At 40.4% G+C, this 72,089-nt stretch overlaps 1 protein-coding gene across 1 annotated transcript; it reads right to left on the reverse strand.

The window, feature by feature from the left end:
- Positions 1-5,164: 5,164 nt before the first annotated feature.
- On the reverse strand, positions 5,165-53,474 carry aldh7a1 (aldehyde dehydrogenase 7 family, member A1). The gene is made up of 18 exons (XM_072584717.1): positions 53,214-53,474; positions 50,770-50,823; positions 50,590-50,655; positions 47,606-47,686; positions 43,053-43,176; positions 40,879-41,011; positions 35,395-35,439; positions 32,812-32,889; positions 26,878-26,975; positions 26,691-26,732; positions 19,842-19,936; positions 19,596-19,680; positions 16,252-16,358; positions 15,738-15,854; positions 15,301-15,398; positions 14,651-14,724; positions 12,560-12,635; positions 5,165-5,496 (listed from the first exon to the last, which is right to left on the reverse strand). The coding sequence occupies exons 1-18, from the start codon at positions 53,400-53,402 to the stop codon at positions 5,442-5,444; spliced, it is 1,617 nt and encodes a 538-aa protein (XP_072440818.1). The 5' UTR covers positions 53,403-53,474; the 3' UTR covers positions 5,165-5,441.
- Between the last annotated feature and the right edge of the window lie 18,615 nt (positions 53,475-72,089).

Here is a 72,089-nt window from a genome sequence, read left to right on the forward strand (position 1 = left end):
CTAAATGGGGAGCCCAATTTATTTGTTCAAGTCTGTACAGTGTGGCTTAAACCAAGAATGTCTTGATTCAACAACTTTTTTACCAGTGATTAATAAAGAATGATCATAGAGATTGTTTGGGAGGTATAATGGACACGCATATTTTAGACATATATCAATCGATCTTTGGGCCCACACAAAAAGTCAGCTAGAATTCCCATTTAAGATACATACATCATATAAATACTGACGCACTCTGATAACTTTCTCTTGCAAAGTGCCTTAAGTATTTTCTAAACTTAACTGAAATCGCAGAGTATTTTTCTAATGCCTCAAGAAGAGAATAATCTAACTTTAGATTAAAAGTATATTCAATAAACTGGGAAATTTAACAGAGGTTAACAAGCGGAGGCCAGACCAGAAGGTTGGTTGCAAGGATTGAGCACATGGAGGTCAGCTTCAATGTATCTATGTATCACTTATCACAATTACGGTGTGCAAAAAAAAACTTTCTTGCTTATATTTCTAAACAAAGATGGCAAAACAGTGAATTTGTGCATGCCACACCAAATGAACTCTATCTTAATTAGTTGCAACACCAGCATTTATACAGCACTGTTAACATAGTAAAGTAGGCCAAGGCACTAATAATCAATTTCTGTATTATTGTAGGTTGGAGGTAAAGTTTCTAGGTGAAGATTCATTAAAAACAAGAGGTGTACAGTTCTAAAGGTTGGACCTGCGACATATTGTAGCTGTTGGGAAAAATAACCGAATGTATCCCAGAGGGAGCTTGCCTCTCTTATGGTTACATTTGAGTATTTTGGCAAATATGAACAAAAAGTGCTGGAAAAATGCAGGACAAGCAATATGTCAGGTCAATGAACACCTTTCTTCAGACCAAACTGCCAGGAAAAGTGCTAGTCAGTAACTAGTGAGCAGAGTTTGGAGTGGGACACAAAGACAATGGCATCTTCCTAATATTGGAGGAAATTTGAGTATTCAGCACCAGCTAGCTAATGAAAAATCTGATAATTTAGATATAATGGAGAAGTCAAATGTGATGGTTGTGAAATAGCATCGTGTGTAGTCAGCTTTGTGCAAACTCATGCTGCGTTTTCAGATGATATCATGAGAAACAGCACGGAGCTGAGAAACAGGAGGCAGCCAAGGTCAGACTCTTGATAAATACCAGCAGGGTGGTGGGGGGAGAAACTGGCTTGCATAGATTTAGTGATTTCAATGACATCTTCTCCAAAACCGCAATGTACAGACTGAAAAAAAGGGCAGAATATTTTCAAACAGTACAGCTGTTACAAGAGCAGCAGAATCATGGGATATCCTATAGCACTTAAATATCAATTAATTACTTGCAAAGAGTTATCATTTGTATGTAGACAAACAGCAGCCAAACTGCTCACAATGACAGGTAATCAGCTAATTTGTTTTTTTGGGGGGTGTTGGTTGAGGGATCAATGAACAACCAAATTTTGCAAGGACAGTTGGTCTGCTGGTGTCTTAAACTGATGACCTATCACAGTGTTCCCGATTTTTCTTCCGACTTCAATACCATTGGTTCCAATATTTCCTCAATGAGCAAATTAACTTATACTGAATCTAGAAACTTACTTAAGAAACCAACAAAGCTGGATTTAAATGATTTAATGATTTGGCTGCAGCTGAGTAAAAAAAAGTTGGACTTAATTAGATCTCAACCAGAAGTTTAAAATGAAGAGTTTTTGCCCAAGCAATTTTAATCGTTCACATTACATAGAATTTTTTTAAAAAAAACTATATTGCTCAAACAAAACTAAAGCAGAAATTGCTGGAGGAACTCAGCAGGACTGTCAGCATCTGTGGACAGGAAACAGAACTAACATTTTGAGTCCAGCAACCTTTCTTCAAAACATGAGTGCAACAAGAAAAAAAGTACAACAAAAGCAAAGTACTATAAAACCTAACTTCTGAAAAAAAACCCAGCAGGTCCGCTAGAGAAACAGACCTAACATTTAGAGTCCAACATGACTCTTCTTTGGAAAGTGAGTGTAAAGTCTATTCTATTTTGAATTAGGTGTCTCGTACCTTACAGGAAATCAGTAATTTCAACTTCCTGGAAAGGAAGCAAAGTAGTTAATATTCTAAAAGCATCAAATGGTTTCCTCCCAAGAGATGTCACATTGCATTGCTGTAGATTATTCTGCACTCAATTTTGACATGTAATAGTGAACACATGGAAAATAAATATACTTCCTGACTATACACCACCTTCTCTTCACTCACACATGTGCCCACACAGAAAAAAGGAAATAAATACACAAGAAGCTGATCTAATCTCTTGCATGCCTATCATCTTCAAGCAGATGTGGTAAATGAATGCAATTGAGAATTTACCAACAGCATCTGCATTCATAGATCATATTATTGGCTTAAGCTTAAATGGTAAAAATTAGACACTTGCTCACAAAAGAAAGAGTCTGAAGGATAGGCCCAAAATTGGTATTGTAGAATATTTCATAAGTTGCGATTATATTATGGTGCAAGGCTCACAGTAAGAGTACCAAATTATATTTAAATAAAGCTACAAAATAGTTTTTACCTTGAGTAAGAGTGAAAATCCCATGGGACTACCTTATCAAGCTGCACTTTTCAATGTCGGTCACATCTGAGGTACTTGGCAGCTCTATTTATCTCGTCATTTACACACAACTACTGATCATATTTTCAGCTTACATTAAAAATTTAGCTGGGCAAGTGACTCAAATGGAATTTTCTAGGATTATTTGGTTCTGCACTGGAAGATATTAAGTTGGAAAAGTGTACAGTTTTCTCATTTGAAAACTATGTTATTTTACATTTTACCAGATGCAGGTTTATGCAATTTAATGAAAGCAAGATATTGCTGGTACAAGAATTCTAAGATAACAATAGATGATCCCTGGAATGCAGAATATTGTCGTCCTCACCTTCCATCACACCAGTCTCCATTTTCCAAGGATCATCCTCTGCTATTTCCGCCACCAACTGCATCCTCCCCTCCCTTCCACTGTTAGCATTCCACAGGGCCCATTCCTTCCATGTCATCCTAGTTCAGTCTCCCAAGACTTCAACACTTCCTCACCAACATCCCTACCACCTTTCCATACAGTTGCAGAAGGTGTAACACTTGACCTCTGACCTCCTCCCTCTTCACTGTCCAAGGAGCCAAACACTTTCCACACAAAGCAGCATTTTCCTTGTACTTCTTTCATCTATCAACTTCAATTATCAGAATGTGGTCTTCTTTAAAACAGTGAGATCAAGCACAGACTGGGTGTCTACTTTGTGGAACATCTTCACTCTGTCCTTGGGAAAGACTCTCATCTGAAATAATAATTATTATTTCAATGAAATACCATGCTCCTAGGTTAACATTACTATCTTGGACCTGCTACAGTATTCCAAAGCTTAATGCAAGCTAAAGGAACAACACTTCATTTTCCACTTATAGATACTTTACAGCTTCAAGGACACAAGACTGAATTCAACAATTTCAGAGCATGATCTTTATCCTCCATTTTGACTGCAATCAAAACCACCATTTCCTAACCCTTTGCAGTTCTGAAGAAGGTTCAATCAGACTCAAAATGTTAACTGTGTCTCTCTTCACTGATGCTGCCAGAAATGCTAAGGATCTCCAGCATTTGTAGTTCTATGTGCAATTTCATGTTTAGTTCACTTCATAAATATACTGCTCTGTTCAATTCCTTGGTGTCACAAATATCATTCTGCATTAGAGATAGAGGGGAACTCAGAACAGCCATACAAAACTCTGCCACGTTAGGAGATAAGAAGAAAACTAGTTCCAGTTCACCAATATACACAGTTAAGGATATCCTCTGACACTGGGAGAAGGTGCCTGGTGAGAATTTAGGTGATGATATTCCTGGCGATGGAGTGTAAGGAGATTCGGTAGTTTCTACAGTCTACTTTGTCTCCTTTCTTGAAGCTGGTGGAGATGGCAGCATTCCAGAGGGATTTCTTATTCATCCCATATTTTCAGGAACAGTTGATGAAGATGACAGGTAAGCTCTGCTCCTCCAAGTTTGAAAATCTCTGCTGGAGTCCGGTCTACTCCAGTGGTTTTTCCATTCTTCATGTGACTTTTGGCGGCTTTAATTTCTGCCATACTAGTTGGGAGACAGTGAGGACTGCAGATGCGGGAGATCAGAGTAGAGTGTTATGGTGCTGGAAAACAAGGTGGGAGTCCTTAGTAGTAGGAGAAAGGTGAGGACTGCAGATGCTGGAGATCAGAGCTGAAAAGCCTGAAGAAGGGCTTATGCCCGAAACGTCGATTCTCCTGTTCCTTGGATGCTGCCTGACCTGCTGCGCTTTTCCAGCAACACATTTTCAGTCCTTAGTAGTAGTCCAAGCTCAGCCTTGATGGGGAGTTGGGGGGATATCCACAAACACATACTCATCCATAATTGCATCACAGTTTAATAGTTCTTTCAGGTGTTCTCTCCATCAGAAGCTGGTGTGTTCTGTCTCTTAAAAGTTGCCATCCTTACTCTGCACCGGTTTCGGGCAAGGGTGTTGGGTCCTTATAATGCCTTGATGGCATTGAAGAAATCCAAGCATCATGTTAGTCAGCAAGGAGTTACAGATCCTTAAGCTTTCTCAGTGCACCGATGGTTCTTGATTTACCTCATTCTCCATTGTAACTGCACCTTTACTGCTCGATGAGTTCTCCTCTTTGCCTCGCTAGTGTTGTTGTTTTGCCAGGCTTGGAGGAAACTCCTGGAGGAACGGGCACATTTCTTCAAGACCAATTGGTTAAAAAGTATGAAAAAGGAATCAGAGAAAGGAATGCCAACAATTTATACGTCAAGTACCTCCTTCACTTCCACCCACCAAATGTGTGGTTGGAGATGTGGTTCTAGGATCGGGCTTATCAGCCGCACCAGGACTCTCAGAACCCCATGACCAGTGACACGGAATTTCCTACATGGACAATCACACTTGTTAGCGAGTGATTATCAACAACGATATTACGCAGTGCAAAATGTGGATAAGCCCGAGGACACTATGCCATCCCCTGAAGAGGCTACTTTAATAATTTTTGCCATCAAGAACTCAAAGGGAAGAATTACATTTTTAAGACAAAATTTTTAAAAAATCTGTTCAACGAAGCAAGACCTCAAATGAATAATTTCAAAACACCAGGTTTTATTTCCATCTTCGGTACTATTGTCAGGAAAGAAATACATGAGCTTTTGAATCAGCAGAAACAAAAAAAAAAGTGATTTGTAGAATTTCACACACCTGAAAAATGAAAAAGAGTATATAAAAACTCATTTCTGATAAATCATAGGTATAGTTATTCCACATCATTCACATGATCTTATTCCTCTGCTGCAAAATAGCCTAATTTTCTTGTTCCTCGGTGGAACGCTTGAGTGCTGCAAAAGTGTCAGTGGCTCTCATTACTCAAACTTGATTCCTTGAGCGAGAGGAAGTTCCTTGCTATAGTTGATGGTGCTAAGGGGAGACAAAGAAAGGGTTACTTGTAATCAATAAAGCAATAATATCTGAGGTAAGGAATTTTTCAGAAAAATCAGCAGGACCATCAAACTAACATAATGGGGCTATCATTGGTTAACTCTGGACATAGACAGGGGGAAGAAAACATTTAAAAAATAATTTTGAAGGAGCTTTGTTAATTTTGGATGAGGCTTTGAAGTTTACAGCATCTCCTAAAAATGGTTCTTATATTTTGCTTTATTGAGACAGTAACTACAATAACACATACAAAAGCAAGGATATTTTGAGAATAGATTAAAATGGGAGATGCAAGATTTAGTCAATAAAATGCACAAAGTGTTGGGAAGGCTCGAGTATTAATTAGCATCTCTGCTGTTCTTGAAAGATAAAAAAAAACTAATTTTAATATGAAATTCTACAACCCAAAGTGAAATAGAAATAGGTTCTGTAGCTTAAAAACAATTGACTGAATGCACTTAAAAAAAATTCCACAGGACGTTAAGACAGGTTTCTTGTTCACTAACATCAAGCTTTTAACTACCACATACACTATCCTGGAACAAGTTATTTTGTACAGCGAAGAAATCTCATCTTAAAACCCTGATCCCAGAAATTCCACCCAGCTCTTAGAAAATCCAAAGTTTCACAATTGTTTTACTGACACCTATAGGTCAAGTTTGCATCTCCACATTCAGAATAACAACTTGTGTTGATATAGGGGCTTTAATGTAGAAAAACCACCCAAAGCACTTCATGTAAGCATCATGACAAAAATGGACACAGGCAGAGTCAGAGTCATAAACAGGAGAGGCCCACAGCCTGATGAAAATTCTGGGTTATAAAAGAAGGTCTTAAAAGGAGAGAAAAAAAAATGGAAAAGTGAAGCATTTCATCAAGAGAAACATCAAGGGGAGGATATTATTGCTGGACTGTTAGTTCAGACATCCAGGGAACCCAAATTTGAATCTATCCATGGCAGTTGGTGGAATTTGAATTCAATAAAAATCTGGAATTAAGAGTCTAATAATGACCATCAATTCATTGGGGATTGCCCAGAAAAACCCATCTAGTTCATGGATGTCCTTTACGGAAGGAAACTACCACTCTTACCTGGTCTGGCCTAATGTGATTCCAGACCCACAGCAATATGGCTGACTCTCAACTACCCTCTCGGCAATTAGGGTTGGGCAATAAATGCTGGCCCTGCATTTATCATACAAATGAATAAGAAAAAAAAATAAAGAATGAAATTTCAGAGAATGAAATCTTGGTGACTGCCAACAGTGAGGAATAAATGAAATTACAGAGAAATCTAGGAACAGAGATCAGTGGTAGGCATTTAATATTAAGCCTAGAGAATATCCCAGAGTTAGGGAGGTGCAAGTGAGCAATTTAAACATGATGATGAGAATCTTAAAATGCTGCTCTTTCCTAGGATAGGTCAACAATTTCAGACATAACAGATTTGTATGGGGTGAGATTCAGACCATTGCATTTTTGGATAAGTTGAGAATGAGAAATTCTGAAGGTTAAAAAGAGCAGCAAAAATTGAATTGGAATAATAGGGATTGGAAGGTGTGGAAGCTACCAGCAGCAATAGTGGTCTTTGTAATGAAAATATATGGAGTGAGGCTCAACTCAGGATTAATTAGAACAAGAAGGTTGGCAGGAGGAGATGAAGACAATGACATTTCGAATAATTAAGTAGAGCAAATTGTGGCTCAAAATCTGAATGTTGGAAAGGCAGTGCATAGTGACATGGGTTAAGAGTTAAAACTGAGTCTTAACAGCTTAAAATATGTCTTCCAAAAATAACACTAAGAGCAACATATGCATGAAGATGATGAGAACAAAGAATAAATCCCAAATGTGTTCTAGTAACATTGTGGGAAATGGACAGGACTAACGGATTGACTAATATGAGGGAAGAGTTGAAGAGTGTGGTGCTGAAAAGGCGCAGCCAGTCAGGCAGCATCCGATGAGCAGGCGAATCGATGTTTCGGGCATAAACTCTTCATCAGGAATGAGGCTTGTGGCCTAAGAGGACTGAGAGATAAATGGGAGGGGGGGTGGGGCTGGGCAGAAGATAGCTGGGAATGCGATAGGTAGATGAAAGTGGGGGTGATAGTGATAGGTTAGAGAGGAGGGTGGAACAGATAGGTGGGAAGGAAGATGAGCAGGTAGGACAGGGCAAGAGCCGGGTGCCAAGTCGGAAGGCTGGGTCTAGGATTAGGTGGATAAGGAAACTGGTGAAATCCACATTCATCCCATGTAGTTGGAGGGTCAAAAGGGTGGAAGATCAAGCGTTCTTCCTCCAGGCAATGGGTGCTTAGCGTTGGACTGTGGAGGCGGCCCAGGACTTGCATGTCCTTGACGGAGCAGGAGAGGGGGTTAAAGCATTCAGCCATGGGACAGTGGTTTTGTTTCGTGCGTGTCTCCCAGCGATGTTCTTTGAAATGTTCTGCAATTAGGCATCCTGTCTCCCCAACATAGATGAGACGACATTGGGAGCAATAGACAGTAGATGAGGTGTGTGGAAGTACAGGTAAATCTCAGTCAGATGTGGAAGGATCCTTTGGATGGAAGTAAGGGGGGAGCTGTGGGTGCAGTTTTTGTACTTCTTGTGGGGATAGGGGGAACGTGCTGGACGGGATGGTAGGCGTGCACCTTACAAGGGAGTCGCGGAGGGAATGATTTCTCTGGAAGGCAGATATGGGGAGGGAGGGAAATATATCCCTGGTGGTGGGGTATATTTATAGTGGTGGAAATGGTGGTGGATGATGTGGTGCATCTGGAGGTTGGTGGGGTGGATGGTGTGAACCAGGGACTTCTATCCTTGTTGCGATTGGAGGGGTGGGATTCAAGGGTGGAAATACGGGAAGCGGAGGAGACGTGCTGGAGAGCATTGTTGACCACGTGGGAGGGGAAATTGCAGTCTTTGAAGGAGGTCATCTGGGACGCCAACTTGCAAAACATTTCAGAGAACACCTCAGGGACATATCCACTAAACAACCCCACACCCCCATGGACGAACACTAATTCCCCCTCCCACTCCACCAAGGACATGCAAGTCCTGGGCCTCCTCCACCGCCAAACCCTAACCACCCGCCGCCTGGAGGAAGAATGCCTCATCTTCTGCCTTGGGACCCTCCAACCACACGGGATCAATGTGGATTTCACCAGTTTCCTCATTTCCCCTCCCCCATCTAATTCCAGATCCAGCCTTCCAACTTGGCACCACCCTCTTGACCGGTCCTACCTACCCATTTTCCTTCTTACCTATCCACTCCACCCTGCTTTTTGACCTATCAACCTTCAGCCCCACCTTCATCTTCCTTCATCTACCTATCTCATTTCCAGCTACATTCCCCCCAGCCCCACCCCCCTTCCCATTTATCTCTCAGCCCCCTTAGGTCCCAAGCCTCATTCCTAGTGAAGGGCGTATGCCCAAAACGTCGATTCTCCTGCTCCTCGAATGCTGCCTGACTGATCTCCAGCATCTGCAGTCCTCACCTTTCTCCTAATAAGGAAAACCAGATGGGTGTGATCTCATTATCTATCCTTTTTTAAATCTTTCCTAATGTACTCAGCCATGCCAAAGTCTGTTAGAATAATTAGTAGAAAAAAATTGCAGTCTGTCAGATCGATTTGCAGTTGGTAGTGGGAGATGAGCCAACACTTCCTCACAAGACAACACACTCATTCCAGGTATCAGTCAAGTAAATCTTCTCTTAACTGTCTCCAAAATTTACATTCTTTCGTAAATAAAGTGACTATTTCTGTATGCAGCATGGCAGGTATGGTCTCACCAGTGTCCTGTACAACCAAACATGACCTACCTACTTTCATGTTCCCCTCATAGTAAACAAAACCAATCTATTAACATTCCTGATTACTTGCTAATTTGCATACTAACTTTCAAAATATGAGTATAAGAACACCTAGATCCCTCTGCATTTCAGAGTTATTTAATTTTTTACCATTCAGGTAACATGGTTCTTTTGTATTTCAATCGATGTTCTTGTCCAGTTCCCTCATGTCCTTTTCACAATTTACTCTTCTATCTACATTAATAGCAACTTTAGCAACCATATTGCCAATCCCTTTCTCCAAGCTGTTGATATAAATGGAGGCTGCAGCAATGATTCCTGTGGCACACTGCTCATTACATCGTGCCATCCATAAATAGACTTATTAATGCATCCTCTGCATATGTTGCTGGCAAGCCCAACTTCTATCTACGCCAGTATGTTACCCCTATACCATGAGCTCCTTTTTCCAAAATAGCCTTTCATATGGCATCTTATGAAATGCCTTTTGTGAGATTTAAGTACACTACTTAAATCAGATCCCCTTTATACACAAGCATGCCACATCCTCAAAGAACTCCAATATTTTGGTTAAACATAACTTCTGTTTCACAAATCCATGTTGGCTCTGACTGACGACCTTAAATTGTACTAAATGCCCTGCTATAATATCTTTACTAAGACATTCAAACATTTTCCCTATGACAGACGTTAGAGGAACTGTCTTAGATTCTGGCTCTCTCCATTTTTGAATAAAACATCTTCCAATTTAATAGTACCTTGCCAAAATCTAGGGAGTTTTCAAAAATTAGAACCAACAAATCATCTATCCAACTACATTTTTAAAGACCCTAGAATGAAGTCCATCAAGAAGATACAGAAGTCGAGATGTCATTAAATATCCTGCAATAGGAGAAAGTAACTAGGCCATAGCATCGGGCCAGGAGGCTGCGGCAAAAACGATAGTATGAAGCAAATGGAGAAGGCAATGCTGAGCAAGATGTGGCAGAAATACTCAATGTTTGGAGATTCAAAATTCTGGGTCCTGGCTTGTGATACTACGTGCCAAATCTTTCAATCTGGGTCATAATCCCCATTTCCAACTTAGATCAAACTAAAAGTTGCCCAGTTACCTTTGGAGAAGCTTTCCGGCTAAACCTCCAAGCCAGGAGCCATCTCCTCCAAAGCTGTACACACCTGTCCAGGAATCCATACAGGCAGTAGAGTGACCACAGAGTAATGATGGGTCAATCACAGTTCTATAGTTCTGGAGTCTCATGTAGACCAGACTGGGTAATATTTGCTACTCTAAAGAATACTAGTGAACAAGATAGTTTTAGGACAATGAAAATGGTTACATGGTCGTCATCATGCTAGCTTTTTATTCCAGTTGAATTCAAATTTCACCCGTCTGCCATGGTAAGATTCAAACCTAACTGTGCTGAATAAATTAGATGAGGAATAATTAGAAGAATGCAAAACTAGGGGCTGTGAATAAAGGCTAGTTACTAAGAACAAATCCAGTAGTGAAGTAAGAAGACATTATTGCACTAAGCGGTTAGAATGTGAAACTCACTACAACAAGTGGTGAATATAAATAGCTTAGATGCTTTTGAACAGATTAAGGTAAGAACATCATGGTGGAGACCTAACCAGTCAAGAAGGTAGAGCAGTGTCTGGCAGATATGCTGGTGAAATTCAGTGTTGATCTTAGCTTAGGAATGGGATTTTCTGTTATTTTTTAAGTGGCTTGTTTGGCCTATTGGCCAACAGGAATGGGTAGAGGAATGGCGAGTGGTGCAGGAATGGGTAGAGGAACGGTCTATGCTAACTGCCAGAATGATTGACAATCTCCACACTGTAGCGGTTGTAACGAGGTCAGCCAGGTTGCCCTCACAGAAGAAGAGTTCCCTGATTGGACCAGATTAACAGCCATAATCAGGGAGCCCTTGCCAACAGATTTAAGTCAGCAATTCTGTTCACTCTGACAGCTGGCTCTGAGGGAGCTGGATAAATATCAACGACTCTTCACGAGTAAATAAAGGGTGACTTGGTGACGGGTTACTGGCCTCTAGTGGAGTTATTTCACGTATCACACACATGGAAAAAATTGGCAAAGTGAGTAGAGAACCAATCTCCTTAGGATGATTTTCTCAGCCTTAGTACTTCCTACACAGATCCAATCCCTTGTGGATCAATTCTACCTGTGTGTAAGTAACAAAAATTCTTATTGCTGTGCTGTATTTAGGTTCACTTCGAGTTATCCATTAATGTCATCATTAATTTTTTAAAAAGCCACTGGCTCCTAAAACAGTAAATGCTTGTTGGGTTGAAGGGCATGTTTGTGTGTTGTACTTTCCATGCAGGTCTGTGTAATCACAGGCAAACCCAACAGGTCAGGACAGGACTGCTAGGCTTCAGGCTTCAAATGGGTGGAGCAGCAGCATGGCAAGTATCTGGGGAGCAAGTGGGGAAAGGACAAACTACTGTTAAATAAATGGACTGCTGCCACTGTCTTTAACAATTACATGAGGACAGGCAGAGTTCCTGTAAAATTTCCAGTTAAGCTAAAACATTTCCTTTAAAATTATGCAGCAATGAAACTATCATTTTAAAATTTACATTTTGACACTTTGGATCTAAATCCTGCTCATTGAACTTACAGCAACAAGATGAAGGAAAAGGATTGTCAAAAAATGTAAAATTTTTGAAGTTCTTAGTTGGTTTGTGAAGTAGTGGTTTAAAATCAAATGTATTTTTTTCCCCAATGTCAGCATATCCGGTCTCCTTTCTGGTGTTTAATTGGCATTTTGCCAATTAGTTCATTAGGATTTGCTGCTTTACAAATCAAAAATTGGGCAAATACTTTGTATATATTCACTAAGCAAACAATGGATGAAATATCTCCGTCTCTGCCGACTTATCTCTGTATACATACAGCACTTGAACATTTGCCACATCCAAGTGTGACATCTGAAAATTCAACAATACATTTTACTTCAAAGCATGGCTTTAAAAAAAAAAGGAACGTAAAGAAACATTTACATCAAAGGGAATGTGACATGGTATATCTACTAGCTTTTTCTGAAGTTCCTGTTTTAGAGAATAAAGCTCAGATTTCTAGTTTCAAGAATGTCAACCAATGTACAGATAAAATGTGAAGTTTAAAGTTCTTCAGTGTGTTTTTTTAAAAATCTGTTTTGTTACCTGATGATATTCAAGTAATGAAGATGAACAACACATTTACATACCAGGTAGACCTCCTCATATAGTGTTTCCAAGCATCACTGCCAGACTCTCTACCACCACCAGTATGTTTTTCTCCACCTAAAAACATCAGAAAAAAAACTATTTCAATTTCCTTAACTTTGTAAATCAAAAGCATATCTGTTTTTAGAAGCAGTAGTGCCTTGTATCATTATCTTTTGCAGGGATCAACGGTATCATTGTGTGACAAGGGGTGAGGGGTTTAATTGTAACCCACTTCTTGCCCTCAGATATACAAAAATGCGTTTGGATCAGATGGCAAGCTAAAATGTTAAAATGCTGAAACAGAACTCACTGGAGGCAGCACAAGGGTAAGACAAATAACTCTTCCTTAGGAGCAGGGAGCAAGGACTATGTCATTCAAACCTTTGCAAAGAGGCTTATTATTTCTGTTCTCAATTCACCTTGGTACGTTTTCACAGAGCTCCGGAAACAGTACAAGTAGAAGGGAAGGTGAAAGGCTGAATACATGAGGGAAGTGTATTTATAGCACAGCTTCTGTGCTCTGAGTAGCAGTGCTTTTTCACGGCCCCACTTGCAAACCTATACATAACCACCTATCTCTACAATCTGTTGACACCCCTCACCCTTCCATTATCAACCCAAAACCAATATCCTCATTCGACCTCACTGCAACCCACACAGCCTTCATCCTCCACTGATCACCACCGTACATTCCAACCACATTTTGGCACCCCAACCCAATTCCTCAGGATATCAAACCTAATAGTCAGGAATCATAACCAAGGCTGTGACCTTGGCTGACGATTCTTGCCACCCAACAAAAACCTAAAGCCCATGAGTCAATCAAGCTAGTTTCAGGGTAGGGATCCTGCTCAAAAAAAGACAACACTGCTGCAGAATTAAAGCTCCAGAGTATTAGTGGTCATAACTCCTCTCTCCTGCTCCAAACCCCTGCCCAGTAAATATCAGGGTCAAAAATTCCAAAGGAGCATCTTTAAAGAGGTTAGGAAGCTGCAAATCATGGTACTGCTGAGGGAGCAAATGAGAGGTTTGCAGGAGGCCCTGACAAACATCAAGATTTATGCCAGAAATAAAGAACAAGAGTTTCTCAAATGGTGGAAAGATTGTCACAACTCTTAAACCTGAATAGCCATATTTAAAGTACTTTGACACTGCATCATATTAATGAGGAAAATTTTCATTTCCTCTCATAGAAATCAGTACTGGGAGCATCTTAAACAAGTTTGCGAAACTAGATTCGGCAATAGATTCCAGCTTTATAGGGGACAGACAAGTGTTTTTGTGGCCGTAGATGTTTTTCAGGCTGGTGCGTTGCCTTCTCAATGCGACATCTTTTCAGGGAGGGAGAACAGCTTTTATTTTGCATATTAGAACGAATAATCTGGGTGGGAAGTAAAATGTGACCCTGCAGAAAGTTAGCAAGCAAGATCTCTTATGTAGTAATCTCCAGGTTACTGCCAGTCCCACATACAAGAATGAAGAGAAACAGAAGTTAATACAGAGTTGAACACTAGTTGCAAACATGGTTCAGGAGGGAGGGCTTCAGATCCCTGAGGCACTGGGACTAGTTCTGGGAAAGCTGGCACCTGTACAAGATGAAGGCGCTGCACCCGAACAGAGCTGAAACAGAGTTCCTTGCAGGGTGTTTTGCAAGTGCCACAGGAAGACTTTTAAACAATTCAGCAGGGGTGTAGGTTCCAAGAGAGATTATAGAGGAACAATAGAGTGCACAAAATACCTAGAGAAGGATAGCATCAAAGAATTGAATATTTTGTAGCACAGAGGGTATCAAAATTGCTTCAGTTTGGTTGAATACAGCAGAGGATCTATTCTGGGCATTCATTGTCCATTACAACATGAACTACACAATTTATACAGATTTACTGCAACTGCATATATATCATCACTTAAGTGGAAATAAACTAAATGTGTACTTGATCTGCAGGTTATTAATTATGCAACATATTTCAAATATATTTTAAGACTTCTTTGTGATACGACAAATATAATTTCAAAACTACTCTTACATTAAAACCCTATGAAATCATGTACCATTTAAAAAAGTCGGGTAAACTATACAAAATCATTACCGAAAGCTCCTCCAATTTCAGCTCCACTGGTTGGAATGTTAACATTTACAATTCCGCAGTCGGAACCTTTGGGTCTGAACAGAAATAAAAGTTTGTAATTTAGTAGGACTGAGTCTCAAGAAATAGATGATACATCTGAACATTTTTTTTCAAATCCACTATTTTGCATCGTGCATTACTAAAACCATTTCCAACTCTAACCTGCTGCATTTTGCATGTGATAGAAAATATAATGTGAGTAAAGCAAAGGTGAACAATTCGAAATCAGGAAGATTGCACATATACAATTACTCATTGAGCATAATTTAAGAAAACGTTGATGAGCTGAATGTAAGTAAAACTTTAAAATAAAGTCAGATGACACCTGGCTTATTGTAGTTCCAATCATTTATTTCTTTTTCCACAATTTAGAAGTCACTGTTCCAAAATAAAAATGAATGTTCGTGTTTAAAACCAAAATGCATAGTTAAAACCTGTACATGGGGTGAGGAGCGGAGGAGAGTGAGAACATCGCATTGGTTCTTGTGCGTCGAACCAATGGCAGCTTATTTTATTTTACTTTACAAAGAGCTGTATTAGTACAATACATCTGACTCCCACACATCCACTTTTTAAAACCATTGTCACAAGAAATGAATAAAAACTCTTACCCCATCCAACGGAACATTCTGCCTACATCCTTGGTGAAGATGCTACTGGAGAGCCCCTGTTTAACTTCATTGTTCCACGCAAATGCCTCTTCTTCAGACTGTAAAAACAATTCAGTGTTCAGAGACGTAAAGCAGTGTGCAAAAGCTCATAACACAGAAAACAACGTATTGACACCAAACAGCTGTGTGTTACAAATCAATTCAGAATGGGGTGCAAGGCTTTCGTGTGAGCCATTGCACATTAACCAAAATGCTCCACAAATTCTTGTGCAATTATAAAAACTCAAAAAAAAACCAACTGTAATAGAATTCTACAGTTGCAAAGAGTCAGTACTTTACTTCAAAACAGAGCCATTCAAATCTAAATTGAGATTGTGCAAAAGATTCATTCGTCCAGTGTTCCATCGCATTCCATTTTAAACATAAACTTGCTTTACCTTAAATTTAAGAACATACAGAATGGGAGCAAATGTCTCAGTGTGAACAATTGATGCATCGTGGGGAAGTCCAGTCACAATAGTTGGTTCCACATAGTTCCCTGGACGATTAATCACCTGTCATAAGACGGCAGCAATCAATATTAATAAACCTGTCATCATTTTCCTTTGACCAATAAATATGTTTTCACAAAGAAAACAAGGAGAATTCTAAACTTAAATCAAAGCGCAGATATTCTTCATTGACATCACATGAAGTTTGCTAGTTCAAGTAGAGTCAAATGAATAACTGTGAAACAAGTCCTGACCAGAAGCAGCAGCTTAGTGAGAAGTGCCTACAAAAACTAAAGATAGCACTTTTCTAATTAACAGATAAATGCAGTAAATTTTCAATCCTCATCTTATTCATTGCGTCACTCCAGCCTAAATCTGCAAAATCCTATAGAGCTGAATCCTTCTGATTCAGTATTCTCTTCGCCCCTATATCATCCTGCCATTGTGACAAAGGACTTACCTTTCCACCACAAGCCACAGTGCCTCCTTGCTGTTTGGCTTGTTCTACTGCATTCTTGTACATATCTACTGCCTGCTTAGTGTGGAGGGGACCATATAAAGTAGTAGCTGAAAGAAAAGTATATATTTTTTTAAATTACAGTAGTTGCACACACAGCAGTTGAAAATCTGGAATATGGCACCTCAAACAATTCTGTTCCAAACATCAAGAATCAATCTGAAAAATCAGCAGAAATCAAACTATGTTTGCTGCAGACAAGAAGCCTTTTTTTCTAGCAGGGCTCAAATTCATAACCAGTATTTTCAATATCTATGCAAAGGGAGAATTGTGAGAAAAAAAAAAGTTAGCAACAATTCTTATATTTAAAATTTGAAGGAAAAGTAGGCCTTTTGAAAAGAATATAGAGAAATCTCTGATGGTATTGGCATATGGTCCCAATTTAATCACTGCCCTCCTCTCTTGATGTATTAGTATCTCTTCAGGTTTCCATTATTCCTTTTAGTTATTACACTGAATAGTAAATGGCTTTCAAGTTTATCTGGGTGCCTTACATCTGTGGTTCTGCTAGCTGATGTTGTGGTACCACTACTTTCACTCTCGAGTATTCACATCTCAGCTGTCAACACGTCTCACTGCAGCCACGACTACTTGGGGGTTGCCTACTTCTGGGACCAGTTTGTACAGCATTGCTGTCACAGGTTGTCTTTACTGCCACAAACATTGCAACGGGTGAGATTATAAGTATCACCAAAAGAACTGCCTGCTGAAATTCAAAATCCCTAGCTTCTGTCATTAGATTCTCCAAGTTGCTGCCAAGAGGTGGCAAAGAGAACAGGCAACAACTTGAAGTTGGTAGTTAGCCAAAAGAAGTGGGTATCTAGCCCAGACTATGAAGAGGACGGCCAAGGAGGGAGAGAGATATGGCTAGTGAGGTACTGCAGACTGGAGATGGGTGATGCATATGACCTCTTGTGGGAGAATCAAATAGCACAGGATTACCTATTAAAAACCTAGTATCACAATTACACCTTCCATGTAATCTAATCTTAACTATAGCATTACTGCAGAGTCACAACCAGGAATCAGCATCATAGAACAAAACTGAAGATTTTAAAAAAATTATTCAAAAATCATCACTTTGATGACAGATAGCAAAAGGAAATGACACACCTCCTAACTACTAAATGTACAAAGTAAACAAGTTAAACATGTCCAGAAGCCTCGTCTGAGCTAGGCATCATTTTTTTTGTTTTATTGAATGCTGCTACTGATGGTGCTGCTGGTTTCAGCATTAATGCTGGTTTTAAGTTTCTTGACACAATCAGCCCTATTCCATTCCATTTTAAATTTTAAATGGCCAACTAGACTTTGATTCCTGAACTGTATTTAAATTTCCTGAAGGCATTTCCCAAGAAGCCACATGAAAAGCCAGTGTGGAAAACAGAGGTTCATGGTGTAGGGATAGCATATTGGCAAGATGGATTTGCTAGCTAACAGGAAGTGGAGAGTAGCCATTTTTTTCTTACCAGCAAAATGTAACAAGTGAAGTGCCACAGAGAACAGTGTGCAGCCTCCATGTTACACAATTTACATAACCAACTTGATGAAGGGACCAAAGGCTTGGTTACTAAATTTTCTGATGACACAAAGATAAGTTGGAAAATAAAGGTAAAGAAGATATTAGGAGGCTACGTCAGTATATAAACACATTAAGCATGTGAGCAAAGATCTAGCAACGGAAGGATGATGTTGAGAAAATATAAAATCATCCATTTTGGCAGGAAGAACCAGAAAAGTAGATTAGTGAAATTGTGAGAGATTTCAGAGTTCAGAGATGCAGACAGACCTGGCTGTCCTAGTACATAAACAGATCAGTTGTGTAAGGTACAATAAGCAACTAAGAAAGCTAAAACAGTATTATTGTTTACCATAAGGGGAACTGAGTACAAAAGTAGGGAGCCTATGCTTCAGTCATACACAACACTGGTGAGACTGTATCTGGAATGCGGTGCACAATATTGGACATCATGTTTTTAAATAAGATACAAATACATTGGAAGCGATTCAGAGAAATGTACTAGACTAAATGTGCATGTTTCCTTATGAAGAAGATTGGATATGTAAGCCTTATGTAAGATGAGCATTTGGAAGCGACAACTTGAACAAATTGTCAGGTCCTGAGGGCCTTCGACAAAATAGAAACATAAACAATCCTCACTCTTGTGAAAGAATGCAACACTAACCATCACTGTTAAAGAATAAGTGGCCATCCGTTTAAGACCACGATAAAGAAATTTTGTGTCTCAGAAAGCAGAGTATCTTTGGAACTGTCTTCTTCACAATACCATATATTCAGAGTCGTTGAGTCTTCTCAAGGCACGGTAGATACACTCGATATATTTTGAAAGCAAGGAGAGTTGGGAGGTGGGGCTTTGGAAATATGTCAGAACATATAGTAAACAGATCAGCATGACCTTATTGAATGGCAGAGTAGGCATAAAGGGCTCAACAGCCTAATCCTGCTCCTTATTCATATGTTTACATATAATTTGTTTCTATATCCTGTTCTGAATTTCTTAATTATCCTCACAAGCACCAAACACTAAGTCAAACTATCTCAAGGTTACCTGCTCAGTGATGTTCCTGGACAGTTCGAATGAGGTACAGTTCATGGCAACATATTAAATAATTCACATGATTTGATGACGATGATGCTGTCTCTTTGAAAAGGCTGTTTTGTCCTGGGTTTTTGCTGAAGAGAGATTGTAAAGGCAGGGATGCCAAACTGGCTAGTGACAACTGCTTAAATAAATCAACTTAGGGAGCCTTTAAGTTTTTTTCAAAAAAAGAAATTGCAACAATGCAAGGGGAGTGGCCAGCTCTCACAGACCAGACTTTCTAGGTTTTTATTTTAGCTGTAGCAGTCAGAAGTTGTTTAGGGGAGGTTCCAGAAGAGTGGGAAGCTTCAGTAAATGATTCATAGCTGCTACTTTCCCTGAAATATCTCTTAATGTCAATTCCTCCTGGATTGGAAAACAGCATGTAAGAATTTATGTCTGAAATTACCTTTTTACCAAGGGGTATGCTTATAGGATATTACTATATTGGAACAGTTAATTAGCAATAGGTACAGGTACACAATCCTTTATCCAAAATGCTCGGGACCCGCTTGTTTTCGGAATTTGGCATCCCATCTGGAACACACAGGTCACCGATAAAATAAAAGTTAGGGTCGAGGCTGCCTTCTTAAAGAATTATTATGGGGAGTGGTCTGGCCCATAACAATTTATATTTGTTTTCAAATAATGGGTAAGTGGGTTTTCAACAAAGGAGCAAAAACTTACAGTCTAACGGATCTCCAATTCGGACCTGTTTGTAAGCTTTGACCAGTCTTTCCACCACACCATCATGAATACTTTCATGTAAAAACTAAAAAAAAAAGAATAGGCAATATTTAATATTTCTATTTCTCTTAAATTTCTGTAAGTTTATAACATGATTTTTAAACAAATGATTTTTGTAAAACAATTGATTGGTCATTTTGCAAATATTTATTCAGAAAACATTGGACAGTCTCAGGTATAACTCACCAGTCGCCTAGTTGTTGTACACCTCTGTCCTGCAGTCCCCACCGCAGCAAAGAGAACAGATGGAATTACCATGTTTAAATCAGCATCATCGAACACTATAAGGGATAAGATAGTACCAGTCAAATTCCATGAGGAGACACAGTCAGAAAACAAACTTGTTTTTGACGTGCAGCCACAGAGTTATTCACCTGATGTTTAGTCTCCAGCCAACACTACTGAAGACTACCAGCCTTTGCTGGTCTGTACAAAAATCTAATTAAATGTATTAAATTACAGCTTCTTATGGGAAATGACAATCTGATAGCATGGCTATTTATTATTCACTCAATGCCATTTTCATTTCAGCACTTCCAAAGGTATTACACTGATGTTATAGGGTAATCTTTTTGAAATTAGGTACTTTAAAAAAATATCTTTTTTAAACATTTAGTTACCTACTCAGATGTGATTTCATAATCATTGGTCAATCAATTTTCAGTGTTCCACAAATAGCTAGTATCATGGTTGAACTTCAACTGTTAATCAAGTAATAAAGTGGACTGCTCTTCAAAAACCAATTAACCCAGTCTCTTTAGTTTAACAATACAGGTTGCACAAAGAGATTTAAGAGGATGGAAAAGTTAAATATCACTGATTACACAACTGAGAAAGATTCCAAAGTCTTCAAGTGATCATTTATTCAAATTGTACGAGCTTTGTGCTGTATCCAAAAGCTTTGCAAATGTGTATTCCTTTCATAGCATGGGAAAAATAAAAATATTAAAAGGACTACATTGGACATAATAAATAGCATGATGTATTCTCAACAGATAAAATGGAAAGCTATCATTTTAAAACAAGAAAGGTCTCATTTGTCTCATAGTTGAAATGGGAATTCAATTTTAGCTATCATAGAAAAAACAAAAATATAACGTTCAATCCCAGTAATGTCAATTCTGCAGTACTTTATTCTGACCAGGTGATGGCACCTGTACTCTTTTTAACTGGAATTTGAATCCCCTTTAATCATCAATCATTTCAAGAAAGCAAAACTGGTCCTGAAATTCCACATAGGATTTTGCAAGTCTCCCACTATAACTTTAGCAGGGACTTGAGTAATTTCAGCAACATCAGGTCTCTGACTTATTTGCATGGTTCCAGAGTGGAGAGTTCCATTTGCAAAATAATTTGCCTAAAGTGAAACGGTGTCCTGGGAGACGAAAAGGAAAAAAGTGACAAGTAGGAGAGAATGCAATAAGGTCAAAATTAGGTTTACAATTCATGTATGGCAGCATACAAACTGTGATAATGAAGGGTGGTGAGCTTTTGGCATAGATATGGAAGGTAATAGTACATAATATCATGGTGATAAGAGAGACTAGATTCAGATAAATGATTGGCTTGAAACTAAAGAGAGTCATAGAAATGTACAACACAGAAACAGAACTCTTGGTCAACACGTACATGCCGACCAGTTATCCTAAATTAATCTAGTCTCATTTGTCAGCATTTGGCCCATATTCCTCTAAACCCTTTCTATTCATATAACCATCCAGATGCCTTTTAAAATGTTGTAATTGTACCAGCCTCCACCACTTCCGCTTGCAGCTCATTCCATACACACATTACCCTCTGCATGAAAAAGTTATGCCTTAGGTTAGTTTAAATCTTTCCACTCTCAACTTATGCTCTCTAGTTTTGGACTCTCCTACCCTGGGAAAAAAGACATTAGCTATTCATCCCCCATGATCTTATAAACTTCTATAAGGTCACCCCCTCAACCTCTGATGCTCCAGGGAAAACAGCCCCAGCCTATTCAGCCTCTCCCATACAGCTCAAACCCTCCAACAGCAGAAACATCCTTGTAAATCTTTTTTGAACCCTTTCAACTTTAACATCTTTCCTATAGCAGGGAGAATTGAATGCAGCATTCCAAAAGGAGCCTCATGGATAAGGAGTATTTTGGAATGATAGTCAACAAAAGGAAGCAAGTTGGCTGTATTGTTTAAATGCCAGATAGAGATGTTCTAGAGGGGCTGAAGATTCTATTTGATTAGAGTTAAGCAACAATAGACAGAAGCATTATACTGTTGGGTGTATTCTATAAGACACTATCAGTTAAGACGTCAAGGAGCAAATATGAAGGTACATTCCAGAGAAATGCAAAACCTATTTAGCCACTACTTGCATCACCTCCAGTGAGATGCCACAACCGGGCACATATTCCCCTCCCCTCCCTTGTCGGCCTTCCGCAGGTACCATTCCCCCCCAGGACACACTGATCCATTTCTCCTCCATTCCCAACATCACGCCCCATGGCACCTTTCCCTGCAATTGCAGAAGGTGCAACACCTGTCTATTTAATCTTCTCCCTCCTCAATATCCAAGGCCCCTGATACATCTTCCAGGTGAAGCAACAATTTTAGCTGCACTTCACTCAATCTAATCAACCGTATTCACTGTTCACAATGTGGTCTCTTCAACAACAGGGAGATGAAATACAGACTGAGTGACTGATTGGCAGAACATCATGAAAGTGACTCCAAACTTTCAGTTGCCTGCCACTTCAACACACACTGTGGTCCCATGTGAACATGTCTGTCCCAGAACTTGGTGTTCCAGCAAGCCCAGTGTAAGCTTGAAAAAAAAAATCTCATTTTCTGCTTGGGGACCCTATGGCCTCTGGGACTAAACACAGTTAAATAATTTTAGAACCTGATTCCATCCTTCCATGTTTTATTACCCACCACACACTATGGTCTTTTCATGACATGGGTTGCTTAAGCACAGACAATCTATTTCCTCCTGCTCTCATTTTTGCTCATTTAGCTTTTCTTCTGTCCAGGTTTACTTTAAATAATTCCCTCACCTACCTACCCCATTTGTATATCTCGGTCTCCCTCTTCGCCACAATGGTCTCCGTCACCACCTATCCGCTCATCTCCCTACCACCGTCATCTCATCTTGAGCATAAATACCACATTTTCCTAGCTGCTACCACTTCTAATGAACAGTCAATGGTCTTGAAATCTTAACTTGGCTTTTCATTCACAGATGCTGCCAGACCTGCTCAGTTTTGCCAGCAATTTCTGTTTTTGTTTCAGATCTCCAGCATTTGCCATTCTTTGTTTTATTTCAGGGTAGGTAGTTTGATAGTTAGTCATTAAAGGAAACCTAAATAATTTTATTGGGAAGATGATGCAAAGTATATACACTTCGTAGACAAGGCATCAGCTGGTTTGTTAACATGGAGTCGGACAGTCTCCAAATTTCCAAAAAGCTGTTGAGTATGTCTTAACATTCCAGTGTCAGCTGGTGTTCAGTATCAATACATAAAATTATCATAAAGCAAACTAACTCAGACTCTCTTATTAAAAGCAGTTTTGTGTTTAACAGCAAGAAGAAAAACATAACTTCAGAAATTCTTGGGGAAACAATGTACAAGTGAGTGAAAAGAGATCCAAAAAGCAACATGAATAGCTCAGGCATACTAAATAGCGGAGCGTTTGTGTTAAAGAACTGAAGAGTGTGCCAATACTTTTAGTTCACCATTTAAAAAGGGTATAATGAAAAACTACAGCAAAAAAAAAACCTGGCATGACCAGAGTGAGAGAAAGTTCCTAGCTGTGGACCTTACTGATGTGAACCATATTTTGCTGACCTCAGATAGGATAAATGTAATGGCAAAACTGACCCAAAGGCTGAAGCGATAGAGTTAGCAAAGTGAGAGATACTTTGTACTTGAGGCTAAGTTAAATAACTTCAAAAACTGCAGATGGTGTTTTATTTGTGCGGGGAGGGACGTGAGTCTTTAGAGTGTGTTACCTTTTAGGTACCAATTGATTAGAATGAATTTAGTCTTTTCCCTTGAAAAGAATCATTTGTTTGTTGTCGCATCCTTAATTTTAAACTGATTTTGGGTTGGATAGTCACAGTAAAAGTGAAACCTAGGCCATAGGTTCCTTCCACCCAAGTTGTTTTGGAATTATTTTCTTTGTAGGTTATTGGTCTCTATGGAGATCATGAGAGTAGTTTGGAGCGGTTGGCGTTCTCTCCATATGGTTGAAAAGAGAGGAGATGTGCTTGATATAATCAAAATTATTTGTGGCCTAGGCAGAGATAGGTAGAAACAAATGAATGGCAAAATAACCAATGACAAGATGAGAAAAAAAGTGTTTGCACTGCCTGACAATATGATGGACAATCATGATTTTCAAAACAGAATTGAACAGCACCTGAAGAGAAAAAAATTGCAGGCTAGAAGGAAAATGCAAAGAAGACGGAACTGAAGAGATTAGCTGCTTTGAACATGGGTCAGTAATGAATTGCTCACCTGTGACTTGCACATTTCAGCTCTGCTATGAATCTAACCACTTGATTCATTTGTAGTCAAACACATTGTCTTAGAATAAACAAAGTTGAACCTAAGCCATTACTTAGATGGTTATGTTACAGCACAAAATAACCTGTTCCAAAGAAGAGTCATTCTGAACTCAATGTTAACTCTTCTCTCTCTCTCTCTGCAGATGCTGCTCGCCCTGCTGAAAATCCCCAGCATTTTCCCTGTTTATTTTAATTGTTCTGTTTGTGGGAACATCAATTGTGAAGAGGTGATTTAAAGCGTGAAACTCAAAACACCAATTTTGATTAACTTACTTAATCTATCAGGACCAATTTTGATGACACATGATGCCAATAACCCTAGACTTATTTTAAACAGCAACAACATTTAGAGTAAAAATGTTTGTTTTACTTGTTCAAAAGAAGGATCACTGAAACATTAATTCTGCTTTCTCTCCAGAGTTGCTGTCTGACGTGCTGAGTTTTTGAGCAATTTCTGATTTTGTTTGTTTGCTTTCCTTTTTCAACTGGATTGGCTATTCTGGATTCAAACCCTGTCAATGGAAATCCATTTCATTCGTAAGTATCCACAAGACAGTTTAATACTGGCCAGCCAAAGATTGATGGGCAGAGGTGAAGTATTCTTCAAACATATTGCTGCTATGTCATAGAGTCATAGAAATGTACAGCAAGGAAATAGGCCCTTCAGTCCCATCCATCCAGATATCCTAATCTGATCTAGACCCATTTGCCAGCACTTGGCCCGTATCCCTCCAAACCCTTCATATTCATATACCCATCCAGATGCCTTTTAAAAGTTGCAATTGTACCAGCCTCCACCATTTCCTCTGGCAGCTCATTCCATACACATACCGCCCTCTGCATGAAAAAGTTGCCCCCTCAGGTCTCTTTTATATCTTTCCCCTCTCACCCTAAACCTATGCCCTCGAGTTCTGGACTCCCCAACCCCAGAGAAAAGACTTGGTCTATTTACCCTATCCATGCCCCTCATCATTTTATAAACCTCTATAAGGTCACCCCTCAGCTTCTGACACTCCAGGGAAAACAGCCCCAACCTATTCAGCCTCTCCACAGAATATCAGATAAAGTAATTTACTGGCGGTGATCCTCAACAGTTAGCCCACGGCAGCACTGAATGTCTGTTCAGGGAAACATTGAGGGTAGTGTTTGAGTCCCACTGGCAATTTTTAAGATGGTACTTATTTAACTGGGTGGGAGAGTGTTGTCTGAGGATCCAACATCCAATTAAATCTGAGGCAGAAAGGCTGGTCAACAACATTCCCCATCTGATATGTTAATTTAGGCCCTCAAGTAAGCAATTAAAGTCCACAGTGGGGTAGGTAGTTTCCCCAAGTCAATGGCACACAGTGCCTGATTCAGGAACCTGCCATCAGGAACAGAGTTCACTGAAAGTTCCCCTCGCCCTTACCTCCAAATCTCCTCTCCTCCCACAACCAAACCTTCCTTCACTCACTGTTGCCCTCAGGTTCCATTCTGATCCTGGGTCTCTGGTGGGTGAATTGCCACTTCTCCCAGTAGTTAGAGGTGGTGGGATGTCTGTCCCCAGAGTTGTTCATCCTGGTTATATCCCAATGGTGGGTATATAACTGCTCAATTGGCACTTGATACAACAGGCCTTCATCAACGTCAGCAACATAGGGCGCCAGCCGGTTCTCTTGCCAACCAGTGAGACCCAGATCAAAAACATTAAATTCTACCCTATACACTTATAATGAGCTTGAATACCAATCATGTCACAGGCACTGTAGCAACATCAATAAAGACAGATACCATTTTACAATTGTATCCAGTACATTTTGTTTAGAAAAATGTCATTTTAGTAATGATCCACTCCAGACAGTTATAACACCCTGTGTTCAAGATTTAACTGTGCTAGTATTTATACATATTCAGAATTAAAATAACGTGCCTCAAGGGTTTTACAACACACATGATGCATAAACCTATCATTTCATGAAATGTCACTATTGTATGTCAAACTCCAGTCCCCAGTTTGTGGGTTATAGTTATAAAATCACTGAATCTTAGAATCTCTACAGTATGGAAGTAGGCCATCTGGTCCATTGAGTTCACACCACCCATCCAACAGCATCCCATTCAGATCCAAGCCTGAACATCCCCGGACACAACGAGCAATTTAGCATGGCCAGTTCACTTAACCTGCACATCTTTGCACTGTGGGAGGAAACTAGAGCACCTGGAGGAAACCCATGTCGACACAGGGAGAACGTGCAAACTCCACACAGACAGTCGCCTGAGGCTGGAATTAAACCGGAGTCCCTGGCGCTGTGAGGCGGCAGTGAGCCACTTATATTTTCTTTCGGTCAAGTTCATAATTATACTTCAAATGAAAAGAAATAACACTAACTGACTACTCTAGATCTTATGCATTTTCTATTCTTTGCCTTAGAAATAGGCTAGATTTCTCCAATCTGAAAATACAGCTTTATATCTAAAGATTACACTGGATCAAAATCCACACGTTACCAATGATAGCATTGTTTCCACCAAGCTCTAGAAGCAATCGTCCTGTAAGCGGAGACAGAAAAGAAACACATTATAGTTAATTTTCACAAAAGCATCATAAACAGTCACCCAATTTTTACTTAATATTATCAATTTTGTTGGGTAAACATACACGTTTCATTACTTGCATCTATACATGAGTACTTACCAAATCGCTCTTGAACCACTAATGATACTTGCTTGCCCACATTTGTGCTACCAGTAAAAGACAGGAGATTTATTCGTTCATCTTTGCTCATGGCAGCACTGAAAATTAATGAGGATCAGCTTTAGAATATCAATTAATTTCTGGGATACTCAAGTGTAAAATCACGGAAATGTTTGTGCAGCTGGCTCCAAGCAAATTCAATCAATAACTGAAAGAGATAGTCATCTCCTCAAAAATCACACTAACTGAAATACCCACAGACATCTGCAATAATCTCTGCTTTGTTATAATCTGCAAATTAGTTGATATAAACAATGCAGAACAGAGGGGAATATTTTTACATTGTAATTTTCCACATTACTAAACGGAATTGCAATAATAGATGCAAAACGTTTAGTGTTGTAATCCTAGGATGAATTCTAATGCTGAATTGGTTACTATAGAGTTTCTTTTGTACACTCACTTTTACGGAGACATTATAACAGAACTCTTACGGCACAGAAAGAGGGCATTCAGCTTGTCACATATTTACATGAATGGCAATTCAGCTAGTCCCACTCTCTTACAGCCCTGCAAATCTATTTAATGCATATGTTTATTTAATTTCCAAAGTCATAATTGAACCTGCCTCCCCGTCACCTTAAAGCAGTGCAATCCAGATCCTAACTATTTGCTGCACAGAAAAAAGGTTTTCCTCTTGTCACCATTGGTTCTTAGTTTGAAGCTGCGAATACTTTATGACAGCAAGATTTCAAAACTTCATAAATCCCACTGCTGAAATTCAATGGTTGCAGCAAACTAGAGATACAATCAGATAGTAGCTTAAAAAAAATATAGGACTAGTAATCTAGAGAAGTAATCTGGAGACATGCATGCAAATGCCACCATGATGGCTGTGAAATTTAAAGCCAGTTAATTAAATAAATCTGGAATAAAAAGTTAGTATCAAGAACAGTGACCATTGTTTAATGCTGGTGATGGGAATCTTGCCCAACAGCAACACATTTCCAAACCAGGGTGGCAATTGGTTTGAAGGGGAGCTTGCTGGGGGTGGTGTTCTCATGTATCTGCTGCCCTTGACATTCCAGATGGTAATGATCATGGGCTTAGAAGATGCAGTCTAAGCAGCGTTGGTGCATTTCTGCCCTGCATCTTGTGGTTGGTACACACTACTGCTACTGGTGTGTAGTTAGTGTATGTTTGAGAATGTGCCGCCAATCAAGTGGGCTGCTTTGTCCTGGATGGCGTCACGTTTCAAGCGTTATCGAAGCTGCACACATCCAGATAAGTGGGGAGTATGCCATCATAGTCCTGATTTTTGAATGAAGATGAGGAATAGGTTTTGGCGAATCAGTTACTCACCGTACAATACTATGACTTAGCCTTGTTTTTGAGCCACAGTTTTTGCATGGCTAGTCGAGTTCAGTTTCTGGTCAATGGTAACCCCCAGAACGTTGATCTGGTGGATTCAATGATGGAAATGCCACTGAACATCAAAATCAGAAGTGAATTCTCTTTCGTTCATACAGTCATTGCCAGACACTAACTTGGTGGGAATGTTACTTGTCAGCCCAAGCCTAGATATTGTCCAGGTTTTGCTGCATTTGGATTGCTTTAGTATCCGAGGTACTGCTGAACATTATACAATCATCAGCAAATCTACTCCACTTCTGGCCTTATGATAGAGGGAAGGCCACTGATGAAGCAATTGCAGTTGGTTGGGTGTAGGTATACTGCTTTTACAGTAGGCCCTAAGAACATTAGACATAGAAGCCAGTGTAAGCAATTAATTCTTTTGTATTTGTGTGAGCATTTAATATGATTACAACAGTGCTGAGATTCTGCATGAACTCATTTAGCCAAACATTGTGCTCCCGAAGTAGCTGAACTTCAAAACAAGCCTTTCCAATTCAGCCGCTATGCCTGCATTTACCTGACAAAATGGAAAATTTTGGAATGTTCTGCCAATAAAGAATGACAAATCATGCCCAGCCAATTACTGCCCCGTTTACAAGTGATTGAAAACGGTGACAGTAATGCATTCAGCTGCATTTGTTCACCAAAATCTGCTTGGCAATGCTCAGTTTGCGTTTTATCAGGCCTACCTCAATCTTGGTTGAAACATTTTCTAAAAAGCTGAATTGCAAAGGTGAGGTGAAAATGCTATGGATGGATAAGTCTCCGAGGATGGGTTGAATCCAAGGATTTTAAAGGAAGCAGCTACAGTGTCAGTGGATATACGAGCAGCAAGCTTACAAAAACTTTTAGGCTCTGGAAAAATTTACAGAAGATTGGAAAACTGGCAATGTAATACACTTATTCAAAAAGGAAGAATAAAAAAGAAGTCACTATAGGCCTGTTAGTTTAACATCTGTCATTTGGAAAATGTTATAGACTATAAGAATGCATCAGCAGAGCATTCAGAAGCACATTCAAGTAGAGTCAGAATTTGGTTAAATGAAGGGAAAATCATATTTGTCAATATTATCATCGTATTTTTTCAAGATGGCAACTGCTAGAATAGATAAAGGAGAACCGATAGATATAGTTGGATTTCAAAAAGGCAAGTACATACCTACTGTACATAAAGGTTACTTAATGCCATAAGTGCCCACGATAACAGGGGAAGTGCATTATCACGGATAAAGGACTGGCTAACTAACAGAAGACAGAGTTGGGATAAAGGGGCTATTTTCAGGATGGCAACCTGTAATTAGTAGAGTGCCACGGAGATCAGTGTTGAGGCTACAATTATTTACAAGGTATTATTAATAACTTGGATGAGGAAAGTGAATGTACAATCACCAGGTTTACAGATGACACCAGAATAAGTGATAAGACAAGCAGCATGGATGACACAAAGGGTCTGCAAAGGGTTATAAACAGGTTAGGTAAGAGAACAGAGACTTTGCAAATGGAATATAAAGTCAGAAAACGTTTGGCTGGAAGAATTGAAAAACTGAGTTTTATTTAAATGGGAAAAGTCTGCAGAAAACTGCCGCACAGGGACTTTGGGGTCTTCAGATACAAATCACAAAAAGCTGGCATCCAAATTCAGCAGATAGTAGCGGAAGAAAATCAACTGTTGGTCTTTACTTCAAAGGGACTGGAGAATAAAAAGTGAGACCTTGCTAAAACTATGCAAGCACTAGTGAGACCACAGCTGGAACACTGAATACTGACTGGGTCCCTTATCTAAGGAAATGGAAATAGGCATTGGAGGCTGTCCAGAGAAGGTTCACTAAGTTGTTTCCAGGTATGGAGGGAGTGTCTTATAAGGAGAGGTTGAGTAGGCTGGCTTGTTTTCAATGAAGTTTACAAGAATGAAAGGTAGCCTTATTGAAATGCGCAAGATTATTAGGGGACTTGACAGGGCTGATACTGAGAAGTCTTTTTTCCCCGTTGTGGGAGTGGCTAGGAACAGGTGAAGTGACCACTGTTTGAAAGGAATTGCTTTGCTGTAAACTGATGGCAAGTGATTGACATGACAATAACAATCACCAAAAATTTAATTGTGCTCACATTGTGTTGTTCCAAATGGCAAGTACAGTATTGCAGAGTCATAGAGATGCACAGCATAGAAACAGACCCTTCGGTCCAACCCGTCCATGCTGACATGATATCCCAACCCAATCTAGTCCCATCTACCAGCACCTAGCCCATATCCCTCCAAACCCTTCCTATTCATATACCCATCCAAATGCCTCTTAAATGTTGAAATTGTACCAGCCTCCACCACTTCCTCTGGCAGCTCATTCCATACACGTACCGCCCTCTGTGTGAAGAAGTTGCCCCTTAGGTCTCTTTTATATCTTTCCCCTCTCACCCTTAACCTATGCCCTCTAGTTCTGGACTCCCTAATCCCAGGGAAAAGACTTTACCTATTTACCTTATCCATGCCCCTCATAATTTTATAAACGTCTATAAAGGTCACCCTCAGCCTCCGACGCTCCAGGAAAACAGCCCCAGCCTGTTCAACCTCTCCCTTTAGCTCAAATCCTCCAACCATGGCAACATCTTTGTAAATCTTTTCTGAAGCCTTCCAAGTTTCACAACATCTTTCCAATAGGAAGGAGACCAGAATTGCATGCAATATTCCAACAGTGGCCTAACCAATGTCCTGTACAGCCGCAACATGACCTCCCAACTCCTGTACTCAATACTCTGACCAATAAACGAAAGCATACCAATCGCCTCCTTAACTATCTTATCTACCTGTGACTCTACTCTATGAACCTGTTCTCCCAGGCCTCTTTGTTCAGCAACATCTTTAATATTCTTTCATAGGATGTGGGGGTCACTGGATAGGCCATCATTTTATTGTCCATCCCTAACAGTCCATCAGGAAGGTAGTGAATATGCTTATCTACCACATTTTAACATATATATTCTATGAGGGTTCAGGGGCATGCTCTCATATATTTGATGTCTATAAACAAAATTGTATCTTCTGGTTACTTCCTCTTTTCATCAATTTCTTTTGAAAAAATTTCAAATATTTCTGTTCATTTATGTGACAATTATCACGGATGTTTAATCTGGATTATAACGGACAGGTTCCCCATGGGAGACTAGTTATCAAGGTTAGATCTCATGGAATACAGTGAGAACTAGCCATTTGGATTGAGAACTGGTTCAAAGGTAGAAGACAAAGGGTGGTGGAAGGTTGTTTTTCAGACTGGAGGCCTGTGACCAGTGGAGTGCCACAAAAATTAGTGCTGTGTCCTCTACGTTTCGTCATTTGTATAAATGATTTGGATGTGAGCTTAAGAGGTATATAATTAGTAAGTTTGCAGAAGACACCAAAATTGAAGGTGTAGTGGACAGCGAAGAAGGTTACCTCAGATTACAATGGGATCTTGATCAGATGGGGCAATGGGCTAAGGAATGGCAGATAGAGTTTAGATAAATGTGAAGTGCTGCATTTTGGGAAAGCAAATCTTAGCAGGACTTATACACTTAATGGTAAGGTCCTCGGGAGTGTTGCTGAACAAAGAGACCTCGGAGTGCAGGTTCATAGCTCCTTGAAAGTGGAGTCGCAGGTAGATAGGATAGTGAAGGCAGCGTTTGGTATGCTTTCGTTTATTGGTCAGAGTATCGAGTACAGGAGTTGGGAGGTCATGTTGTCGCTGTACAGGACTTTGGTTAGGCCATTATTGGAATACTATGTGGAACTCTGGTTTCCTTTCTATCTGAGGGATGTTGTGAAACTTGAAAGGGTTCAGAAAAGATTTCCAAGGATGTTACCAGGGTTGGAGGATTTGAGCTACAGGGACAGGTTGAATAGGTTACGGCTGTTTTCCCTGGAGAGTTGGAGACTGAGGGTGAACCTTAGAGGTTTATAAATTCATGAAGGGCATGGATAGGATAAATAGACAAGGTCTTTTCCCTGGGGTGGGTGAATCCAGAACTAGACGGCATGGGTTTAGGGTGAGAGGGAAATATATAAAAGAGACCTAAGAGGCAGCTTTTTCATGCAGAGGGTGGTACATGTGTAGAGTTTGCTGTCAGAGGAAGTGGTGGGGCTAGTATGATTGCAACATTTAAAAGACATCTGGATGGGCTTATGAATAAGAAGGGTTTGGAGGGCTATGGGTGGGTGCTGGCAGGTGGGACTAGATTGGGTTGAGGTATCTGGTCGGCATGGACGAGTTGGAACGAAGGGCCTGTTTTTGTGCTGTATATCTCTAGGACTCTATGACATATGGTATTTTATGTAAGAGTTCATTGTGCAAAATCAATTGTCACCAAGTTCTTCCATCATTACTTTACTAATAAACTTGGACAAGAAATTGCAACAAACTTGTATTTAATTTTTTTTCTTAACTATTATTGTACTGACGAGTGAGACAATAATTGATATCCACAGTTCTGAAAGTGAACTAATATATATCACGAGCATTAGTCTGTTGTCATTACTTCTTATTCACTTACCCAATGTCCGTACCTCCACACGTAAGGGAACAAATAGCTCCAGGTAATTTGTTATCTTCTAAAACCTGGGCAACAATTCTGTAAAGAGATAAAATTAGAACAACTTGCCAAGTTTTGCAAATACTTTAATTTCAAAACTAGATAAAGCTAAAAAGACTCAAGGCAGTAGAGAATGTCTGGATTTTAAAAGCCATAAATGTAAGATTAAGAACACTTTACAGAATTATTTTTAAAGCCATTAATAGTTATTTCAACAATCCAACAAACACTTTAAGGTCAAAACGGAAATTGTGAAAAATTATGCTGTTTTGGACAACTGAACAAACTGAATTTCAGCTTAAATTTTAAACAGACAATTAAATATCAATCAACTACAACAGCTCAATGATCAAGCGTTACTAATACAAAATGCTTCCTGGCCAATTGAAACAATCGCTTGAAAGATGAAATTTACAAGAATAAGCAGAATAAACTGGGAATCGAATGAGGCTTACAAAAATTAATTAATTTAGGTAAGTTAATTCAAAGGAATCTTTTACTTTGCAGTTCTAAATTTTTTTCAAAAAAAAGCTTTAATCAAACTTAAAACTAATGTGAAATTGCACGAAGTGGACACAGTCTGTGCATTGAAGAAGTTGGAAGGAATTGACATTCTAGACCCAGACTCTGGAGGATTCTGGTTGCAATAACTAGCAGCCAGCTGAAGTAGTTAACTTTCATGAGTGACTATCAATGCCTCAAAACATTAGGGAGGGAGAAGTTTTATCACCACGTTACACAAGATCAGACTTCCAATCAGAAGTTAGTTAGAAATAGTCAGAAACCACATATGAACATAAAAAAGGGAGCAAAAGTAGACCATTCAATCCTTCAAGCTCGCTCTATCATTAATGAGACTTTGGCTGATCTGTTTGTGCTTTGAATTCCACATTCCCATCTACTCCCAATAATGCTTGATTGCTCGGTCTGACAAGACTCGATCCACCTCTGTCTCGAAAATATTCAATTACCCCACCTCTCCATCATCTTCTAAGACAGAGTTTAAAGTTGCTCAACTCTCAGAAAAAACATTCTCATTTCTGACCTGTTTCTGGGCTGTATGACTATGACCTAAATCCCTCTGCACCTTAGAATTCTGCAGGCCTTTCTGTACTACTCATATTTTTTATTCATATTTAAATTTATTAAACTTTTTTAAACAATTCTACTTGTCAAAGTGAAGAACTTCACACTTTTCCGTGCCTGCAACTGTGTCTCTATTGATCTATCCTACAGACGAGTATGCCAACATAGTCACCCTTAAATAGGTTTAAAATACTAGTCTTAGCTCCAATCTTCTCCCTTTGAAAATTCACTCAGATTATTGTTGCTGTAACTAAGTGTACCTTAACTCCAAGGTCATTAATTATATCATGTTACATAAGTCGCCAAATATAATCTGCTCTCTGGGCAGTTCCAAAACAGGCTGCTCCAAGAAATTCTCTCAAAAACCTACAGTGAACTTATCCAAGCCAGAACTGCCTATCTTATTTTTCCAGTTTATCTGATTACTGCTGTCTCTATAAACACAAGCATCAATAATTCTTCTTGTATACTTTGTTTTATATTGTGGTTACTGTAAGACCACTCCCACTGGTGACCTCTTTCCTGTATTATTGTTCATCTCCACCCAACCTGACTCTACAACTTGATCTCCTGAACCAAAGTCATCTCGAACCAGTGCACAAACTCTTGATTAGCAGTGCTATCAACTTTTGCCATCCTGAAACCATGTCTCCGTAATGTCTATCAAGTCAATTTATCTCAATGTGCATCATCAATTCGATCTGGTAGTGGGCCAGGAGGCACCACCCATAATTCAGTATCCAATCAAAGAAGAACGGAAGAAAGGAAAAGGAGCAGACACACTTTGGCATTAGCTAATTCAATTATTATGCTCACAGATAGAATTCTCCCCAAACTGGGCTCAAATAAACTAGTTGTTGTTCCCTGGCTACATGGATCCCACGTTCAGCCCTGACACAATTGCAGACGGAGCAATTGCTGGCAACTATACGGTGGTAAATAACCTGCCTCAAAGATGACCAAAGTGTTCACACTAAACTTAAGCTACTGGAAAGCCCAACACCTGCACCTTATGTGCAATATTTTCTGAAATAGAATCTACCGTATCTATGCCACATGCAGACGAAATGAGACATACGATAAATAGAACAAACTGGTGACTATTACTTTAGTGTAAGACACCAAACTGTCAGTATTTCAACCAGTGGGTTGAGTTTTAGTGTACAAGAAGGTGATACACATCAGATAATTTCTTTGGTTTACCTGGAACCTGAGTCGAGATATTTACAGGCAGAATTACTTCCCAACTCATTCTCTGCAAATGTTGGCAGGTTGCCTCCAATTCCATGTGCTCTAATTTTTGTTGTGACACTTCAATAGAATTGAGTATCCGTAAGAAAGGTCAGTACAATCTAACAATTAAATTACATGATAATCATACATTCCAATGGACTAGGGATAAACTCAACCTACCGGAAAATAATAAATCATTACGAGCCAATAGAAAATAATACTCACTGTGTAACTGCTACACTAGTCAGAGGAGTTGTGGGAGCTCCTTTCCTGTGAACATAAAATGGATAGAATCATAAATTTATTAGGCACAAGTGGCACACCTCATCCAAACCTAAATACAGATTTTGATTGGTAGCCATCCAGCTTATGAATATTACAGTGAAGGAGGAGTGTCTGCACACTCCGAGCATTTTAACTAAGTGCCACTCTCCTGGTTTCTGTAACCATGCAATTTAGATGATTTTAAAATTGGAATAATGCTCACTTGAATGCCTCAATCCTGTCTCCACAACACCTCCACGCAGTGCTTTCCATCTTTTGCAAAACACTTTAAAACAGTGTCCTCTGTTTCTGTTTATGAGCAGGAGCAGTCTCTTCTTCACTACTATCTTCCAGACTCCCCATCATTTTGAGAACTTCTATCAAATCTCCACTTAGTCTTCTCTTCTTAAAGAGAAACTGTCCCAATTTCTCCAATCTTTCCTCATAACTGAAGTGCCTCAGTCAGGAATAATTCCTCTGAACCTGTCCCGAACTCTCTACAATGCATTTGTATTTTCCAGAACTGCACACAATACTCCAGCTGGGGTCTAACCAGTAACTTCTGTAAAGTTAATCACAAAGTCGCCGCTTTTCTGCTCTCTGCCCCTATTTATTTATGAAGTCTAGAATATTTTGTATATTTTAACAACAGCTTCTTCTACAATCCTGCTACTTTTAAAGAATTGTGCATACACACCCAGATTTCTTTGCTCATGCACATACTATACAATTTTTTTTAAACCAAAGTGCATCACTTCACACTTCTCCGCATTGAATTTCATCTTCCATCTATCCACCCACTCCACCAACATGTCAACGTTCTTTTGAATTCTACACTATCCTCCTCAGAATTTACAATTCTCCCAAGTTATATGTCATATGAAAATGATGCCTGCATACCTTGATCTGTATCAGGAATATGTATATGTATTGGGAATATGTATCGGGAAAAGATTAGATTAGATTCCCTACAGTGTGGAAACAGGCCCTTTGGCCCAACAATTCCACACCGACCCTCCAAAGAGAAACCCACCCAGACCCACTTCCCTCTGACTAATGTACCTAACACTATGGGCAATTTAGCATGGCCAATTCAACTGACCTGCGCATCTTTGGACTGTGGGTGGAAATCAGAGCACCCGGAGGAAACCCATGCAGACACGGGGAGAATGTGCAAACTCCACACAGACAGGTGCCCAAGGCTGGAATCGAACCTGGGACCCTGGCGCTGTGAGGCAGCAGTGCTAACCACTGAGCCACCGTGCCGCCCTAAAGAGCAAGAGTCCGCAACGCCAACCCCAGGAGATTCCAATACAAATCTTTGTGAATGGTACTGTACCATGTATAATCATCAGTGAACATCCCCATTTCTGAATTTATGATGAAGGTGTTTTATGAAGGAGCTGAAGATGGTCGAGTCTGAGACACCGCTGCAGTGATGCCCTGGGGCTGAAATGATTGACCTCCAACAACCCCAACCATCTTCCTTTGATTCTAACTAGTGGCGGGTTTTTCTCCCAATTCTCAATTACTCCAGTTTTGCTGGGAGTTCTTGATGTCCTACTCCATCAAATGACGTCCTGGTATTAAAGCAGTCACTCTCACTTCATGTCTGGAGTTCAGATCTTCTGTCCATGTTTGCAACAATGCTGTAATTATGTCAGGAACGGAGTGAACCAGGCAGAATCCAAACTGAATAACAATGTGCAGGTTACTTTATTGGTCAGAGTATTGAGTACAGGAGTTGGGAGGTCATGTTGCAGCTGTACAGGACATTGGTTACGCCTTTGTTGGAATATTGCGTGCAATTCTGGTCTCCTTCCTATCAGAGAGATGTTGTGAAACTTGAGAGGGTTCAGAAAAGATTTACAAGGATGTTGCCAGGGTTGGAGGATTTGAGCTATAGGGAGAGGTTGAACAGGCTGGGGCTGTTTTCCCTGGAGCATCAAAGGCTGAGGGGTGACCTTATAGAGGTTTACAAAATTATGAGAGGCATGGATAGGGTAAATAGGCAAAGTCTTTTCCCTGGGGTCGTGGAGTCCAGAACTCGAGGGCATAGATTTAGGTGAGATGGGAAAGATATAAAAGAGACTTAAGGGGCAGCTTTTTCACTCAGAAGGCGTTATGTGTATGGAATGAGCTGCCAGAGGAAGTGGTGGAGGCTGGTACAATTGCCACATTTAAAAGGCACCTGATGTCCACAGTGATTGCATGCTGGTCACTCCGACCATTATTAGGATGGACAGATTAGTGGCCAATGGTTAAACTCGTGTGGAGGTGGGAAGTTTTTTTTTATTTTCTCTTGTTGACCCTGCTCAGAGCAAATTTAACAGCTTTGTCATTTTGGTCAAGGTCAGTTCAACCAGTTGTGGTGCTACCAACTTTGAATTCCCTACCAAAATACATTCTGTGCCCTTACGGGCCTCAGTGCATTTCCTCCAAGTGGTGTTAACACACTGATTCATCAGCCAAGGTGACATAGTAACGTGGCACATCGGTAGATGGCTTCCCTACCCATGTTTGACTGTATGTCATAAGACTTCACAATTTGGAGTTTGAAGCAGTTTCAGTTTCTTGTCAGGCCATTTCATCAGACAGTTAGTTATTAACCCCACTGCTGTTGGTATGGTGCCACGCACAGGTCAGTCCATGTGTTCCTTTCAGGACATTAGTAAATTAGATTGGTTCATGAACGTCCTGAGACTAGTTTTTGATTCAAACTTCACCAACTGTCACAGTGAAATTCAAATGCACATTCTCAGAACATCTAGATGCTCTGGATTAACTGGCAAAAAACATTACCAATATCAATCACTTGTCAGTTTCACATCCAGTTTCTATTCTCCTCTAAGCTTTCTGTAGTATTGGCTCTCAGACTCTGTTATAAGCTTAGCCTTAATATCTTTTGTTATATTGTATGCTTCTTGATATCTCAAGGTGCTCATGGTTGGGAAAGCTCTGAGCTTTTCTTCCCAGTAACATGTCATTTTTAGAAATAACTCTCCTACAGTTCTGACAGCTTAATCTTCAAGCAGCAACTTCCAGTTCTTTTGCAAAATGACATATCAATTTTGTAACACAGGAATTATTAAACTAATTCTTAAACAAATAATCACAAAGAAATACTACTAATTAAAAGAGAGTTTAAACAATGATTAACATGACAAAATTGCTTGACACCTTTCTCTGATGAGTTCCCAATCTCAAATTTACCAAATTAAAGAGATAAAGGGAGGATAGGACAAGAATCTGAATATATCTGAATTATCGTTCATTCCAAGGACCAGTGGAAATGCTAGCAACATTGTAATGTCTCCAATGTGACTATTGCATTGCCAATGTAGATCAATAACACACTCACATCAATTCAGGTATCGGCTACCTTCATGCAGCTGTACACATTGAGCAAGTATGCTGTTTCACAGATAGATTCCAACTTAAAGGAAAAACTGAGCCAAAAATATCACTGTCAAGACAGAACCTTGGAAGCTTTGAAGCCACTGCAGCTCATTTCCATAACAGAGAGCAGTTCATACATCCACACCTAGAACCCATTGGATGTTCAGGACAAAGAGGTCAGGTAAGGCTTCAACTGCCAAAAAAAAAACTTAAACACTGAAAAAAGAAAGTTCAGGAGAAACATAGAAGCTCTGGCAGACAGAAGTAGAGTTAATGTCTCAAGTACAATGTAACTTCCCTTCAAACAGGAAGTCATAGCGGACTCAAATTGAGATTACAGATTGCTTCTCTTCCCGCAGAGACTGCCGACCTGCTCAGTTTCTCCAGTGCTTTCTACTTTTCATTAAGATTTCCAGCATCCAGAAAGACAGAAGTGGATAGAAAAAAATTGCTATGTAAGGGAAACAAGGCTTATGGTGTTGATGGGAATGTGAAATTAAAAATACAGACATAGATTAGCCAAGATCTTAGTGAATGTTTCATCAGGGCTTGGAGGTCCATGCAGAAGAAAAACTTAGGAAACATTATTTGTGTATAATCAGTCATGGCCATTTGGCTTTTTGCAACTGGCTTCTTGGAAACACTGTCCAAATTAATAACAGACCGATTAAAAATTAATTCTTGTAAAATTACACTGTTGTTTTGTAGCAGTTTATCCATTTAGATGTTAGCTAAGTCCACGAAACAAAGTCCTACAACTTAGAGATATATAACAGACAGATTCATGCCCAGGAAACATACCCATCAACAATCTCCTTAAAACTCAATTTTAGGAGTCTATCAGAAAATTTCCTCTTTACTTAATTTCTTATGCTGTTGTATCACTATTGGTAGAATTAAGGTAAAACACTAGAATTGGATGATGTGATGTCATTTTCTACACATTATCCTCACAACATATACTACAGAGACTTTAGTTGTTTTATTCCAGACATCTGGAAGTTTATTAACAACTAAGAACAATACTAATATAACATCTCAGACTTAAATATAGTCTGAAGTCTTCCCTTATTTACGTTGCTATCACATTATATAAATAGTTAACACACTAACTGACTGACTGGTTGGCTGTCTAACTTCCTGATGTTCTGTACACAAGGTAAAAAGGAAACTTGTTATATTACAGCACTGCATGTCATGATCTCATTTATCTGTCTTAAGTGTTTAGTGCCTTACTGAGATCTGTACAATAACACAATATGTTGTAAGGAGTATAATATTTATCTTATTGAGACAAGAGATCACACAATCGCAAATGCCCAAATCTAAAATTAAAAGTTAATGTTAGAACCAAACACAGATTCCAAAAATTAGCATTCAGACCTTGCAACAAAGACATCTTAGAATTTTGTGGAGTAAGTGAAAGCAATAAATCAATGTAGTGCCTTTGGCTTGCAAAGGATCAGGTATTACAGATACTCCACAACTTAGAATTAAAATTTAAAAGAATACAGTAACAAAGTACAGCATTAATAAAAATGCAAAGTTGTACTAACAATAACTATGAAACTGTGCAAAACTGATAATGCAGCTGCTATAAGTCACTATCACTTTGTGCAGTGTGCACTCAAACAAGATGCTGTTAACTTTATGAAATACACAAAGTGACCTGACTGGAAATTTTGTTCTCTAGTATGACAACATTGCCAAGAGTGAATTTACTAATCAGCTTTAATTGCAACAAGCAATTTTCTCATGCTCCTCAGTGTTAGTTTTAAAACAAATCAATGAAGCCTAATTGTGTGTAGGCTGATAACATGTTGGCTTGCTTACAGCCAGCAACAAAGGAGAAGTGCAAGGGAAACGCTTTCAGCCAATGAGCTCATCACTTTTGGTGGCAAGCAAAAAGTCAAGAATCATACATAAATTTCCAATAATCAAGTTATACAATGAAACATACATTTTCATAGTTTAGTCAAAGGTATTAGTGTGAAAAACAGGATGAATATAGCTTGGATCACAATGTACAATTAAAAAAAAACTTACCAAAGACAACAGTTTCCACAGACAAGTGCAAGGGCATTATTCCAGCCATAAACAGCAACTGGGAAGTTAAATGCAGTGATAATTCCGACTAGACCAAGTGGATTCCATTGTTCAATTAGAGCATGTCCAGGACCTTAGAAAGATTTCATGGAAGTCAAATGTAAGTTAATCACATTGTATGGGGGAAGAGGTTGGCGGGGGGGGAAGCAGATCGAAGGTGGGTGGATTTTAGTGAGCCAGATGTGTTTTAAGCTCATTGATGATTATAATCAGCAAAACTGCAAGTAGCTTTCCATTCCACGTTTCTTAATTTAAATTCCAGTTGTCATGGTGAAATTTGAACCAGTATCCTCACAGCATTGGCTTAGGCTTCTGGATATATTAGCCTGGTGACATTATCACAGTGCCAATATCTCCCAGCAGTATTTCGAAGGAACATTTAAACATTGGTAGTGATTACAAAATTTACAATATCTTATGACATATCAATAAATTTAGTTTTAATGAATCAAATGAAAACTATTTTGCCTGTTGGCAGAATTTGTGCAAACACAGGTACACAATCCTTTATCTGAAATCTGAAGTCTTTCTCATGAAGTTTTTTTTCTCCATAACAAGGTCGTTGGCATGCAAACAGTTAACCCAGCTCCACACCCACTCAACCCACATCACTCAGATGTGACATGGCAGCATGGCCCAGCACTGGCGGGCGTCAATTCTGTCTCAGCGCTCGTAGTACTCACAGGTGCGTCTGATGTTCGGTAAGATTTTTTTAAAATTTCACCGTGAATCTGTCACTTATAGAGTCAAGGAGATGTACTGCATGGAAACAGACCCTTCGATCCAACCCGTCCATGCTCACCAGATATCCCAACCTAAACTAGTCCCTCCTGCCAGCACCCGCCCCATATCCCTCCAAACCCTTCCTATTCATATACCCATCCAAATGCCTCTTAAAATGTTGCAATTGTACTAGCCTCCACCAGCTCCTCTGGCAGCTCATTACATACATGTATCACTCACTGCATGAAAAAGGTGCCCCTTAGGTCCCTTTATAATCTTTCCACTCTCACCCTAAATCTATTCCCTCTAGTTCTGGACTCCCCAACCCCAGGAGAGAGACTTTGTCTACTTATCTTATCCACGACCCTCACCCTCTATCTCGTCTACACCTGACATATGGTTCCTTCTTTTTCTTAACCAAACCCTCAATTTCTTCAGTCATCCAGCATTCCCTACACCTACCAGCCTTTCCTTTCACCCCAACAGGAATATACTGTCTCTGGACTCTCGTTACGTCATTTCTGAAGGCTTCCCATTTTCCAGCCGTCCCTTTACCTGCAAACATTTACCCCCAATCAGCTTTTGAAAGTTCTTGCCCAATACCATCAAAATTAGCTTTCCTCCAATTTAGAACTTCAACTTTTAGATCTGGTCTATCCTTTTCCATCACTATCTTAAAATGAATAGAATTATGGTCACAGGCCGCAAAATGCTCCCCAACTGACACCTCAGTCACCTGCCCTGCCTTATTTCCCAAGAGTAGGTCAGGTTTTCCACCTTCTCTAGTAGGTACATCCATATATTGAACCAGAAAATTTTCCTGGACACGCTTAATAAACTCTACTCCATTTAATCCCTTAACACTATGGCAGTCCCAGACTACGTTTGGAAAGTTAAAATCCCCTACCATAACCACCCTTTTGTTCTTCCAGATAACTGACTCCAAAGTCCGAAAAATTCTGAATTCCGAAAACCAGCTGACCCCAAGGGTTTCAGATAAAGGATTGTGTAGCTGTACCATCACGTTTTATGTGCCACTCTGCCAGATATAAAGATAATTGCAAAAAAGCATTGTAACAATCATGAAAAAAAAAGCTTGATAATGGTGTTCAAACATCAGATGTACTTGGTCAACGATCAGACACCGAAATGGGTGTACAAAACAGTTTCCTCACTAACCCATGATTATATGGATTCTATTGATGTCAAACAACAGGATATTTGGCTAAAAGTGTAACTGCAGTGAAATAGATGCTACTCAGCGCTCCCTGTTTGTCTCGGATTATGGTAATTGACTTCCTTGTTACCAAAAATGCAGATTTTGTTCCACTGTGTTTACCAAGTACAAAAATTAGGTACTAAGCAACAAGGTTCAGAATGGCTTCACTTACGTTCAGATGGTAGCACAGGCCCTCCAAACATGCGAGACAGTCCAACCGCATAGTCACAGATATCAATATACTCCTGAACCTCTCCAACACCCTCAACTGAAATTTTCCCCATCTCCAAAGAAACCTTAAAACAAAAGAAAAAAACAGTATTAGAAACTTAAATGCGTCCCAATGTACAATCAAATTCAGAAGGAATCAATATCAATTGTTGCTGTAAGCATACATATTAAATGATCAGACTACCATTGAGAAGTGTCCATGCAAAAGTGTCACTTCACATTAAAAGCCAACACTGATCACATGCTCCAGTCTCCAAAATTGGTTGTAAGTTAAATCAGATATAAAAAAAAAAGAAATTAAGCCAACTAACAAATAAACCCAATTACGAATGATGCATTCTTTATTCTTACACAGGATTTGAGTATGTCTGACAGTAAGGTGCCTTCATGAATCACTGCAGCATATCTGGCGTAGGCGACGTTCCCTCAGTCACCGCTGCAGATCAGTCCTCCTGGGTGTCAGCTCAAGGAAAGCGATAGGCCCAGACTGAGATCCCTGCCATGTACATGGTACTGTGCAGACCAACAGGCAGAGATACTCAGAGCCATCTTCAACCTCTCCTTCCTACAAACCAAAGTCCCCATCTGCTTCAAGAAGACCACCATCATCCCAGTGGCAAAGAAAGCATGTGCAATGTGCCTTAATGGCTACCGCCCAATGATTCTGACCTCCATAATCATCAAGTGCTTTGTGGGCCATAACCAGCCTCTCGTCGACTCTAACCTTCCTCAATCCCTTGCATCTTGCTGTTCACAAAACAGGTCCACAGTGGATGCAATTTTCCTGACTTTATGCTCATGCCTGGAATACGTGGATAACAAGGACTCCTATGTCAGACTCCTATTCATAGACCACAGCCCTGCCTTCAACACCATAACTTCTGCCAGACTAATCTCAAACCTCCAAGACCGAAGTCTTGGCTCTACGCTCTGATTGCAGTCTGGGAGGCAAGAACCTGAAGATCCAGTTAAAGTGAAGATAGACAACTACACCTCCCCCAGAATAATCCTCAACATTGGAGACCCCCAAGGATACATACTCAGCCCTCTGCTGTACTCCCTATATACCCATGATTGTGTAGCCAAATTCCGAACAACATAACCTACAAGTATGCTGATGACATCACGGTGGTAAGTCAGACATCAAACATTGCGTCAGAATACAGAAAGGAGATAGAGGGCTGTGTGTCATGGTGCAATGATAATAATCTCTCAATGTTGCCAAAACTAAAGAACTGATCAATGACGTCAGAAATAAAGGAGAAGGACACCCCCCCATTTTCAGCAACGGAGTAAGGTAGAAAGGGTCGAGACCATCAAGATTCTCAGAGTGATGACAACTGAAAACCTGTCCTGGACTTCTCATGGGGGTGCCAATGGTCAAGGCACAACCTCAGGTGCCTTCAGAAATTCAGCATGACCATAAGGGCCCTCACCAATCTTTACAGATGCCCCACAGAAAGCATACTGTTCGGGTGCATAATGCCCTGAAATGGTAACTGCTCTGTCCAGGACCATAAGAAATTACAGAAGGTTGTGCGCACAGCCCAGACGCCAAACTCCTATCCATGGACTCCAGTTCCACATCTTGTTGCAGCGGAAAGGCTGCCAACATCAAAGACCCCTCCCACCCTGGTAATGCTCTCCTCCAACCTCTTCCATCAGGCAGAAGATACAGAAGCTCAAGCATATTAGACTGCTGTATGGACTCTCTAACCTCAAATACTGTTGATCTTGCTTTGTGCATCTCTTGTGCAGTATGCCTCAGACTGTCTCGAAATCCTTTAATCTCAATTCCTTGTTTGATATCATCTGCCTGTACTACTTGCAAAACAAAGCTTTTCACTGTACTTAGCTACATGTGACTACAGTAAATCAAAAATGTTTGTTTTATAATCTGCCATATAACAATTATACTCTAAAGGATCTAGAGTCAGACAGTAATTGCAATTGCTTGTAAATTTCAAATGCCACGCCAATGATTTGTTTTCTTTAAAAAGAAAAGATAGTTTTTCAATTACAATTTACCATTATGATGGAGAGAATAGTCTGGCAAGATACACAAATTGTCCAGGCCACTGCTCAAAGAGTAAATAGAAGTAATGCTGCTACAAGGTAACAGATGGAAGTTGATATGAGGCACTAACTCCAATGCAAGGATTTAGAAAGCCCTTAAGAAATCAATTATTTATTTACCTAAATAAATTTTAGGAAATTATTTAAATAAATAAATCTCTGCATGTAAAACAGTGAGCAGCTCTTTTCAAGGTAATGGAATTTTATACAGAGGACATTAATTTGTACTTTCGTAAGGCAATTGAAACTTCCAGAATTCAGTGAAATGACAAAATATTTGTTAGATGCGAGACTTTTGCACAAACTGACATAGCAACATTGCACTATCAATTAGAGTCATAGAGATGTACAGCATGGAAATCCTCCAACCCTGGCAACACCCTTGTAAATCTTTTCTGAACTCTTTCAAGTTTCACAATATCTTTCCAATAGGAAGGAGACCAGAATTGCATGCAATATTCCAACAGTGGCCTAACCAATGTCCTGGACAGCCGCAACATGACCTCCCAATTCCTGTACTCAATACTCTGACCAATAAAAGGAAAGCATACCAAACGCCTTCTTCACTATCCTATCTACCTGCGATTCCACTTTCAAGGAACTATGAACCTGCATTCCAAGGTCTCTTTGTTCAGCAACACTCCCTAGGACCATAACATTAAGTGTATAAGTCCTGCTAAGATTTGCTTTCCCAAAATGCAGCACCTCGCATTTATCTGAAATAAACTCCATCTGTCACAGGCCTCCAGTCTGAAAAACAACCCACTACCACCACCTTCTGTCTTCTACCTTTGAGGCAGTTCTGTATCCAAATGGCTAGTTCTCCCTTTATTCTGTGTGATCGAACCTTGGGGGAACCTTGTTGAACGCCTTTCTGAAGTACATACAGATCACATCTACCGCTCTGCCCTCATCAATCCTCTTTGTTACTTCTTCAAAAAATTCAATCAAGTTTGTGAGACATGATTTCCCACGCACAAAGCCATGTTAATTATCCCTAATCAGTCCTTGCCTTTCCAAATACATGTACATCCTGTCCCTCAGGATTCCTTCCAACAACATGCCCACCAAAGTCAGGCTCACTGGTCTATAATTCCCTGGCTTGTCCTTACTACCCTTCTTAAACAGTGGCACCACGTTTGCCAACCTCCAGTCTTCCGGCACATCACCTGTGACTATCGATGATACAAATATCTCAGCAAGAGGTCCAGTAATCATGTCTCTAGCTTCCCACAGAGTTCTAGGGTACACCTGATCAGGCCTGGGAATTTATCCACCTTTACACATTTCAAGACATTCAGCACTTCCTCCTCTGTAATCTGGACGTTTTGCAAGACGTCACCATCTATTTCCTACAGTCTATATCTTCCAAATCCCTTTCCACAGTAAATACTGATGCAAAATATTCATTTCGTATCTCCCCCATTTTCTGTGGTTCTACACAAAGGCCGCCTTGCTGATCTTTGAGGGGCCCTATTCTCTCCATAGTTACCCTTTTGTCCTTAATGTATTTGGAAAAACCCTTTGGATTCTCCTTAATTCTATTTGCCAAAGCTATCTCATGTCCCCTTTTGGCCCTCCTGATTTCCCTCTTAAGTATACTCCTACTTTCTTTATACTCTAAGGATTCACTTAATCTATCCTGTCTATACCTTACATATGCTTCTTTTTCTTAACCAACCCCTCAATTTCTTTAGTCATCCAGCATTCCCTATACCTATTAGCTTTTCCTTTCAACCTGACAGGAATAAACTTTTTCTGGATTCTTGTTATCTCATTTCTGAAGGCTTCGCATTTTCCAGCCGTTCCTTTACCTGCGAACATTTGCCCCCAGTTATCTTTCGAAAGTTCTTGCCTACTACCGTCAAAATAGGCCTTTCTCCAATTTAGAACTTCAACTTTTAGATCTGGTCTATCCTTTTCCATCACTATTTTAAACCCAAGAATTATGGTCGCTGGCCCCAAAGTGCTCCCCCACTGACACCTCAGTAACCTGCCCTGCCTTATTTCCCAAGAATAGGTCAAGTTTTGCACCTTCTCTAGTAGGCATATCCACATACTGAATCAGAATATTGTCTTGTACTCACTTAACAAATTCCTCTCCATCTAAACCTTTAACACTATGGCAGTCCCAGTCTATGTTTGGAAACATAACCATAACCACCCTATTATTCTTACAGATAGCTGAGATCTCCTTACAAGTTTGTTTCTCAATTTCCCTCTTGACTATTAGGGGGTCTATAAATACAATCCCAATAAGGTGATTATCCCTATCTTATTTCACAGTTCCACCCAAATAACTTCCTTGGACATATTTCCCAAGAAACAAAGCAAGCAAATTAAGTGCTGAAAAATAACTTGCACAACCATGCTTTCTCCCAATGTCAAACATCAAAATCTCCACCCAACGATACATACCAGATTGCCTAGCACTTTAAGTTTCTTTCTCAAAGCATCTCCAATCTGTCTCACGATTTCTCCTCGTTTTGGTGCTGGAATCTGGACAAGATTTAAAAAGAAAGTTTTTTTTAAATTATCTAGCTTCTCAATTTATTTTTAAATATTAAAACAGACATAAGCTCACTGAATAATATTATCAGTTAAAGACTGAAAATAAATATTTACTCTATGCAATGGAACAGATGGAATTACAAAGACAGCTTATGTAGTCAGAATACATTGACCTAACAACTTGGTTCTAGTTTTCCTTCTAATGACCTTCAAACTGCTACGCCAAATGTATTTCAACAAAATATTTGAGAGTGGCTACCATACAAAGATGGGTTTTGTCAGCTCCTGACCTTATCATTATAGCCTTGGTTCTATTACGTATATAAGGGTGGAACTCCAGTGCAGAGGACGTTGTGAATGGCTTTGACAGTGTGACATCAAGAGCTTGAGCAAAAGTGGAATGAATGAGAATGAGGGGAAATATCCCCACTGGTTAGAGTAATGCCTGGCACATCGGAAGCTGACTGTGGTCATTGGAGGTCAGTTATCTTAACACTAGGACATCTCTGCAGGAGTTTCTCAGGGGAGTGTCCTGGGCCCAACCACCTTCTGCTGCTTCATCAACGACCTTCCCTCCATCATAAGGTCAGAAGTGGCGTATTTGCCAATTGTTACACAATATTCAGCACCATTCACCACTTCTCAGATAATGAAGCAATGCATGTACAAACGTAACAACAACTGGACAATATGACACATGAAGTTGATAACTGGTGAGCAGTTACACACTTTTTGAGGTTCTGGATGCAGGTTTGCTGGCTGAGAGATATACATGCCACAAAGGCAATTTCCAACTCTAACAAAATAAAATCTCTTTGAAATTCACCCTCTGATATTCAATGGCAATACCATTGCTGAATAACCCACTATCAATATCCTGGGGATCATCACGAAGAAACTGGCCACACAAATAGTGACCACAGAACAATATAACCCAAGGGAGAACAAAGTAGGACTTTGACATTACAGTTGATCAATCTATAAACTGGCTGTTCCACTTGAAAGCACAAGAATGGCAATTTAGTTTCATATTGGAAAATTCCACACAAATAAATAATCCAATAGCAGGTCAGTGGCTTGGAATTCTTCAGAAAATAACTAACCTCCTGACATGCCCAAAGCCACCAGTCAGGAGTGGGCTTGTCTTAAAAATTCCATGCATCTCCTTTGCAAAACAGCCATTATCACTTGCTTGATCCATTGCGCTGACTTACTTGAGAAGTAAAATTTGCTGTTCTGGGGTGAAACGTTGAGGCCAATTACAACTGCAGGAACAGCATATGTGGCCAAAAACAAGTCTGGTGGCAGGGAGGTGACTTATAAGTTGTAAATATACAAACGCATGATTTTTCACAATGAAAAACCTTGGGTGGACTTATATGCCACAGTTCAAGATAACTATTCTGCTGCTTGGTCTTATCAATAGATCTTCAGGGTTGCTTTGCATAATTTCACTTAAAAATAACAGAAACTTCCACAGTTAAGATCTTGCTGATTATTTAACTACTTCTTTTTAAGTTGAATTATTGATAAGTAAAACAGAGAAATATCAGATCATCAACAAAGTGTGATCAGCCAACTTCCTCCTGAAGGTATTATTTATTTGCATGGAACTTTCTAGTATGAAAACAAATTGCCATTCTTGTGCTTTCAGGTGAAATAGTCAGTTTACAGATAGTTCCACTGTAGTGTCTAAGTCCAATTGTGTTCTCCCTCAGGTTTCAGTGTTCTGTGGTCAACTGTGTAACAGTCAGATGCAGCTTGTCAGACTTAATTGCCAACTTGTTAACCCAACCTATTTAGAAAACATAAAAAGACAGCAATCAAACACAAGTGGCTTCCCCAAAAGTTTGAATACTCAAGAAGCTGAGTCAGCAGACCAGGAAAGTCCAAAGTGCATTCTTCATCTTGTATGAAATCAGCTGATCTGAAGCAAAGGATTTGGGAAATCAGCTACAATTGTATCCTGCAAACTCCTGTGTCATAGTGGGAAGTGAATATGCTAATTAAGCCTTAATGAAAGTGGAAACCAAAATTACCTACTACAGGCAGAATATGGAAACAGGCTAGATTAGCAAACAGGCCACTCACTCTCTGGGTCACCATAGGAACAATCTAAAATAAAAGTTCCTTTATAAAAAGAAACAACCACTCAACAACCAATAGTGTTAAGTATTTTGACACCAAGCGTGCCAGCTCACACTTTATAAACCAACTTTATACATTTACAGCATCTGTTCTTCCAACAATCCAGCAAAGAACCAACTCATTTCTAACGTTTGTTGTGATTATTTTTGAGCAGTTAACAAATTCCATTGTCAGAGAACCAGTCGTGTTGAGAAAACCCCAATTTAAAAGAAAAAAAATGACTGGTTAAAGTGTTACCCACCAAGAGAGGCATCTGACAGATTGCTTTAAAATAGAAGTTTAAGGCGGCGATCAGGCAAATAGGGTAGGCCCAGGTGACTGAAAGCTCTGTCAGTGAATGAAGGACTAAACTGTGAGATTGCAAAAGAGTCCCAAAATGTAAAACAAAAAAGACATAGAAAGTTACAGAAATAGGATGGGCTGAGACCATGGATAGATTTGCAACAATAAAGAATTTCAAACTCACCAACTAAGAACTCGATAGTACTCAAGCAGGCCCTACTTCAAAATAAAATGGAGGCTGCCCAGTATTGGGTGAGTTGCTAGTGTACCAAGAAAGAACTTGAGATTTTGTTTGAAGATGTTATAGAATTCCAAAGATGGAGGCAACTCAACTAGGTTTCTGCTCAATAACGATTCCCAGGATGTCGACAATGAGGGATTTTAACAAGAGAGGCACTGTTGATCATTATCAGAAAGTAGTAACAGGCACCATGGTCTTTTCTGTTGCAGATAAAACTTACATCAGCCCATACTTTCCATGCTTCTTTTGCCTTTCGTACAGTCTCTTCATAATCTTCCAAAGTAGCCTGTAATATAGCCAAAACAAATTTACATCATCAATATCAGACAATACATCTGAACACAACATTAATAATTTAATAGCATTAAGTTTCAAGTCTGAATATTAAAAAGAACATCACCTGTCTTACTCTGGCTATTGGCTCATTGTTTGCAGGGCAGTAGGAGGTGACAACCTACAAATAAAGCAGAATAGAATAATTGAATCAATATACAGTTTTTGATAGTCAAAGTCATTGAATCAAAGTTCACCTTTAATGTAATAATCACTCCTAGAAAACGTCATACAGAAAGAAGGGCTAAAAAAATTCAGAAGAGTTAGCTAAGAGGTTTTGAGGAAACTTTCAAAAAAGCGAGGAAGACAGAAATGTTTCAAGAGATAGTTTCAGACAGGATGAAGGTAAAATTGTGAATACAGGTCAATGAATGAAAAATACATAAATAGAAGGGGGAATGTGAATATTGAAGGTTTGCTGTTACAGCATGTTAGTTTTGTGTTCCTTGTATATGGTCAAAGTCTCCCTGAATATCAATATTTAGAAGTTCACTTCTTTTATAATACTTGCTTTTGTTCTTATAGCCAAAATGGATAACCTCCCACTCGTCCATATTTTACTATGTCAGCCACCTTGTTGCCCAGTCACATTGAGCATGCAGTTGAGCACCACTTTTACAAATTTTTAAAAAGATTTATTTCAGGAAATCAACTGTATTCATAAAAAGAATGTGGTGGATGCTGTATATATAATTTTTAAAAGGCACTTGTTGAATTACCACAAGGAAATCTGGAAGAATTATTAATGGATGTAATATTGTTAGGAATGTACTCACATCATAGACAACATAAAGTTAAAAGTCACACAACACCAAGTTATAATCAATGAGGTAAGAACAATGACTGCAGATGCTGGAAAGCAAATACTGGATTAGTGGTGCTGGAAGAGCACAGCAGTTCAGGCAGCATCCAACAAGCAGCGAAATTGACGTTTCGGGCAAAAGCCCTTCATCCTGATGAAGGGCTTTTGCCCGAACCGTCGATTTCGCTGCTCGTTGGATGCTGCCTGAACTGCTATGCTCTTCCAGCACCACTAATCCAGTAACACCAGGTTATAGTCATCAGGTTTATTTGGAATCACCAGCTTTTGAAGGTAACCACCTGATGACGAAGCAGCACTTTGAAACTAGTGATTCCAAATAAATCTGGGACTAAACCAAGGTGCACAACCACTCTCAATAATTAAATCTGATTCATTTCAGTGTTCCCACTATTCTCCGAGATAGGAGATGTTTTTAAGGGCCCATTTATAACATCTGCTACTGGTCTATTCCTCCTGCCAGATTCTCACCCTCTGCTTGTCTGGCAGATGTTTGAAGGCTGACTTCCACAGCCTTTTTGAGAGAAATCATAGAGAGAAAATCCCAACAAACAAAAATCCTCAGTACAACCTATCCCCATTGAATAATGGCATAGCTAGGATGTACTCGATGGATTCAAATTAATGAATTTTAGCTTCAAAATTATATGTGTGATTTGTTGGCTTACAATTGATATTCCTGTTGCATCTCCTTACTACAAATCGTTGTTTTCTTTCTACAGTTGGTTTCCTTGCATTCTGAAGAGTCTAAGACCAAAAGTTTAACCTTCATATCTCCTTTCAACAATGTTTTGAATTCTGAAATAAGACCGCAAAATTCTAGAAATGTCCATCAAAACAACATATGTAGAGAGAAAAACAGAGTTAACATTTCAGGTCAATGACATTGATCTGATCGATGAACCATTAACTTTTTTTTTCTTCTCACCAGCCTACATTGAGTATTTCAATCCTCACTTTCACTTATTTCAATCATTTGCTAATCTTACTTCTGATTAGCTTAGAATGGGGCCAAAAGGCTGCTATTTGGCATTTAACCTATTCACCATCTCCTATTTACGCAGCACTCCTGATATGCCAGATGGTCAAATCCTTGGAATTTTGGTGCAGCAACACCACAGGCAAAAGAAGAGTTAACAAATGAGCCAAAATGGTGCAATTATTACAAGAATTGAACTAAATACTTAAACTCCGGATTTGATAGCTCTTCTGTACATATTAAACATGCAAATCAAAGTACTGTAGGGAGTAAATTTCCTTGTGCATTACTGAAAACCAACTCAGTGAAAATCATCAGAATAATCAAACTACTCTCTAGGGTTCTTCCAGCCATTTCGTTGTAAAAAGTATTGCAGATTGGTATGGTTTTGATTGGATAGGAAGTTGAATCGCCACGCAAACTGCAGGACCGTCTGACCTTACAAACGTCAAACTAAAATAGCAACTCCAACACTACTTACTGCTCAAAAGTCAAAAGCACTCAATAATAGTGTGAAACTGGAGAAAGAAAGGTTAAAAAGAAAGATTAGTCTGAAATATTAGTCTAAGATCCAAAAGAAGGTTGCTCCCAGAACTTGCTCGGTCAGGTGACAGGCTTTCTGGGGGAAATCTGGTCTGCAATAGGCCGTACGACAATGATTTAGCGACAGCAAGTGCTTCTCTGGAAGAGCTGTCTCTCTGCCGCTGCTCACCTCTCCTCGCCCTCCCCAGCTCCCGTTAAAAACGCCGGAGTTGTCCTCCTTCAGACCCAGCTCTTTAAGCCAGGCGTAGTCGGGCCGCTGGATGAGTAGGCTGGACATAGCTGCAGACAGCCTCCAGCCACAGAAAGCCTTCTTCCCTCGGAGCAAAGGCCTCGCGAGGGACAGCGTTACTCGCTGCATCCTATCAGCAGAGCAACGCAAAATCGCAATTGCTTAAGCAATCGCACACACTTCGCAGCAATCTGTGGAACGCACCCTACGCCTGTGTGATTGGCAGCAGCGAATGCTGCCCCCATACAAGGACCAGGCAATGATGCAAAGCGCTGGAAGAGCGAGCTGCACATCAGCGTGATCCTGGATTGCCAGCCTTGCCCTGGAAGAGAACGACTCCCTTATCCTAAAAATACAACAGTAGCACATTGACTGACTGTGCACTCCCATTATAAAGAGGGGTAAATATATACCCAATTCGATTTAAAGCATTTCCCTTTCTGCGTTTACAATAGATAGTCTCTAATATATAGTGAATCGTCACTGAAGCAGTAGACAAGTTTTAACATGAAGCTGCATTTTAATGCACAAAAGCTTAATCTTTTTTAAGGAGGGTGTTAAAAGAGAGAGAAAGATGGATAGAAAGCTTAGGGCATCGAACTAGCTGATAAAAGTAAGGTCAACATAGTCCCAGATGGCTCTGTCATCAGAGAGAGGCTACTGGTGGTGGTTTAAGCTGAGGGTCACCACACCTCAGGCAAGGGGAGTAATTAAAGAGGAGTGTCCTTCATAGGAGAAAGTGAGGACTGCAGATGCTGGAGATCAGAGCTGAAAAATGGAAAAGCGCAGCAGGTCAGGCAGCATCCAAGGAGCAGGAGAATCCTGAAGAAGGGCTTATGCCCGAAACGTCGATTCTCCTGCTCCTTGGATGCTGCCTGACCTGCTGCGCTTTTTCAGCAACACATTTTTCAGTGTCCTTCATAGTCAGCTTTGCCAAGGCAGTAAATGAACCTATACTGTTGGCATCACTCGGTGTCACGTGACCCCCTACTAGTTGATAGGACCGTTATGATAGAAAGAATATCAGGGTGCACAAGCCAAAATTGAAGTTCTTAGAGGATTGTAGATGATGTTCCATCTATTTGTTCCTTTGTCTGGTCACTGCATTAGGTAATTATTTCATGATTGCTGCCACTGGCCTTGCCCATGTGTTAAAAGCACCAGTGGTTTATACAATCTGTTTGATTTACTGTGCTTATGGGTTGCTGCTCACCAACCAACCTGGCTGTACATTTTAGAATGAGTATCAGTTCTCATGCTGGAAAAGATTAGAGACATGAGGGACAGGGCCATGAGGAGATTTAAACACAACAATGGCTAAACAGGACTTGGTGCATGTTAGGAAACTGCCAACTGAGTTTAATGAAGAGAAGTTTACAGAGGGTGCAACACAGGTGCCCACTCAGAAAAGCATTGGAATAGTTGATTATGGAGGTACAGAATTAACCTTGGAACCACATCCATGGCAAAGAAAGAACAAAAAAAAAGCCATGGAAAATGCTTTCAGGAGCAGAGGGTCTGAGGTAGGAGGGCAGTTCGGCAGTATTGAAGAAATGAAAAAATTACTATGATCAGAGTTTTACTACTATTCAATCCCGCCCAACATTAACTTTCTCAGATGTGTTCCCATTTGGACTTCGTAACCAAAGTAACCACTTGATTCATTATGAAGAATTTGGAAGCATTTCAAGGAAATAATAGGACAGATACAAGGACAGAATAAGGTCATTAAGACAATCTGCTCTGCTATTTGTTCATGGCTAATACGTTTCTCACTCCCAATTTCCGGCCTTCTCTCAGTAACCTTTGATCCCCTTACTAATCAAGAACCTATCTATCTGTCTTAAATACACTCAATGACATAGCCTCCAAATCCTTCTGTGACAATGAGTTCTATAGATTCACCACCTTCTGGTTGAAGAAATTCCTCCTCATCTCAGTTCTAAAGGGTCGTCCCTTCATTCTGAGGCTGTGTTTTTGGGTCTTAGTCCAATTCTATCCAGGCCTCTCAGTATTCTGTAAGTTTCAGTGAGATTTCCGCTCATCCTTTTAAACTCCATCAAATGCAGACACAGCAACAAATTAAAAATTTAATTTCAAGTTGTCAAGTCACTGATAATATCAAAATAGAACAGAAGGAATTAAATTGGGGACTTAAAAAGATAAACTTATATCAGGCAAAAATTAATGTTTTTTTAAAGTCAGTCGTAAGGAACAGCAATATTGTTCCAAGTCAGAATGGAGTGTGACGTGGAGAGGAATTTGGAGGTGGTAGTGTTCCAATACAAATTCCTCATGAAAATTTCTAGTATACAATAATTTCCTGGACAGAATTCCCAGCCTACAGATTATATTATAGTGTCGAAATACCTAAAAATACTTGCACTTATGTCATTTATGTCATATGCCATCCTGACTTGGAACAATATTGCTGTTTCTTATCACTGGCTGTTAAAAACATTAATTTTTTCAGTGACTTGAAAGCTTTGCATTACATTTTTCATCTGTTGATGTTAATTTGAAAAATAAATTGGGATCCATGCACCTTTCCAGGTCACACCATTGAAGACTGTTCTGGAATTTATAACCTAGAACATCGAACACAGAACATTACAGCACAGTAATGGGCTCTTTGGCCCTCGATGCTACACTGACCTGTGAAACCAATCTGAAGCCCATCTAACCTACACTATTCCATTCTCATCCATATGCCTATCCAATGACCATTTAAATGTCCTTAAAGTTGGTGAATCTACTACTATTTCAGGCAGTGCGCTCTACGCCCTACTACTCTCTGAGTATAGAAACTACCTCTGACATCGAACCTATATCTATCATCCCTCAATTTAAAATTATGTCCCCTCATGCTAGCAATCACCACCCAAGGAAAAAGGCTCTCACTGTCCAACCTATCAAACGCTCTGATTATCTTATATGTTTCAATTAAGTTGCCTCTCAACCTTCTTTTCTCTAATGAAAACAGCCTGAAGTGCCTCCACCTTTCCTCATAAGACCTTCCCTCCATACCAGGCAACATCCTAGTAGATCTAGCTTTCATATCCTTCCTGTAATGCAGTGACCAGAACTGTACGCAATACTCCAAATGTGGCTGCACCAGAGTTTTGTACTGCTGCAGCATGATCTTGTGGTTTAGAAACTCAATCCCTCTACCAATAAAAGCTGACACACCGCATGCCTTCTTAACAAATCTATCAACTTGGGCGGCAATTTTCATCAGTCTATGTACCTGGACATCGAGATCTCTCTGCTCATCTACACTACCAAGAATCTTAGCATTAGCCCAGTACTCTGCATTCCTGTTACTCCTGCCTAAGTAAATCACCTCACACTTGTCCACATTAAACTCCATTTGCCACCTTCAGCCCACCTCTGCAGCTTATCTATGTCTCTCTGTAAACTACAACATTCTTCGTCACACAACTCTACTGACTTTAGTGTCATCCACAAATTTATATAAAATGACAAAAGAACAGTGGACCCAAAACAGATCCTTGCAGTACCCCACTAGGAATTGAACTCCAGGATGAATATTTCCCATCAACCACCTTCCTCTGTCTTCTTTCAGCTAGCCAATTTCTGATCCAAGCCGCTAAATCATCATCAATCTCATGCCTCTGTATTTTGTACAATAGCCTACCGTGGAGAACCTTAAAAAAAAGCCTTACTAAAATCCATATACACCACATCAACCATTTTACCCTCATCCACCTGCTTGATCACTTTCTCAAAGAACTCAATAAGGTTGTGAGGTTGTGTTATTCCTCTCTAGATGATTATAAATCCTATCTCTTATAACCCTTTCCAACACTTTACCCACAATCAAAGTAAGGCTCACAGGTCTATAGCTTCCAGGGTTGTCTCTACTTCCCTTCTTGAACAAGGGAACAACAATTGCTATCCTCCAGTCTTCTGGCACTATTCCTGTAGACAATGATGACCTAAAGATCGAAGCCAAAGGCTTGGCAATCTCCTCCCTAGCTTGCCAGAGAATCCTAGGATAAATCCCATCCGGCCCAGGGGACTTATCTATTTTTACACTTTCCAGAATTGCTAACACCTCCTTCATATGCACCTCAATCCCATCTAGTCTAGTAGCCTGTACCTCAGTACAGGGGAACCTCGATTATCCGAACATGGTGGGTAAGCACTATTTCGTTTGGATAATCGATTATTTGGTTAATCGATTAAATGCCTTTCGTCTGGGGCTCGGAGTTTTTAAAGTCTGCTCCTCATTCAGCAGACTGCAGCAGCACACAGCGCATGAGGCCCCGCCCAACACCTCCCACGCCCCCGACACCATCCCCAAAATCATCCAACTCTGCCCACCCCTCCCCCAACACCGTCCCTCATCCTCCAACACCACCCCCAGTCCTCCAACACCGCCCCCCCAGAACAGCACCCCTCCACCCCCAACACCAAATCCTCCGCCCTCCAACACCACCCCCTGTCCCCAACACTGGCCCCCACCCCATCCAACACCGCCCCACCCCCAACATTGCCCCCACGCCCTCCAATACTGTCCCCTGCCCTCCAACACTGCCCCCCATCCACCCCCAAACCCATCCAACACTGCTCCCCGACCCAACACCACTCCCCTCCCCCAACACTGACTCCCCACCCACCACAAGACTGCTGCTGCTGCCTTTGTGGGGTAAGTCTCCAAATAGTGCACACGCACACACACACAGCCACAACCACACACACAACCTTTTACTGCAATGTTTTGACAGGTTCCACCTTTGCCCTGTACAGAACAATGTTGGAGTGATTATCTGGGGAAGGGGGCCGGGTTAGGGTACACCCTTCTGTAGAACTCCAGAGAAAATGGGGAGAGAGAGATGGCGGGAGGTCAGTCATTTGGAAATGGTGCCTGTTTAATCACTGTAATCAAAAGACGTGATCACTGTTGGAAACACGTCTTTGATGTAATGTTTCTATCGGAACCTCGTGATCTCCTTTGGATAATCTGATTTTCGGATAATTGGTATTTGGATAATCGAGGTTCCTCTGTATTCACCTTGATCACATTGTCTTTTTCTAGTGTGAATATAGATGAAAAGTATTCATTTAGCGCTTCCCCTATCTCCTCTGAATCTATGCACAACTTCCCATTATTATGCTTGATTGGCCCTAATCTTACACTAGTCATTCTTTTATTCCTGATATAGTTATAGAAAGACTTAAGGTTTTCCTTGATCCTATACTCCAATGACTTCTCACGTCCCCTCCTGGCTCTTAGCTCTCTCTTCAGGTCTTTCCTGGCTAACCAGTAACTCTCAAGCACCCTAGCTGAGCCATCACATCTCTTCCCAACATAAGAGACCATGGCTCTCACTCTTGACAACTTCGTCCCTGCCTGACAGGTACTTATCAAGGATCCGCAGTAGCTGGTCCTTGGATAAGTTCCACATTTCAATTGTGTCCATCCCCTGCAGTTTCCTTCCCCATCCTATGCAGCCTAAATCTTGCCTAATCACATCGTAATTGCCTTTACCCCAGCTATAACTCTTGCCCTGCAGTATATACCTAGCTCTTTCCATCATTAAAGTAAATTGTGGTCACTATCACCAAAGTGCTCACCTAACTCCAAGTCTAACAACTGGCCGGTTTCATTACCCAGTTCCAAACCTAATGTGGCCTCGCTCCTTGTTGGCCTGTCTACATACTATGTCAGGAAACCCTCCCACACACATTGGACAAAAACTGACCCATCTAAAGTACTTGAACTATAATATTCTCAGTCAATATTTGGAAAGTTAAAGACCCCCATAACAACTACTCTGTCACTCTTGCTCCTATTGAGAATCATCTTTGCTACCCTGTCCTCTACATATCTGGAACTATTTGGAGGCTATAGAAAACTCCCAATAGGGTAACCGCTGCTTTCCTGTTTGTAATCTCAGCCCATACTATCTCAGTAGACGAGTCCTCAAATGTCCTTTCTGCAACCATAATACTATCCTTGATTAACAGTGCCACACCAACCTCTCTTTTACCATTTTCTTTGTTCTTACTGAAGCATCTAAATCCCAGAAACTGCAAAAACCATCCCTGTCCCTGTTCTACCCATGTCAGTGAAATGGCCACAACATCGAAATCCCAGGTACCAACCCATGCTGCAAGTTCACCCACCTTAATCTGGATGCTCCAGGCATTGAAGTAGACACACTTCAAGCCAACCTCTTGCATGCTGGTGCCTTCTTGCGATCTTGAAATCTTAATTCTGACTTCACTACTCTCATCCTCCCATATGCTCGAACTACAATTTTGGTTCCCATCCCTCTGCTAAATTAGTTTAGATTAGATTACTTACAGTGTGGAAACAGGCCCTTCAGCCCAACAAGTCCACACCCCCCCCCCCCGAAGCGTAACCCCACCCATACCCCTACATCTACATTTACCCCTTACCTAACACTATGGGCAATTTAGCATGGCCAATTCACCTGGCCTGCACATCTTTGGACTGTGGGAGGAAACCGGAGCACCCGGAGGAAACCCACGCAGACACGGGGAGAACGTGCAAACTCCACACAGTCAGTCGCCTGAGGCAGGAATTGAACCCGGGTCTCAGGCGCTGTGAGGCAGCAGTGCTAACCACTGTGCCACCGTGCCGCCCACTCGAAGAGCATTAGCAAATTTCCTCCCCAGGATATTGGTACCCCTCTGGTTCAGGTGAAGACCATCTTGTTTGTAGAGGTCCGACCAAACCCAGAAAGGGCCCTAATTATCCATGAATCCAAAACCCTTCCTCCTGCACAAACCCTGTTCTCTCTCTCATTTACATCTTATTGTTCATTCCTTATTTAGTACATTTCAGATTATTTAGCAGCTGAATTCAATCTCCATAAGATAAATACAATCTATTGAACCGAACAGAAATGAAATTAGTAAGTTTGGAAACTGCAGAAATTGAAGCTGTTTAGATAAGAAGTAATAAATTGGCAATATTTAGAACATTGAGCATAGAACAATACAGCGCAGAACAGGCCCTTTGGCCCTCGATGTTGCGTGACCTGTAAACTATTCTCAGCTCGTCCCCCTACACTATCCCAAAATCATCCATGTGCTTATCTAAGGATTGTTTAAATCTCCCTAATGTGGCTGAGTTGACTACATTAGCAGGTAGGGCATTCCATGCCCTTACCACTCTCTGTGTAAAGAACCTGCCTCTGACATCTCTCTTCGATCTATCTCCCCTCAATTTGTAGTTATGCCCCCTCATACAAGCTGAAGCCATCATCCTAGGAAACAGACTTTCACTGTCTAACCTATCTAATCCTCTGATCATCTTGTATGTCTCTATCAAATCCCCTCTTAGCCTTCTTCTTGCCAATAAGAACAGGTTCAAGTCTGTCAGCCTTTCCTCATAAGATCTTCCCTCCAGACCAGGCAACGTCCTGGTAAAGCTCCTCTGCACCTTGTCCAATGCTTCCACAACCTTCCCGAAATATGGGGACCAGAAGTGTACACAATATTCCAACTGTGGCCGCACCAGTGTTTTGTACAGTTGCAGCATGATATTGTGGTTCCAGAACTCAATCCCTCTACTAATAAAACCTAACACACTGTATGCCTTCTTAACAGCACTATCCACCTGGGTGGCAACTTTCAGGGACCTATGTACACAGACTCCAAGATCCCTCTGCACATCCACACTACCAAGAATCTCTGCCTTCCTGTTATTCTTACCAAAGTGCATCACCTCACATATAGCTGCATAAAACTCCATTTGCCACCTCTCAGCCCAATTCTGCAGTTTATCCAAGTCCCCCTGCAACCTGTAACATTCTTCCACACTGTCCACTATTCCACCGACTTTAGTGTCATCTGCAAATTTAATCATCCATCCACCTATACCTGCGTCTAAGTCATTCATAAAAATGACAAACAGCAGTGGTCCCAAAACAGATCCCTGTGGCACACCACTAGTAACCGGACTCCAGGCTGAATATTTTCCAGCAACCATCACACGCTGCCTTCTTTCAAAAAGTCAGTTTCTAATCCAAACTGCTAAATCACCCTCAATTCCATGCCTCTGCATTTTCTCCAACAGCCTGCCATGTGGGACCTTATCAAAGGCTTTACTGAAGTCCATGTATACCACGTCAACTGCCCTACCCTCATCTACATGCTTGGTCACCTTCTCAAAAACCTCAATGAGGTTTGTGAGACACGACCTGCCCTTGACGAAACCATGTTGACTATCTGAAATCAAATTGTTGTTTGCTAGATGATTATAAATCCTATCTCTTACAATCCTTTCCAAAACCTTTCCTACAACAGAAGTAAGGCTCACTGGTCTATAATTACCTGGGTCATCTCTACAGCCCTTCTTGAACAAGGGCACAACATTTGCAATCCTCCAATCTTCTGGTACTAAACCTGTAGACAATGACGACTCAAATATCAAAGCCAAAGGCTCGGCTATCTCCTCCCTAGCTTCCCAGAGAATCCTCAGATAAATCCCATCCGGCCTAGGGGACTTGTCTACTTTCACTCCTTCTAGAATTGATACCACCTGTTTATAACTAACCTCGATCCTTTCTAGTCTAATGTCTCGGACCTCATTCTTCTCCTTAATAATATTCTCCTTTTCCTGAATGAAAACCGATGAGAAATGTTCGTTTAGCACCTCTCCGATCTCTACAGGGTCCACACTCAACTTCCCACTTCTGTCTTTGATTGGCCCTATTCCTACCCTAACCATCCTTCCATTCCTCACATTCCTTGCCTGTTCTTAATGAAAGATCTAAACCCTGGAACCTGCAACATCCATTCCTCACCCTGCTCTATCCACGTCTCTGAAATGGCCACAACATCCCAGGTACCTATGCACGCTGCAAGCTCACCTACCTTATTTCGGATACTTCTGGCGTTGAAGTAAACACACTTCAAACCACTTCGCTTTCTGCCAGCACATTCCTGTGACCCTGAAATCCTGTCCCTGTCCTTCCTATTCTCAACCTCCTCTGCACTGCAACTCCACCTCCAGTTCCCATCCCCCCGCTGAGCTAGGTTAAACCCACCCGAATAGCATCAGCAAATTTCCCACCCAGGATATTAGTACCCCTCTAGATTAAGTGAAGACCGTCCTGTTTGTACAATTCCCACTTTCCCCAGAATGAGCCCCAATTCTCCAAGAACCTAAAACAACTGTCTCAAAGTCTTAATAAGTCATCATGTTGAGCTGAACTGCCTTGTTTATTTATCTCCCTTTACTTTTTGCAACAAGATCCACTCCAATTTACAAAAATAGGACATGCTTTGTTTGTAACTAGCAGTTTCTGAGCTCTGTTAATTTGTTGCTGATGAAGCTGAAGTCTCATTCAGAGCTGTGACAATGGTAACAATAAGAGTGATGTCCTTGGTTCCTGCACTTCTCGACATGATCCGTTGATCTGAGTTTGGAATGTTTGGAACAATATCAAGGAGTAATGGCTTTGACTTAACTGGAAGAACAGAAAACTATAGATCAAATGACATCTCAGTTTATCAATAATATAATATATTTTTATTGTTGACTTGCTTTTCAGTCACAAAACGTTAAGTGTATCTACAGAAGGGAACCTCTTCATAATTTTGTGATCTTCATGTGAATTTTCTTTGCTTTTCAGACAGCTCAATTCTTGAGAACTTTAAATCTTGACACAGTTGACTCCCATTGGAATGTGACAGTACAATACAGGTGGTGGGGAACTTCACTGAGAGAAGGATGGAGATAAAATTAGTTAGGTGTTAGAAATGCACAAGTTAATAAAAGCTGTATTTGTTAAAGGCATGTCATGTATGTAAATTTACAGCTAATGAACTGTGATCCAATAAAGGGGATTTACTGAAGAAGGCAGATGATAATCCACGGGCGACAAACATTAATCTTTCTCATGCCTTCGAAGTGGGATGTCCCTTTGGATTGGAGGTAAACAGTCCGCAATCTTATATTGTCTATATTTATACAATTTCTTTATTGCAATAAAACATCCAAAACAGTTTACAGTTGCAACATAAAGCAGAATGTGATGTCAGGTTACATAAAATGATATTAGGAAGAATAGCCAAAAGCCAAATGAGGTCAATTTTAAGGAGCAGCTTCAAGGAAGAAAGAGATTTAAAGAGGTGGAATGATTTCAGAGGAAATAACTGAATTTCAATTCTAGGCAGCTGGAGTCAGAGCCACCAATGGGATAGCAATTAAATCACTTAAGTTCAAGAAATCAAAACTCAGCATATATATCTTGGAGTGGGGTTAGAGTCATAGAGTCATAGAGATGTACAGCATGGAAACAGACCCCTCGGTCCAACCCGTCCATGCCGACCAGATATCCCAACCCAATCTAGTCCCACTTGCCAGCACCCAGCCCATATCCCTCCAAAACCTTCCTATTCATATTCCCATCCAAATCCTTTTAAATATTGCAATTGTACCAGCCTCCACCACTTCCTCTGGCAGCTCATTCCAAACACATACTACCCTCTGTGTGAAAAGGTTGCCCCATAGGTCTCTTTTATATCTTTCCCCTCTCACCCTAAACCTAGCCCCTCTAGTTCTGGACTCCCCAACCCCAGGGAAAAGACTTTGCCTATTTACCCTATCCATGTCCCTCATAATTTTGTAAACCTCTATAAGGTCACCCCTCAGCCTCTGACGCTCCAGGGAAAACAACTCCAGTCCGTTCAGCCTCTCCCTTTAGCTCAAATCCTCAAACCCTAGAAATATCCTTGTAAATCTTTTCTGAACCCTTTCAAGTTTCACAACATTTTTCTGATAGGAAGAAGACCAGAATTGCACGCAATATTCCAACAGTGACATAACCAATGTCCTGTAAAGATTAGATTAGATTAGATTACTTACAGTGTGGAAACAGGCCCTTCGGCCCAACAAGTCCACACCGCCCCGCCGAAGTGTAACCCACCCATACCCCTACATCTACATCTACATCTACCCCTTACCTAACACTACGGGCAATTTAGTATGGCCAATTCACCTGACCTGCACATCTTTGGACTGTGGGAGGAAACCGGAGCACCCGGAGGAAACCCATGCAGACACGGGGAGAACGTGCAAACTCCACACAGTCAGTCGCCTGAGGCGGGAATTGAACCCGGGTCTCCGGCGCTGTGAGGCAGCAGTGCTAACCACTGTGCCACCGTGCCGCCCACTAAAGCCAGAGCTTTAGCGGCAACATGACCTCCCAACTCCTGAACTCAATTCTCTGACCAATAAAAAAAAGCATACCAAATGCCTTCTTCACTATCCTATCTACCTGCGACTCCACTTTCAAGGAGCTATGAACCTGCACTCCAAGATCTCTTTGTTCAGCAACACTCCCTAGGACCTTACCATTAAGTGTATAAGTCCTGCTAAGATTTGCGTTCCCAAAATGCAGCATCTCACATTTATCTGAATTAAACTCCATCTGCCACTCCTCAGCCCATTGGCCCATCTGATCAAGATCCGATTGAAGAGATAAGGAGAGACTATAAGTGGATATGAAAGCCAGAATGAGAATTTTAAAATCAAGGCATTACTTAGTTGTCGGCCAGTCGGTCAGTGAAAATTTGGCCGAGGGTGAACAGGACATAAAGAACACAAATAAGAACTATGTGTAGATGGAAGCAGTTTAGCCACTTGAGCCTGCTCTGCTGTTAAGTACAACCATTGATGATCTTATATATGAAACTTAGCATGAGTAAGGTCAGGAGTTTTTGACGACTATAGTTTATGAATGCCAGAGGCCAGTGGATGGCAATACTGGATAAGTCAGATTTTAAAAAAACTGAAAGAACTGTGGATGCTTTGAATTAGAAACAAAAACATATGTTGCTAGAAAAGCTCAGCAATTCAGAGGAAGTGTTGCCAAAGCTGAAACATTAATTTTGATTTGTTTTCACAGATGCTGCCAGACCTCCTGAGCTTTTCCAGAACCTGCTGCTTAAATCTGATTAAAATCTGGGGGATTGAATGGCCATAAATTTTATGTTTTGCAATTTGTTACTATGATCATCTAAATCTATTCACACAAGACTGTCAATGTAGTTTTAACAAAAGCATGTAAAATAATTACTCAAGAGAAAGAAGAAAAATAATTTATCATTGTCAGCAATCACTCGCAAACATGTATAATTGCCCACCTGGGAAAGTTCACATCACTGGCCATGGGTTCTATGGGTCCTTGTGTAATGAGCCTGATCCTAAAGCCACTTCACCAACCAAACATTTGGCAGGTGTTTCCAGGAAGTGGATGTGGTCCCTGACCTTGAGATCATTTGCATTCTTTCTCCAGTACCTTTTCTGCACTTCCTCTTGCTGATGGATGTTCTCAAAGACTTGTGTCCCTACACACAGGAGTTCCCTCCAAGTTGGTTTCTTCTGAACAAGGGTCTCCCATGTTTTGACATCAAGTTGCATTTCTTGAGGGAAGATTTTAGGGAGTCTTTGAAACACTTCCTTTGTTGTCTTCTCATTCAAATGCCTTCCTTGATATGAGCAAAGAAGATTTGAGTTGGTAGTTGGAACTCAGGCACCCTAACCACGTGGTTGGCTCAGCAGAGTTGGTTTTGGTTGATCAAGGCCTCGATGTTGGTATTATTAGCTGCTTCAACAATGTGGATGCTAAAACACCTGACCTCTCAGCTGATGTGGAGAATCCAAACAGTGTTGATGGTACTTCTCAAGGATCTTGAGATGGCATCTATATGTAGAGGTGTTGGAGCGATATAGAAAGTCAGTAGGATCACTACCTTATACACAAGGATCTTGGTATTAGCACGGATGTGACGGCTCTCAAAAACTCTCATCCTTAGGCAGCCAAAGACAGCACTCACAGATTGTATGTGATGTTGAATCTTCACATTGATGTCAAACTAGATGTGAGGTCTCTTCCCAGGTAAGGGAAATGTTCCACATTTGGGAGGATTTCTCCATTGATCTTTATGAAGGGATGGATCAGCTCATATCCTGAGATGGTTTGGTAAAGGATTGGAGCCTTCTTGAGGTTGACACTGAGGACAATGTTTCTGTCTGCTTCCACAAAGGCATTAGTAAAGCTTGAAGACTATCTTCCAAGAAAGCAGAAAGGACAAAGTCATCTGCATACTGAAGTCCCACACGCAAGATTGGTCTCTCATTTTCTTCTTGGATTTCAATCAGTTGAGGTTGAAAAGTTTGCCATCCATTCTGTAGACAATGTCCATTCACAGCGAAGCTTCTTCTTGGCAAGATGAACAATTGTGGTGATGAAAATGGTGAAAAGAACAAGGTGGGGGGGCTGGGGGGGGGGGCAGCGGGTTGGAATGACACAGCCTTGCTTGACCTCAAAGGAATATATCATATTGCTAATGATGAGGACTGTCACTGATACCTTGTCTTTTTGAATATGGAGGATGTTGATGAATTTCGATGGACCGCCAGCCTTTGGCAGTGTCTTCCATAGCACGACCTGATTAACAGAGTCAAAAGGCTTGGTCAGGTCAATGAAGGCTTTGTAGAGCGATTGGTGTTATTCCTGGCATTTCTCTTGTTGTTGCTGAGCAATGAAAAACATGTCCATAGCTGCATGGTTTGGTCAAAAGCCACACTGGCTTTCAGGAAGGATTCCTTTAGAGATTGTGAGAAGGCACCTAGCGAGGATTCGCTAGGTGAGAAGGCACCTAGCGAATGATCCTTCTGACAATGGAGATTAAGGATGTTCTTTGCTAGTTCCCACAGACCACTTTGTCTTCTTACTTGAAGATGGCGGCAGCATCCCTGAAATTGGCAGGAACAGTTGATGGAGATGACAGGTAAGCATGCTCCTCCAAGTTTGTAAATCTCTATTGGAATACCATCTGTCCTGCTGCTTTTCTATTCTTCATGTGCAGTTTGGCGACTTCACCTTCTTAGATGAGAGTCCAAGATCATCTTTGATGAGGAGTTGGAGAATTTCCTCAAATACGTCCTCATTGATGATTGTATCATGCTTTAGGAGTTCTTTGAAGTGTTCTTTCCATCAGAGGCTGATATTTCGTCTGTCTATCCACAAGGTCCTATCCTTACTCTGCACTGGTTTGAGACTAAGGGTGTTGGATCTCTACATTGCATTGCTGGCACTGAAGAAACTCTGGGTACTGTGCTTGTCAGCATGGAATTGCAGCTCTTAACTTTCTCAATCCACCATCAGTTCTTGGTTTCCTTTGTCATTTTTGTAACTCCACAATTACTGTTTGATACATTCACTTTATCTCACCAGTGATGACTTTTGCCAGGCATGGAGAGATTTCCTCTTCTTGTGGATGAGGCCTTAGACAATGTGGACAAACCATTCTTGGTGTTTTCTGGTTTTGTAACCATTGGTTTTTCCACAGCATGAGATGATGATTGTCTTCAGCTCTTTCCAGCTTTCTTCCACTCGTTAAAAATGAACTCTTTGGAGATTTTGGTGAAGACATCATTGGGCATTTGCTTGTCTGCTTGGTGGGTGATGCCACTCAATTTTGAGCTTTTTCTGAACTGTTTCTGTATCTTCAGCTGCTTCTGATGGAATTTGATGGACATTGAAGAGCAGATGAGCTGGTGGTCTATCTAGTAGTCATCTGCACTGGTCACTGCTTTTGTAAGAGGTCATCCTTTAGGCCTCATGATTCAACAATGACGTAGTCGATTATGTGCCAATATCTTGATCATGGGTGCCTCCAAGAAGTCTTGAACTTGTCTTTTTGGTGATGACTAGCTATTGTTTCACACATTTGGTGAGCAGGAGAATCGCACTGGTGTTGCAATTCCTGACTACTTCCTTTTTGATAGTTCCTTTCCAGAGTTGGGCATCCTTTCCAACCTGGCATTGGAGTCCCCAAGAATGATCATTTCATCTTCAGGGATGTTGGTAAGTATGGTGTCCAGAGTGGAGTAGAAGCCTCCTTTGGACTCATCAGTGCTGATGACTGCTGGACAGACCACCAGCTCATCTGCTCCTCAACATCCATCAAATTCCATTAGAAGTAGCTGAAGATGAAGAAACAGTTCAGAAAAAATCTCAAAGTTGAGTGGCTTCACCCACTATTGTTACCTTCTGATTCTTGGCGTGTTGTAGATGGAGAGTAATGAGGTGATTGTTGGTGCCAACAGAGAGCTCTGAGAGTTGGTTGATGAGCTTATGCTTGATGGCGAATCCAGTTCCATGAGTCCCGAGTTGCTGTTTGGGTTTTCCACTCCAGAAGAATGTGTAACCACTACATTCTTCTGTCAGCTGCCCTTCGTCTGCTCTTTGAGTCTCCTGCTGGACAGCAATGCCAGCATTGAAGTGCTTGAGTTCATAGGGCAGTTCTTTGTTCTGGAGGATTGTTTTGCTCATTATCTGTGAGAATTTGTACATACAAGGTTCCAAGATTGAGTTTCCTGTTGGTTTTCAGATGGCAGGTAGATGAGCCTCCTGGATGTGATTTTCTAGCCAGGTTGGTAATGAAACAGGCTATTTATAGGACACCTTTTCTAGCCCCTTCCCATGGAGGGTGAGCAGAGTGAATCCTGAAGAGGATTGTTCAGTCATGAAGAAAGCTGGTACTATTCCAAGAGCAAAATGACCAAGTCAAATTCCATTGCCTATGTACCTATCTGCAGCTAGGGACTTCCAGATCATGCAATCCTATCCCGTCACCATAAGACCATAAGACATAGGAGTGGAAGTAAGGCCATTTGGCCCATCGAGTCTACTCCACCATCCAATCATGGCTGATGAAACAGCTATGAAATAGCCTGTTTCATCACTCCGCCATTCAATCACGTCTTGCCTATCGCTGCAGGGCTTGTGTTGTGTGTGTAGGGGTTTGAATTCCTCTGGGTAGATGCTTTTTGTGAGACATCTTTTAATGTGGGAATGTTGTTGCACATCAATAGGCACACAATTCTTGACAGAAGGAGAATCCAGTTCCAGTGGCAAGGAAACCATGATGACTGGGGATCCTCCTTCTGCTGCCGATTTCATTCACTGTCACAGTTGTTGATATCAGATTAACATCTTCTGCTTGGATTGCCATTGAGGACATGTTTCTGATTGTGTTCTGTATGATTCCTCTCCTCCAAGCTGGGTAGCCCTGGCGGAAGTTGAGAATTCCTTACAGAATTGCTCTTGGCATCAATAGAAAACATGTATGAAATAAAAACATAATTTGGAAAGATCTTGCCATAAACAGCAAAAAGAAAATTCGACCCTTTACCCATCAATATTTTGAATCAATATTCAGTGAGGTTCCACTCCTATCTTCAGTTTTAAATGTCTTAACTGACTCATGAGGTTGGCAACTTTCTGCACATTCAACAGATGTAGTTCTCTCCATTATTGGCTCTCCCTGAGATTAAAAAACAGACTAACTCACCAACTGTCAGATCAGATCTTCACAGTACGGAAAATCAAAAAGCCATTTACCTCTACATTAGGATCCAAGTTCCCAAACAATAAATGTACATTGTAACCTCTCATAATAGTTAAAATGTCAAGTTTAGTCATAACAAAGGCACAAAGAACTGACAAAGCAAAGTGATGCCATGGGGAATGAGAGAGTTAATCATATTAATAACGGATTGGAAACCCTCATTTTGTGGATAAATATAACATCAAAAACAGATGTCAATAGACAGAAAAAAAAGTTGTAGAAAGACCAAAGATCATGGATTCAGTTTTACCAATGCTGGAGGATGTTGTGCTAATCTGGTACTGAATGTTAGTCAAGCAACCTGGATGGTTTAGAAAGGTGGTGATGAGATAAAGCTTCATATTGTCATCATACATTTGTTTTTTGCTATGTTTTTATGTAATGTTATGAGTAATATGCTGATGAGAAATACACAAGTACTAGAAAAGATCCAGAGGAAATGATGTGGGTGCAGCTGATGTGTCTGTGCTTGTCTGAATCCATTCTGATCTACATAATCATTGCCAGATTATCACTGAAATGGCTTCTGTTCCTGGTGTGGTGGACTGTGTCAAGTCAAGACCAGTGAGTGATAGATTACAGTATATTCACTGTCATCTCTTAACATGTTTAGCATATCTTTAATTAGAGACCACATGTAGTCCAACACTAAATCAAACACATCCAGCATTGCCAGTTGCCACAATAAATTGCAATTCTGTTCACATCTACAAACCATTTAATGGCCCTGTCTTACCTTCTTGTTGCAGTTTCCTCCAGTCCTACATCTTCTTCAAAATCTATTCTTCTATGTTCTCCATTGCAGTACTCACTCTTTATTCCTCCATAGGTGGCAGAACTTTCAGCTTCCTTGCATTTATTCTTTAGATTTCCTTTTTTAAAGTACTCAACCTCTAGAAACTACTTAAAAGCTATATTTGACCAGGATTTTGCTAGCCTCCCCAGTCTTTTCTCATAGAGTTATGTCAGCTGTTCCTGAATCTTTTATTATACTTTAGGCCTAGCCATGTGGAGGCTCTAATCTTTGGCTGTTCTGTACAGAATAGCTTGGAATTGTGGGAGGATCTTCGTAAAGACCCATCCCATGTAGGCCTGGCTGATAGTTTCTAGGTTTTAGACTAGTAGGACTTGGGAATGTTATCGAAGTTTAAAAAATAATGAGATGTATAGATTGAATTAATGGTAGTTGTCTTTTCCCTAGGATAGGGGATTTCAAGATGAGGGAGCACATTTTTAAGGTGAGAGAAGAAACATGTAAAAAAGACATGAGAAGCAAATCTTTTACACCAAGAGTGGTTCACGTGTGAAATGAACTTCCTGAGGAAGTGGTGGAAGCAGATACAATTACAACATTTAAAAGACATTTGGATAGGTACATGAATAGAAAAGGTTTGGAGGGATATGGGCCAGGAGCAGGCAATGGGACTAGTTTAGTTTGGGATTATGTTCAGTACAGTCTGGTTGGATCGAAGGGTCTGTTTCTGTGCCTTAGACTCTATGAGTCTATGAGCAGTAACTCACTCTATCTTAATCTTTTCCAGAGTTTTTCCATGTCCTGTGGAAGGAGCATGGAGTAACTAAGATTGCTCTTGATGAACATGAACAGTGGGTAGTACTAAGTATGAAATGTCTGTGAGGGTTTTGTGGCACATTAGTAGTATCCTTACCTCTGAGCTAAAAGGCCTGGGTTCAAATCCCACTGCATTCAGATATGTGTCATAATATGCCTCAACACATTAATTAAAAACAACCACAATATGCAGATGACATCAATAATAATAGACTTCATTGAGTGTTTTTTTGGTTCTGAAGCTTTTTTTCACTTTTATAAATGACAAGTACCTTAAACAGGACAACTTGGTGCACTACTTATTTGGTGATCCCACCTGCAGAAACCTTCATTGATCCAGCCAGTTTTCCACAACTCTTTACAAAGAGATGTTAAAAGAATCAAGAACCAGATGGCACAGGTTTAAAATGATTTGCCAAATAAATGCAAAGGCGAACCAAAACGTTGTTACACAACGAGTAGTGAGATTATGGAAGTATAACAAGGGCATTCAAGAAGGTATTGGATGAATATTTGGATTGAAATAATATGCAAGAGTACAGGGGAAAAGTAGGAGATTGGTAGCAAGTAACTATCCTCATTCAGAGAGCCGGTGCATATGAGGTGCTCTGAACAGTCTGCTTCTGCCCTGTAACACTTATATGATTCTGAGATATAAAACCAATTGCCTCTCTCCCTCCCTATGTGATGAAGAGAGAGAGAGGACACAATAGCCCACAACATAGAGGGAGCAGGAGCAGCACCTGGAAAGGCAGTGAGCCAGTGCAGCGCCCCCGCGTGCCCAGAGTGAGAGCAGCTCAAGGCGGGAGGCCGTGACCCGG

Source organism: Chiloscyllium punctatum, chromosome 2, assembly GCF_047496795.1.
Source record: "Chiloscyllium punctatum isolate Juve2018m chromosome 2, sChiPun1.3, whole genome shotgun sequence".
Classification (NCBI taxonomy): Eukaryota; Metazoa; Chordata; class Chondrichthyes; order Orectolobiformes; family Hemiscylliidae; genus Chiloscyllium; species Chiloscyllium punctatum.

Coding starts and splice junctions, on each gene's coding strand:
- aldh7a1 (XM_072584717.1), bottom strand. CDS start 53,402: ATGCAGCGAGTAACGCTGTCCCTCGCGAGGCCTTTGCTCCGAGGGAAG. Junction 47,687..50,589: donor CATGGAAAGTATGGGCTGAT/GTAAGTTTTATC, acceptor AATCTTGTCCAG/ATTCCAGCACCAAAACGAGG. Junction 5,497..12,559: donor TATATGAGGAGGTCTACCTG/GTATGTAAATGT, acceptor GTCTCCCCTTAG/CACCATCAACTATAGCAAGG.